Source organism: Lycium barbarum, chromosome 1 (assembly GCF_019175385.1).
Source record: "Lycium barbarum isolate Lr01 chromosome 1, ASM1917538v2, whole genome shotgun sequence".
In the NCBI taxonomy this organism is placed as follows: domain Eukaryota; kingdom Viridiplantae; phylum Streptophyta; class Magnoliopsida; order Solanales; family Solanaceae; genus Lycium; species Lycium barbarum.
The window spans coordinates 69,984,192-70,056,280 of NC_083337.1; the positions used below are offsets into that span (position 1 = coordinate 69,984,192).

A 72,089-nucleotide genomic window follows, 5' to 3' on the forward strand; every position below is an offset into this window, starting at 1 on the left:
CTGATCTAGAGTGGAAGGTATATGTCTTCTGTCAGAGGTCCATTCTAGAGTGAGTGATACATGGACACCATGGGTTCCCCACTGATCATGATTGCCGAGACGTCAAGATTTCTTCCAGAGCATGTGTGTACAGGTTGAGTTGTTGACCATTGCATTGCATTGACACCCATCTCGTTTCATGGAATTTGATTGTGGTTGTACTTATATTGTGGCTATTCTAAGGAATAGTGGAAGATTTGGCTAACTTGTGTTTATATGTTTCACCTTAGGCTATGATTCGGTTGTTTATTAGTTTCGACTTATGTGGATGTATGTGCTTACCTTCTTATCTTGTTTGATACTGTGCTTGCATGAGCAAATCTTAGTTGGCTTATGATGATTACCAATACCTGTGTATATTATAGTACCTTGCTGCACCCTTTTCTGAGTGCAGATTGTGAGGAAGGACCGTCATCGAGACATTTCTAGCCTCGAGGTTATTTGTCCGAGATTTTGAGGGACAACCATCTTCTAGCCTGCAGCCCTAGACTCTCATTTCCTATTGTCTATTACACTTTCTTTAGACAGTATTTATTTCTATTCAAACAAATGTATTATTCCTAGACATGTGTTGGTAGATGTACTCATACGCTGTTTTCATTTTTTAGGGTTATATTGTGATTAGTATTTCCGCACTTATTATTATATATGACATTGACTTAGACTATCTATTATTGTTATCGTATTTGTGTTAATTTGGAAATGTAATAAGAAATTAGTTAAGGGGATGGTTCCCTCGCCAAGGGGGTTAGTGTGGGTGTCATCAAGAGGATATTTGGGTGGTGAAAAGTTGGCATCACAGCCCTAGGTTCACCAATCTCACTGTACAAGAACAACTCTAGTAGAGTCTTGCGGATCAGTTCGGAGACATTTGTACTTATCTTCGAGAGGATATGGGACCTAGGAAAACTGCAATTCTTTCTTTCATTCGTGCTACTTGATTCACATTGGTATCTAGTTGGTTATAATTGCTATCTGACTTCTCCTTGTATTCCTCACAGATGTTATCGCGCTAGATCAGCAGTTGATGAGGTACTAGTGTCGGCTGCTGGTGTCGTACCACGTGGTAGAGATCAGGCTAGAGACGTGGGCACGATAGAGGTAGGGGAAAGCACCCACTAAGGGCAGCGCGCCCGTGGATAGTTCGACCCGTGCTAGATTAGTCTCTCCGGAGCCCCCCGCGACTCATAATGATAAGGAGGCAGTTTGGGACCAGCAACAGCTCAGCCTGATATTATAGCTACTCCAGTGTAGTCCGATGCATTATTTTGTGTGTTGAACCTGCTTGAGGGTTTGACTCAGGCAGGTGTGTTACCAGCTACACCAGATGGTCAGGGGGTAAGATTAGCTGAGCAGATTCCTGAGAGGTTTTGTGCTCCAAAGGCACAGCCCGCTACGGCTGTGGCTCCACGTATGGATGTGATTCCGGGGCCAGATGTCTTCCCGAGACCAGTGGCAGGCCCAGTGATGACCATTAAGGAGCATGATATGTTTTGGAGGTTCACCAAGTTGCAACCACCCATCTTCTATGGCACTCTGCAGGAGAATGCCTATGAGTTTATTATCGATTTTCATGAGAGTCTCCACAAGATGGGGGCGGTAGAGAGGCATGAGGTTGAATTTGTAACTTTTCAGTTATTGGGTAATGCCAAGTTATGGTGGAGAGCGTATGTGGAGTGCAGACCAGCTGGGTTTCCTCCGTTGACATGACTTAGTTTTACCAAGTCTTTTTGGAGAACTACGTCCTGCGTACTTTGAAAGATAGGAGGCGTGTCAAGTTTAGTCACCTTGAGTAGAGAGGTTCTTCAGTTGCCGAGTATGAAGCTGGTTTTCACTCCTTGATTAGATATGTTGTACAATTGTTGACTACCGAGTAGGAGAGAGATACGAGATTCGTCAAGGGGTTGAACACTCAATTGAGTCAGTGAGACAGGATAGCTTTGGCAAGAATGATGATGTGAGGCCCCGTAAGGGCAGCAGCTTCAGTGGTTCATTCTCCAGAGGGCAGGACTAGTATGGGCAGAGTTCCTAGATTAGTTTCGGTCTCCCAATTCAGTCGGCAATGCAGAAATCTATTAGAGGGTCTTCAAGGCCCAGTCAACATTCTACAGTGCAGCCAGCGGGTTTGTATTCTAGATTCTCTAATCATGGTTGGTATTCGAGTTCATCAGCTTCTGTTCAGCGACCCGTAATAGACCATGGGTGTTTCGAGTGTGGAAAGTCGGGGCATATCAAGAGGTACTATCCCTGAGTCAGATAGAGTGGTCAGAATGTTCAGTATCAGACTCCTACGACTCTAGTTTCGTCTGCTAGAGGAGGTGGATCATATGGTAGAGGTAGTGCACAGCTTGGGCGGGGCGGCCACACATCTGGTAGAGCTAGCACCCAGCCTGGTATAGGAGGGCCTCAATCAATCTAATGTGGACATCAACCCGGTATGGTCGAAGCTCAATCGGTTCAGAGTGTTCATGGAGGTTCGTAGGCTAGTGGTGGAAGGGGTCATTGCTATGATTTTCCTGGCAGGCCAGAGGCCGAGGCCTCCGATGCGGTTATCACAGGTAATATCTTAGTGTTTCACCGGGTGGCTTCAGTGTTATTCGTTCGGGGTTCTACTTTATCTTATATGTCTACATATTTCTCTATAGGTTTGGATATGGTTTGTGATCTTCTTGATGTGCCTATTCATTTATCTACTCCAGCTGGAGATTCTGTTATGGCAGATCGAGTCTATCGATCTTGTATGTGTTACGACTTGCATTTTATGGGCAGGATTAGCGCTCAGAAAGATACTTCGAACATGTTGGTACTCTTTCGGACTTGTTTTGAAAAAGAGTCGCCACCTAATTTTTTGGAAATCGGGAAAACCAGTGGTGAAGGGTTTATTCAAATACTATGAAAAATCCTTTGTTAATCCAAAGTTCTAGGTAAGGGTTCTGGTGATCCCCTAAAGAATGTATTAGGCACCCTAAACCAATTTCCTTTCCCTTGTTTTCAAAATCAGATAGGCTTTGCTTTTACTTCAAAAGCCTTTTGTTGTTAGTTCAGAATTGTGTGGTCTTAAGCCCAAGATTAGTTCGTCCTAATTTAGTTTTTGGTCAAAAATAAAGATTGGTTTTAGCTTCAAAAATGTGATCCGTTTGTTTCAAAATTTGATCCAACTAGGAAAATACCACAACATTTTGTAGTCTTGAAAACCTTTAGCCTTCGTTTGAACTTATCGAGATCATTCTCCGTCCTTTTCAAATTTTTGAAATCGTCATATTTAATCCGAGGTTTTGAAAGTCCTTTTGAGGACCTAAAGTCGACTAAACGGCATATGTGCCGTTGTCCTAAGACGGCTTGTTCAACCATAAAAATTCCAATAATAATATGAGTTTTTACAAGTATTCTAATACAAATACAACAAATTTAAAAATGAGCAAAACACAATAAATAAAGGAGAAGGGACAGGCTAAGGGCGTACTAAGCCCCTAGTTGGCCATTTTCACCCACGGCTGGGCCTTCATACACATTTATAATGTTTTCCTCCCTTTGAAATCTTTTTGGACCCTTTGTTATCAAAGAAATAACTTGTCCCGGCCCATGTGGCCATACAGTGGAGGAGGGGAACAGAAAAGGGGACCAGGTTAGACTTAATTTACTGATCTTATCACACACACACACATTTATATATATATATATATACATAACAAAGTTGATATAGGTATATTGTTATATCCAGGAATTGGGCCTGGCAGCCCATTATTTCAATTTAACAGGTTTACCGAAAATCCCCCCCCCCCCCCCCCCCCCCCTTCTTGTTCTCCTATTTTGACTAAGTGTGAACATGGACTTTATCTATTAAACTCCAGATGGGCTAGGCCCAATTACCTACTAAATTGAGATTTTAAACTAAGTGTTGAAGCCTAAATGGGTTCTCTACTCCCTTTTTCATTGAGTTATACTTCCTAAGGCCCTATATACACATATATACATATACAATATACTAGATGATATACCACATATGTATATACACCTTGCCATCACTACTTCTTTTAGTAGTATCAACGTATATCACCATGTATATTTCTTCTTAAACTTGGGCTAAATCTTAAACTTGCTTCAGTCATTAACCACCTAATTATCTTCCAATTTTTAAGCCATAAGATCAACCCCAAACTAAGGCAAGCTTAATGCTCAGACTATTCAACTAAACACTAGATAAGTTATTCACACAGATTTAACATAGCTTGAAGCCTTTAATAGTTTGACGAGCAAATACAGAAAAATCAAATTAAGTGCATTAACTGCTCATAACTCCGGACAATGTCAAATAGAAAGAATATATTCACCCAATGAGCCAAACACAAATAAGAAAGACCACAGGAGAGAATTTATTATATCAACAAAACAGAATACAAAGAGCATAAAACTTATCAGTTTATGCAAACAGAAATAGCACAAGAAGGACAAGATTTTAATAGGTTCAAGTCACAAGAAATAACACAGGAGTGACCCTTTAAGCCCCAGTCAAATTTAATAGAATAAGGGAAGTACACAAAAAAGAAATACAGGGTTCAGATATACTATAATTTAGATGAAATGAAAGAAAAAAGAACAACTGTGAACTTTAGTTTCAACAGAATTTTAAGGAAGAGGGATAACACAAGAAATTCAAGCGGATCAAGTGATTCTAATGACTTGGCATTCATTCCAAAATAAAACTTACTACCCAGACTTCAACTAAATCAATTCTTTTCCCCTTTTCCTGAAAATCAACAATATTCAATGGACAAACTCCTCCCTTAACTATGTCAGCCTGTTTGATCACTTAGCAAGTTTATTTTATTATAACCCTGTAACGACCCGTTTGTTGTAATTGCATTTATGACCCTTTTGACCCTTTCTTGAGCTTGGTTAGCTCATTTTTGCCCCTAGGGAACCATTGACACGCTTCTCGAGGTGTTTAGATTTGGTTCATTCGACTTTTTGTGAAGTTTGAGCTTAAAGAGAAACAGAGTTGACTCAAGGTTGACTTTTGGGTAAACGAACCTTTTTTGAAATTTCATTGATTCCGAGAGGTCCGGATGTCGTTTAGAACTTGTGTGTATATTTGCTTCGGTTCCTAATGCACTAGTATGCATTTTGGGACTTGGGTTGGGAAGCCAAAATTGAGGTATCAGGGGTTGACTCGGTCAACGAGACCTCTATTGGGAATTTCCATACCACGAACACATTCGTAGCATGTTTTTATGTGTGTCGGTGTATGTGGTTTGTGAGCAGGTGGCCTCGGGAGTTAGTCAGAAATTTGAGATGATGTGTGAAAATTGGGAAAGTTTCTGGTGTCTGTGCCTGCTTTGGCTGCACCAACACCGCGGCAGCGGTACCGCTATAACGGTCACCCTACCGCTGAAGCGGCCCGTTCCCTCTAGGCATGACCGCTGTAGCGGTCAAGGGACCGCTGGGGTAGTGCCGCTGAAGCTGTCTGAGTAACCGCGAAAGCGGTGATCGGTCAGTGACTGGGTATTTAAATGATATAAAACCGCAAGTCTTTTCATGCATTATTATTCCAAAAGTGGTTCATATTGGGAGCATTTCTAGAGAATTCTTAGAGGAGATTCTTGGTGGTAAGTCCTCCTAACCTTTTTACTGATTCGTTGTTCCTAATCATCTTAGAAACTCTTTTTCTTATTAGTTCAGTAGTAATGGAAGATTAAAAGTGGGTTTTGATGGATTTTCTATCTAGTATTATTAATGTTGAAATTGATTGGGCTTATGCTAAATTATGTTGTATCTAAGTTTGTTAATCATATATCTTCCATTATTAGTATTGCATTTTTGAATCTAAGAGTTAGAGTTTATACCCAAAATTGGGGATTTTACTTGAAATTCGAAATTAGTTGAATCTTTGAGTCATTTTAGCAATTAGCTGTTGGGCTTTTATCACCTAGTGCTTAAGTTGATGTTTTACTCCTGAATTTCCCATTTTGACCTTGTGGGCCCGTTTCTCCAAATTCTAATGTTGGTTTTTTACTCAATTTTAATAATAGTAATATAGGTATCGATCTTCATGATTTCTAATTGAGATTTTGAGTATCCCTATACTTTTTTGATATTGAGGCTTAGTAGAAGGGCAAGGCTAAAGAGTGATTGTTGGTGTTGCTGTTCGGCCATCCATGTTTGATATGGCTTACCCTTGGTGAGACTTCGTATAGCGAAGCATATATTTAGATTATATTGTCGGAGACAGCATGTAAACTTTCGGGTATGAAGTTGGGTTGGATATTCTCTTAGGTTGGGCACTGTTACATGATTGCGGCTAGCCACCCTGTTGTGTTCTGACTTGATTGTTCTATTGTGTTGGCTTGATGCCACGTGCTGTTAGTAGATATTGGAATTTGTTTTTCCTTCTGTATTGTGATATTATAGTATCTTACGGGTGACGTTGATGCGAGGTTAGAGATCTATATGATTTGTGTAGATTTTCATGATATTATTGGCGTACCCATGTTGGTACTTGTGACACTGATATATTGTTGGTGTACCCCTTTTGTTTGTACTTGTGATATTGATCTGGTTATTGATGTTGATACATGCATTGCACGTACTCTCATGATACATTGTTTATACATTGTTGGTACTTGATGAATCATTGTGATGAGCTTGGCTCGATTTTTAAATGAGAGTGACGTGAGAGTTCGATATCCGATGTTGGTTCCGGAATCATGGATTGAGTGACTTCATAGATTCCACGGGTCCCCCAGGGTGGTGCCGGTGAGAACCCCCCGGGGGCAAAGATTCGGGGTCTCTTCTGTCTGTTGGGCAAAGATTCGGGACGAGTGGCACTTAGACTTCGCAAGTCACCTTGGGTTGTGCTACCGAGACGTTGATATTTCCGTCAGGAGTACATGTGTACACAACATTACATTGTATATATATATACATTTCATACATTATTGCATTGCTTCTGTTGTGATATTCTTTTGATGTGCTTGTAATGTGTGGATTCAGAGTGATTATTTAAGACTTGGCACATTTGGGGTTTAGATGCTTGAACTTAGGTGATGACGTGTACTTGGTTCTGGCTTGTGTTTGACTTATACCTGTTGATTTATCTGCCTATCCTGCTTTATTGTCTGAATTATGTTAGCTATACTTTGTCGGCCGATGATACCTACTAGTACTGTTGTTTTGTACTGACCTACGCTTTCTGCATTCTTTATGGATGCAGAGTATTAGACAGGTTCCATTCTTTCCCCTCGCGGTTGATTAGCGAGGCTATTGTAGAGTCATTCCAGGGTTAGCACGATGACGACCGCTGCCCGGATGTTCTTTCCTTTACTTACCTATCTTACTCTTATTTCGAGACAATTGTATTATAAGACTTTATCATCTCTCAGACTTGTAGTATTTAGTTAGTGCTCTTGTATGAATCAGACCAGATCTATAGGTTGTATTTAGCATCTCCGCGCTTTATCTTATGTGGATTATTTGAGACTTATTCTATATTTATTTCTTCCGCCTTTACTTGAATTCGTTATGTTGGGATAATGGTTCGCCTATAGCGGCGGGAATGATAGGTTCCCACACGGACTAGTAAATTGGGTCGTGATAAGTTGGTATCAGAACCCTAGGTTACCCGGTCTACAATACAAGAGCGTGTCTAGTAGAGTCTCATGGATCGGTATGATGAGTTTCGTACTTATCTGCTCGAGGCTATAAGGCATTTAGAAAACTTCAAATTCTTTCATTCTCTCTTGCGACTACATTCAAATTGGTATCTAGTTGATTCCAATTGGTATCTAGTTGATTCCAATTGGTATCTAAACCCTCTTATCTTGATCGTCCTCGAAAGATGAACATCCTTCCTTAAATTATTATGCGAACGGTCGATCTATGACGTGTTGTGGAATGGTACCAGACGTGTTATCCTGATTCGGATGCATGATTCAGTTCAGTCACTAGTTATGGCCTGAGGTTTCGATTGTGTGGAGTCGGGACTAGACTCAGTTGCTCTGTGGAGTGGCGATTAGACTCATTTATTATGGAAGTTTATGAGGAATTAGATGATAGTTCAGAGGGGTACAGGGTCTCCATGTTTCAGCATTGGGTTGCTCAGAGGTGACAAAGTGCATTTATGGCTTCACTATAGTGAGTTGCTGGATGATATTATCGAGATGACTTTAGCTTCGTCAAGGCTTTATGATGGTGCGCGTGACACTTGCGAACCAATGGTGGGTCGACCATTCAACAACGGTAGAGTATTAGATTTCGGTATATGAGAACAAGTGTAAGTTCGGTAATGATATCGAATGTGGGCTATGTATTGTGATCGCATGTAATAAAGAAAGGAAGTTGACAATAAGGACATGAAGGAAGATTTTAGTGGAAAGCGTGAAGCAAAGTTATACTCATAGAATATCTTGGACATGAGGACTTTCGAGAGATTGGGAAGGGAAAAATTTGTATCTGGCATGGTTGTCAGGATGAGTTTGCAACGAGTGCTATAAGTTATTATTGATATAAGTTAGTTGACTTTAAAGGACTACTCGGTTATTAAGTGACTGCTACGGGCACATCATTTGATCGGTAAATTTGATTTGGTTATAGGCTTGGAGGAACGAGTAAACGACTAATGAAAATGATTTCAAATATGGGCGTATGCGATAAATTAATAACTTGAGGAGTTACGGGGTGTTAACTTAAAGGGTAGGAAAAGTATTAATTTTGTTTTATGGGTTGTCGGGCTTAAATGGTGATTAGTTTAGAGGATTGAGTGGATTTGAGCATTTGTTGGTGGATAGTAATGAGATACCTTGATATCGGATTCAAGGGATTAAGGTTTGTAAGACTTAAGGTGAGATGTAACGACCCGTTTCGTCGTTACGGTGAATTTCTAAGAAAGGCGACAACTATAGGGCTTAACGATGTCTCCACCTTCTCGCATCTTGGGAACCTTTCAAGCCAAACCAAAATTGTCATACGGATTGCGTAAGCAGTAGAAGTGTGAGTAAACAAATAGGTCCATACCGCTATAGCGGTCTCGTGGACGCTACTGCGGTGCCGCTGTGACGGTGTACCAACCGCCATAGCGGTAACTGCATGGGACTGCTTGACCGCCATAGCGGCATGTTGGCCGCCCTGGCGGTACCGCTGCAGCGGACACCTACTGTCGGGGCGGTTTCGCACAGTGAATTCCGCCTATTTAAGTGATATTTTGGGAATTGACTTCATTTTTCAAAACCCTAGAGAGTCCAGCCACCTTTGGAGTAATTTTTTAGCCAAAATGATACGTCCTTAGTATAATAATTGGGTATTATCAAGAGCAGAGAATGCACCACCTCCGATTTGGCAAGAATTTTTAGATGCCTTCATCCGCCACTACTTGCCACCCGAGGTCCGCTGAGCTAGAGCGGATAGATTTCTAAATTTAAAGCAAGGAAATATGAGTGCCCGCGAGTATAGCCTTCAATTCAATTCGTTTGCTAGATATGCCCCGGCTATGGTGGCCGATATGGGAGATAGAGTGCATAGGTTTGTGAGTGGCCTAGGGCCCCATTTGTTCAAAGATTGCTTAACGACTTCATTGCAAGACGGGATGGATATTTCCCGCATTCAAGCCCATGCTCAAAATCTTGAAGAGCAACGACATCCGCAAAGGGGCGGGTGTGATACGGATCAGGGGCTAAGTAAGAGGGCCAGATCCGTAGGTGATGATATCGAACATAGAAGGGGATTGAGGCAGACGTCTTCCAGACACTCAGGTCAGTCGGTGACTAGTATACCTCCATGAGTTGCAGACCAGGGGTCCGACTTCTCTAGTCATCCCGGACCGGATCAGAGTTTCACAGAGTCGGGCTCCCGGTATAGGAGTGATTCTGGCCAGAGGAGATCATCTATACCACAATGTACCCAGTGCGGTAGGCTACATTGGGGACCATGCTGATTGGGTTCGGATGTTTGTTATGTTTGAGGCCAGACAGGTCATATTATGAGAGAGTGCCCATTTCGAGCCGGTAGGCATGCGGTTCAGCCCGCAGGATCAGCTGCTAGTTCTTCTTTGGTGCGCCCGGGAAGGCAGACTTCCCTGGTTCCAGCAGGTCGAGGTAGAGCCAGAGGGGGAGCGTCTACTTCAGGTGCCACTCAGCCCCGTATATATGCTTTAGCCGAGCGACAGGATCCAGAGTCATTTCCCGATGCCGTCACAGGTATATCTGCACATTTGATAATGTGTGAAAGGAGAAATAAATATTTATCATATTAAACAAGTATGAATTGAAAGGTTTTATGCTATGTAGCGATGGTAATCGGTAAAGTACGATATGCGGTATTAACAGTTTTTAGATATATCCTTAAGGATAGTATTGATCCACCACCAGTAATCTATATGAAATACCTTTAAAAGTACTACTGATGGGACTTAAAGGGGATTGTAGGGACGATGGTACATAAGTCTTAAGGAAGTAAGATATGAGGAGTAGAACTTCCAAGATAGTGGTTGTTGAAGGATAGAGAAAAGATAGAGCTTGTTAGATATGAATGAAAGAGTTACATTATAGGTTGTTGTGACATGTAGGTAGTGCCAAATTACAGGGGAAACTTTTGCGAGATTTTCGTAGGATTCCCGAGTGTTTAACATTCGAGGATGAATGTTCCAAAAGGGGGGAAGAATGTTACACCTCGGAAATTTCCCCGTGAACGTACAATGAATAGACTAACGAAGAATACGAGTATACGATGTTTTAATCAGAAGGGAATGACGTTTGACGACCCTAGTTAAGATTTAAAGGCGATGGGAGCAAGAGATAGGTTATGCTCCACAATGACTAATTATAGGTTCTGAAGAAGTGAAGGTTGCAGATTTGTACTTTGGGCCAGTCGATCGTAAAGTGAAATACATACCGTAAAGTGGTATACGTCCTATAAACCACCATGTCGTATTTCAACTTACAAAAACTTCAACTTGCTGCCAAATGTTCAAATAGTTAAATACGACTTGGAATACGGACTGTAAATTGAAATACGGCCCGTAAACCGCGATCGTAAATCACCATGATCCTCAACATACCTTTATGGTTTTGATATGCTTAAATACGACCACGAAATACGGCCCGTAAACTGGAATACGGACCGTAAACTGGGTTTACGACCACTGTACACTTCAGCTACTGTTCATTCCGGATTAGATTTTAAGTCATTAAAAGGAGACCCAAGCTCATTAAATTCATTTCATTTTGCACGATACTTCTCTCTAGAAACCTCTAGAATATTCTCCACTCCTCATCTACAAGAAAGCAAAGGAAATCAAAGATCAATACCAAGAATCCAAGTGAATTAAGTGTATGAAACTCATCAAAGTTCATCCAAGTTAAGAAATTTCAAGAGAAGCAAACTAAGGTTTTGGTGCAAGAAGGGTGATACTACTCAAGGCTTGTTCCTACAACATCTAAGGTAAATTTTTTGGCTTTTACATGTTATTTAGGGTATGGAAGAGTTGAAACACTTAGATTATAGAAGGATGTAAGAAATGAGTCATGAAAGTGTGAATAGTAGCAATGTTGAGTAAAGGTTTGAATTGAGCCATGATCATTAATAATTTGTGATTATGAAAACGTTATGAATGATATTTAGAACATGGAATAAGTATCCTATGTGAGAAAATGCAACGATGAACCATGGCCATGATTATGGAGAAATTAAAGACAAATTGTGAAATACGGATATTGTAAATGAATGATGAGTGTTGTCTATCATACTTTGGATGTGATATGAGCGTTTGGGAGATGATATAGAATATGGGAAAAGTAGTATAAACAAAGGCAATGCTGCCCAATTTTTCCCTAGAATGATAGCGGGTTCTTATAGACGATTAACTAACACTAGTGCGAATTCTCTCTTGAAGGAAGGAACGAGATATCGAAGGAGAACAAGCAAGTGATAGCTTGGTTAAACGTCAAAGGTATGTAAGGCTAGTCCTTTCTTTCCAAGGCATGAATCATATGATATCCCCTCCTTCTTCATGATTTTCCTACGTACCAAAAACTATGAGTCTGCAATTATAAAGAGCTTCACAAGACAAAGGAAAAAGATATGCTACGAGCACGACGATACCGACGATGGATATAAGTATATAAGTTCTAAAGTTAGGATACGACATTCTTACGGAACTAATGATCCGTATGTAACTTCTAAGATATTATGTTCCCTACCTCTCTATGACCTTCCTACCTTCCGGAAAACTAAGAGTTTATGATCAGGAATAACCACGTGAGATAAAGATAAGAGGCATGCTGTGAACACGATAATGAAGGTGATAAGTTTAAGTCTAAAGATCTTAGAGTTCATGGTATAATATTTCTGCAATCAAACGACATTAAATATGATCTATTGGTGTTGCTTGTTGCATACACTCACCTTATATATTAATTCCTTCAAGGTGAGGCAGAATACCTATGAATGCTCCATAATGTAATCGGGGGTTCTTGACCTTACGTCACCCCGACATTGTTATAGATTGTCCATAAGCCTTGATGCATGTCCTATGACCAATGTTCTGAGAAACTACGAGTCTACGTTCATAAAGGATTTCATATGAGATAAAGGTAAGAGATACGCTATAGAAATGAATATGGAAATGATGAGCTTAAGCCCAAAGATTATAAAGACTATCATACGATACTTATACGAAATTCACGCTACGAACATGATTTGATTTTCATAAATTGTCTTTAAATTTAAATGTGTGCATTAATGAAAGGTTACGAAAAGCTTATAAGATGTATGTGATGGTAATGATAATGATGAGATATACTGATCCTTGTATGATGTATGTGATATGGTCGAGCCACTACGTGGCCGAATAAGGAAGATATGTATGTGATACTGTCGAGCCACCACGTGGCTGAATACGGATACTGTCGAGCCACCACGTGGCCGAATACGGATATTGTCGAGCCCTACGTGGCGGAATACGGATAATGTTTTATGTGTATGAGCAGATACGATACTACGATGATGAATTATATGACATAATGATGTATACGCTATGATGATTCATGTACGACGATTATGTATGTATGATATATGTGTGAAATGTATTCATCCACAAAGGTCGTGCAGGTTTTTCCTTCATCTTATGACTTACAATTTCTCTATCTTGTTTATTTCAGTTGTGCCTTACATACTCAGTAAAATATTCGTACTGACGTTCGTTTCTTTGGACGCTGTGTTCATGTGCACAGGTACACAGGGAGACGGTGCAGACCTTTAGGAGCTATTACCAGATTTGCAGAAGCACTCCATTATTCCGGAGGTGCTAATCAGGTTTATAGTTTTGTGTATATATATATGTATATATATGTATTTTGGGCATGACGGGGTCTTTTCCCGACCATTTGTCTAGTACTCTAGTAGAGGCTCGTAGATGCGTATGTGTGGGTCATATGGTCTCACAATTTTGCTACGATGTATATCTTATTATTTTGATGGCCGAAAGGCTTATGCATATAAAAGTACTTATGTATACAAATGAAAAATGATTTTCTCATGAATTAAGTATAAAATTGATAAAAGAGCATTAAATGAGTAAGATAAGTAGCAGAACGAGTGGTGCTCGGTGGCTAGCCCCGGGTACCCGTCGCGGCCCCTTAGCCACGGTTATGTTCAAATCAGGATGTGACACAGGCTGCTATGACTGGCTGAAAGGTCATTTACCTGGTGCACAAATCCCGAGGCCCATACTACATCATGATGTCAAAAACAAATCCACACAGATCAAAGTCAGAAACAGGTTGATTCGAGAGGGGGATAGTCTAAGGGAGTGTGTCACGACCCGACTAGGGGCCATGCCGGGTACCCGGAGCTGACTACTGAGCACCACTCATATCGCCAGTTATCATAGTTATTCTCATGCTCATAATCATAGAGAAAGCCAATCTCACTTTGAAACATATTTACCTTTATATGCATAAGCCCTTCGGCTATCAAAATAATATATATAAATATATATATATATATATATACAATGAGAAACCGTGAGACCATACCACCCACACATAGGTATCTACGAGCCTCTATTAGAGTACTAGACATATAGACGGGACAGGACCCCGTTGTGCCCAAAATATGTATACACAAAAGCATAAGCAATGGCACCTCCGGAACAATGGAGTGCTCTCAAGTCTGCTGATAGCTCCTATAAATCTGGATCACCTCCCTGTCTACCTGTGGGCATGAACACAGCGTCCAAAGAAAAGGACGTCAGTACGAACATTGTACTGAGTATGTAAGGCATAAACAATAATAATACATCAATGAAATAAGGAGACATCAAGTAAGGAGCAATCTGTAACTGACTGTCAATTATGATAGAAATAATGCAAGCTGACTTACTTCATAATCATCATCATATCATGTATGCATATATATATATATATATATATATATATATATATATGTATATATATATAAGCTGCCCAACCATATAGGTACGGTGTGATCATCATTAGCCTGCGTCCAGGCCTCCCGCGTCCGGGGTAACCATCTCATGCCGCCCACTAGTGGTGTCTGCCCATGCCATCTAGACATGGTGTATACGCTGCCCGCCTTAGCGATGTCAGCCCGACCAGATAGGCGCGGTGTAATATCATCATTATGTACATCTCATAGACTTATCATAATCTTGCCATACTCTTATCATAATGCATGCATAGGAACTCAAAGACAACTATACTTTATCGGGGTGACATAAGGTCGTGAACCCCCGATCCCATTATGGAGCATTCATAAGCATTCTGCCTCACCTTGAAGGAATTAGCATATAAGGTGAGTGTATACAATAAGCAACATCAATGGAGCATAGTTAGAGTCATTAACTTTAGGATCTTTAGACTTAACTTATCAGCATCACTATCATGCTCATAACATATCTCGCTTCTCTATCTCATGTGGAGCACTTTATAATCATAGGCTCATAATTACCGGGATGTAAGAAAGTCATGGGAAATAGGGGAATTCATTCCATAGGAGTCATGCCTTGGAAAGAAGGGACTATCCTTACATACCTTTTCGTTTAGCTATTCTATAGCTTGATCGTTCTCCTTCAATACTCACGTTTCTACCTTCAAGAGAGTTCGTATTAACATTAGATAATCGATTATATGAACGTGCTTACAAAAGCTAGAGAAAATTGGGCAGCATTTCCTTTATTTATAAAACTTTCCTCATATCATATGTCAACTCCCAAATGTCTATAATAACATTCACAACATCATAACCAACAATTGCATTCATCTACATTATCCACATTTTACAATTTCACTTCAATTCCTCCATAATCATGGTAATAGTGTACCATTACATTTACTCACAATATCATGCTTATTCGATGTCCTTAATATCATTTATAACATAATCATAATCACAATATATCAAGAATCATGACTCATCCCAAGCTACTACTCAAAATCTCATTATTCTCATCTTTGTAACCCATTTTCTATCTCCTTTCATAATATAAGTCTTTCAACCTCTCATTACCTTCAACAACATGGAATGATCATAAAACGTACCTTAGATAGTGTGAGAATGAGCCTTGAGTGGAAAGATTTTACTTGAGCCAAAACCCTAGTTCACTTCCATTGGAATTCCTTGGCTTGGATGAACTTCAATGAGTTTCTTACATTTGATTTTGTTGGTTTGATGAAGTTGATCATAAATTTCTCTTGGGTTCCTGTGGATGAAGAGTGGGGAGGGTTCTAGAGAATTCTTGAAGTGTGGAGAGAAAGAATGAAATGAATTAAATGAGATGGGGTCCTTATATCAACATTTAAAATCTGTCCCGACATGAACATACGGACCAACATACGGTCCGTATCTTTTATACTGGGTGTATGTGTGGCCGTATGTTTGGTCTAGTGAAGGTCCCATTCTGGGCAGAACATACGGCCAGTATGTTGGACCGTATGTTGCCCAACCTTCCGGAATTCATTCTCGTCGACTCGTTTGATCTCCAATCCTTATGGAACCTTCTTAACACTTGTTTAACACCTCATCCACAATCTAAGGGGAATTATAACTCTTCTCTAAAGCATCATTATGCCATCATTAACTTGTTACTCGTAAATCTCTTCCGATACATAACGTATACCTTATCTTTCTTAGCAAACTTTCTTTTCTCTAGCCTCAAATTTCTTTGAAATCTCAATTAGGATCATCAAAGGCTATTTCTTACTTATTGAAACATCGTATACTTTATGCCCTTCGTTGGTCTATCCACTGTATGTCAATGGAAATTTTTCGAGGTGTAACAGAGTGTCTGGAGGGTGGATGAGCATTTGGCTAAATTTTTGGAGGAATCAGACCCCGTAATAGTTAGAATGGAGCAGTATCAGACACGTATCCACATTCAGACCGCCATTCGAAGGGCCAAAAAGGCTAAGACAGATAAAGTTTCGACATCAGCGGCTGGAGGAGAATTCTGCTGATTTAGTGATTTCCCCTTTTATTATTATAGCCCCATGTCGGCTTCATCCTCTTTGGTAATCCCTTCGGGGAAGATATTATTATTAATGAATGTTGATTTTAAGGGCAATGGTTCATCTTTACAAATGAAACTTGCATGTTTCAAACGATTAGGATAGCCTTGGCTCAAAGAATCCTTAGAAACTCGAATAGTATAAATGTTTAAAAAATTACATGACTGCTTGCTACATGCCTGTCACAACCCAATCCGATGAGTCGTGAAGAGTGCCCGACCTCTACTGACCAAGCACCCCTAAATTTGTACCTGAATCTCACTGAGCAACATAGTGGCCCATAAATAACTTATGACTGTGCTATACTATCTCCTGTAAGATTAACATAATGGGCTCTGCATTACGAACTCTCAAGCAGCGAATATATATATATATATATATATATATAAATACATATGTGCTGAGGATAGTAGTGCAAGCCTACTAGGCTGCTATATTTGTTGTAACACAAAAATGAGAGCCGACAAGGCTACATTACATCCCAACTACATACAACTGTCTACAGACCTCTATGGAACATAAGCTATAGAAGGGACAGGACAAGGCCCCGTCATATCCATATCTACATGGCAAAATAGCATACCAAAAGGGACTGTAGCTCCGATCCGAGTGGAACGCACCGTCTGCAGCAGAGTGGAAGACCAACTTAGATGGATCACCTGTCAGGCTACCTCAACCTGTGGGCATGAACACAACACTCCCATGTAAAAGGGACGTCAGTATGAAATAATGTACCGAGTATGTAAGGCAAACGATAACTAAAACTGAAATGACACAATACAATCTTGAGGCCAAAGAATTCCCAGAATATCTCAACTGACCTGTCTCATATGAAATTCAATAAATTACTAATATATATCTCACAGACCCACTGGCTAGGCAACTGTAAAATCTCACTGGCCAAGTGTTACACCGAGTAGTTTCGTCCATTGAGATTCGTTAGACGTTAGTTGTCCTAATCGCGGAAACTGGTGTTACCTTATGATATATGAGATTACATGTTCCCATATTATGGTTATAGGGGTTTAAGCCCATGAAATGAGCTATGGAAGGATTTAAGAACAAAAAAATAAAGGAATGGAGTTTGTGGGAACTTTGGTAAAACTTGGCAAACTTTTCGGACAGAATATTGGTCGACATTGGTGGGGGAATATCTCATAGAATATGAAGGTTTTTGGTGTGTTTCTTTTGTCCAAATTGAAGTTCATCGAGTCTAGTTTCCAACTCAACAAACCGCTCGTCAATGTGACATCTGAGTACAGCGTTATGGTCATTCTACGACAGACTGTCTGAGCAGAAAATTTCTGCGGACCATTTGACGGCCCGCAGGAATTTTGACGCCCCGCAGAAACTTTTGCCGTCCGTCAAATTGACACAGCCCAGCGTCAAATGGTCACAGTGACCCATATTTGACTGGTCAGTTCCACGGACCATTTTGACGGTCCGTAGGAATTTTGACGGCCCGTCAAAATTGGCGCAGAATTGCCCCACGGGATTTTCAGTTCCGCTTTAAATAATTTAGTTCACTTCATTTGGACATTTCATCTTACCAAATCAGATCCTAAAGCTCTCTAAAAACCCTCTCTTCCACTCGATAAACTAATCCAAGCCAAAATCCAAGAGAGATTAAATATCATTAAGCAAGAATCAAGATACCCATGTGCTAGAGGTCTTGCTAGGGTTAATAAGCTCCAAGAATTCTTTAGGTATTGAAGCTAGGGTTTTTCTTCAAGTGGAGTATTGCTATCCAAAACCCATTGCTACACTATCAAAGGTAAGTTTTATGATCAATTCATGTTATTTAGAGTATTGAGGGGTTGAAAGACCTGGATTATAGAAGGAAATAGAAAATGGGTTACAAATATGATAATAGTTTCATTTTTGAGTTGTAGCTTAATATGAATCACGATTCTTCGTATGTTACGAGTATAGTTATGTTATAAATGATATCAAGAACATAGGAGAAACATTATATAGGGATGAAGGTAATGTTGTATTATGACCATGGTTATGGATGACCTTGAAATGGAATTGGGGAAATTGAATAATGTATGGTTGATGAAGGTTGTTGATTATGAGATTATGAATGTTGTTATTGATGTTTGGGAGTTATTATATGATATGGAGAAAGTTGTTGAAACAAAGGAGATGCTGCCCAATTTTCTCTAGCATTAGTAAGCACATTCATATAATCGATTAGCTAATGCTAATGTGAATTCTCTTGAAGGTAAAAACGTGGGAAATGAAGGAGAACAAGCAAGTGATAGATTAGTTAAACGGAAAAGGTATGTGAGGCTAGTCCCTTCTTTCTATGGCATGAATCCGATGGCATGATTTTTCCTCCTTTTCCATGAATCCTCTATACCCCGGAAAGCTAAGAGTCTATGTTCATGAATATCTACATGAGATAAGAGATACATTACGAGCCCAATAATGATGATGATGAGCTTAAGTCTAAAGATCCTAGAGTTCATGGTATGATGTTCCTATATAGTTAATGATGTTGTTTATTGTATACACTCACCTTATACACTATTTCCTCCAAGGTGAGGCTGAATACTTATAAACGTCCATAATGGAATCGGGGGTCACGACCTTATGTCACCCCGACATAGCCATAGTTTCCTTCAAGTTCTAATGTATGTTTTTAATGATAAATCTAAAATGATGTTAAGTCATGATATGCCTATGAGATTATTAATAATGTAAGTTTATAATATGCCTATGCCAAGTATGAAAATGTTGAGTTACGAAGGGTATATGACGATATGATTACACCGTGCCTAGATGGCCGGAAATGTCACCGCTAATGCGGGCTGCTTATGATTCCACCGTGCCTAAATGGATGGACATGTCACCGCTAATGCGGGCTGCTTATAATTCCACCGTGCCTAAATGGATGGACATGTCACCGCTAAAGCGGGCTGCTTATGATGGTTACCCGGACACGGGTTAACGATAATGATGATGATGCGATGGTATATATATATATATATATATATATATATATATATATGCTATGATGATACATGTACTATGATTATATAATTATACGATATATGTATGAAATGTGTTAACCTATAAATCTCATGCAGGTTATATCTTCCTCCTATGGTTTGCGATTCTTCTATTATGATTATTTCATTCATGTCTTACATGCTCAGTACAATATTCGTACTCACGTCCGTTTTCATTGGACGCTGTGTTCATGCCCACAGGTAGACAGGGAGACGGTGCCGATCCATAGGAGCCACCAGTAGATTTACAGGAGCACTCCATTATTCTGGAGGTGCTACTTGGTTTATTCTTTTGTGTAGATATGTATATGTATTTTGGGCACGACGGGGTCTTGTCCCGCCCATATGTCTAGCACTCTAGTAGAGGCTCGTAGATACGCAGGTGTGGGTCATATGGTCTCACGATGTTACTACTATATATATATATATATATATTCATTTTGATAGCCGAAAGGCTTACGTATATAAAAGTATATATGTTCTCGAATGAAAAATGATTTTCTTATGATTTGAGTATGATTTTGATAAAAGAACGCTTAATGAGTATGATGAGTAGTAGAACAAGTGGTGCTCGGTGGTTAGCCCCGGGTACCCGTCACGGCCCCTAGTCGGGTCGTGACACAAGTGGTAATAGAGCAGTTCAGTCCTAGGAAGTGTCTACACGCCGTGTCTAGTAGGGTCTTGTTTATGGTGTGTTGCGCGCCAGACTAATAAAATGGAGGCTACAGGGCATTTAGGAAAAATGACCATCTTTTATCTTAAGAGATCGTGCGATAGAGGTGTATTATAAGATTATTCCCTCCCTAATTGTGCATTATAATTTCAGCAAAGCTGATGAAAGGAAAAGCTACGGCAGCCCAGAAGGGCAAGATAGTGGTTGAAGAAGGGCTTGAACGGGAGTCGTCTATGAATATGGAGGAGAGCGAACCCCAGAATAAGGCCCTACCTCGGTTTTCCCATACTTCGCCCACTTTTGGGGATCATAGGTGAGCCTCAACTTTAGCTACAACACCTCCAGTCCATCCTCCAGATGCCTCGGGCCAAGAGATGAGACAGACTATTCTTTTACTGACTCTATTAATAGTCGCTCAAGCTCGGTAGCAAGATGTGGGCCACGGTAACAGGGGTTGGAGAAAGAGAGCTAGTTCTTCAGGGTTTGATCATGAGTTTAGGGGTGCTTCGAGGAAACAATTCTTTAGGCACTCAGTTCGTTCAACAAGTGGTGCTCATCCGCAGTGTCCTAGACCCGGATTTGATGGACCTGCTTATTCTAGGTCACCCAGAGTCTCAGAGTTTCCAGTTCTCGGATTTCGAGTGGTTCTAGTCAGACGAGATCCTCGGTACCATGATGTACTCAGTGTCGCAGGTTACATTGGGGAACGTGCCGCTTGGGCTCGGATGTTTGTTATACCTGTGCTCGGCCAGGCCATCTCATGCGCGAGTGCCCATGGAGGCGTGGTAAAGGTAAGGTTCGGGCTACGGGAGTGATAGCTAGCTCTTCGTCGTCGGTACCACCCCCAAGGCCTTAATGTTAGTAGGTTGTGATAGAGACCAAACAAGGACGCCCAGTCCAAGTGGATCCAGCATCATATCCGTGCATTAGCTGAGCGACAGGATCTAGAGTCATTTCCCGATGTCGTCACAGGTATATCTGCACATTTGATAATGTGTGAAAGGAGAAATAAATATTTATCATATTAAACAAGTATGAATTGAAAGGTTTTATGCTATGTAGCGATGGTAATCGGTAAAGTACGATATGCGGTATTAACAGTTTTTAGATATATCCTTGAGGATAGTATTGATCCACCACCTGTAATATATATGAAATACCTTTAAAAGTACTACTGATGGGACTTAAAGGGGATTGTAGGGACGATGGTACTTAAGTCTTAAGGAAGTAAGATATGAGGAGTAGAACTTCCAAGATAGTGGTTGTTGAAGGATAGAGAAAAGATAGAGCTTGTTAGATATGAATGAAAGAGTCACATTATGGGTTGTTGTGACATGTAGGTAGTGCCAAATTACAGGGGAAACTTTGGCGAGATTTTCGTAGGATTCCCGAGTGTTTAACATTCGAGGATGAATGTTGCAAAAGGGGGGAAAAATGTTACACCTCGGAAATTTCCCCGTGAATGTATAATGAATAGACTAACGAAGAATACGAGTATACGATGTTTTAATCAGAAGGGAATGACGTTTGACGACCCTAATTAAGATTTAAAGGAAATGGGAGCAAGAGATAGGTTATGCTCCACAATGACTAATTATAGGTTCTGAAGACGTGAAGGTTGCAGATTTGTACTTTGGCCCAGTCGATCGTAAAGTGAAATACGTACCGTAAAGTGGTATACGTCCTGTAAACCACCATGTCGTATTTCAACTTACAAAAACTTCAACTTTCTGCCAAATGTTCAAATAGTTAAATACGACTTGGAATACGGACCGTAAATTGAAATACGGCCCGTAAACCGTGATCGTAAATCACCATGATCCTCAACATACCTTTCTGGTTTTGATATGCTTAAATACGACCACGAAATACGGCCCGTAAACTGGAATATGGACCGTAAACTGGGTTTACGACCACTGTACACTTCAGCTACTGTTCATTCCGGATTAGATTTTAAGTCATTAAAAGGAGACCCAAGCTCATTAAATTCATTTCATTTTGCACGATACTTCTCTCTAGAAACCTCTAGAATATTCTCCACTCCTCATCTACAAGAAAGCAAAGGAAATCAAAGATCAATACCAAGAATCCAAGTGAATTAAGTGTATGAAACTCATCAAAGTTCATCCAAGTTAAGAAATTTCAAGAGAAGCAAACTAAGGTTTTGGTGCAAGAAGGGTGATACCACTCAAGGCTTGTTCCTACAACATCTAAGGTAAGTTTTTTGGCTTTTACATGTTATTTAGGGTATGGAAGAGTTGAAACACTTAGATTATAGAAGGATGTAAGAAATGGGTCATGAAAGTGTGAATAGCACTCTAGTAGAGGCTCGTAGATACGCAGGTGTGGGTTATATGGTCTCACGATTTTAGTATTATATATATATATATATATATATATATATATATATATATATATATATATTCATTTTGATAGCCGAAAGGCTTATGTATATAAAAGTATATATGTTCTCGAATGGAAAATGATTTTCTTATGATTTGAGTATGAATTTGATAAAAGAACGCTTAATGAGTATGATGAGTAGTAGAACGAGTGGTGCTCGGTGGTTAGCCCCGGGTACCCGTCACGGGCCCTAGTCGGGTCGTGACACCAAGTAGCCAGGCAATGTGTCTCACTGGCCCGTCGGCCAGACAATTTGTCTCACTGACCCGTAGGCCAGGCAATCTGTCTCACTGACCCATAGGCTAGGAAATCTGTCTCACTGACTCGTACGCTAGGCATATCTATTTCACTGACCCGTAGGTCTGGCATATGTGTCTCACTGACTCGTAGGTCAGGCAAACGAAAATGTCTCACTGACCAAGTGGCTAGGCTAAAGAAAAGATATGTATATCATGCATATGCTGAAAATACTGATACTGTAACATGACTGTTCTGTCTCTCTATAAACTCAAGGACATAGGGAGGGGATATGGACCCTCGGAAAGAACAACATAACACTCAGAAACTATGTAATAATATGACAAGCTCTACTTTGACAAATCTCTAGTCATAAGGTTCATTACATATGGAATCATGCTAAGCAAAGAAGGAACAACCTTAACATACCTTTTGGGTCTCCTTAACTACTCAATGCTTATCCTTCCGAGCTTGTAAATCTACATTTAAGATGATTCGCACTAAGGGTAAGTCATTGAAACGCTTACAAGGTCAAATTAGATTAATTGGTAAGCTAAAGAAAATTGGATAGCATTTCCCTTATATCTTCTACCTCCTTTAATCTTCAAAACAACTCCCAAAGCACAATAAAACATCAACAATTCCATAATCAAAAGATTACATTCAAGCTATACTCAATTCAATCCCAAAACTTCTTTTCATAATCAATCCATAACAACAACTTCATACAGCCCCTTATACACTTGTATACGACAATTCCTTAACATCATTATTATCCCTCATAACAAGATTATGCTCAAAACATGTTAATAATTATAACTCAGGTTAATTCACAACTTAAAATATCATCAAATGCATATTTGAACTTTTCCTTCAATTTGTTCTCCTCAAATCTTAATATAATTACCAAACAAACTCATAAACATGATACTAAGATGAAATCTTACCTCAAAATTCAAGAGCACTTCAATTAGAGTCTGTTGCGTTTTGCACCCCTAACATATGTTCTCTTTTGTAATTTGCACCCTGTCCTATCTATTTTTATGATACGCACCCTGACCTTTTTATTTTCTTGCAAAATAATGAAACCACTCATTTTTTTAAAATTTTCCATGAGGGCAAAATTGGAATACAAATAATAAGAAAAGAAATGGCACAAAATTAAATCTTCTACAAAATCACGTCGCACACAAGAGGTTGAAATTTTGGAATTTCTTTCCCAAGTATTCCACCTTGCATGCATGATCCCCACCCATAGAATTTTGGAATGAAACAAGAAAATAAATTGTTCTGAACAAGTTAAAGAAATCTGATAGTTAACTATTTGTGTCAAATGAAATCAATACTATAATCTATATTATAGCAATACAAGAAGTTCTAGTAGAATATTGCATGAGTAGTACTTCTAATCTTGGTAAAAGCACTAAATACAACAGGAAATCAAGTTGTTATTCATTACAGCGCGCTCTAACCACCAACTAACGGAAAAGTCAGAATATGGCCAGAGAGTGAAGCATCAATGATGAAAGCCTTTAAGATGGAAGGGCCATTGGCAATCTGGTAAAAAAAATCAATACTGGTCAAGCATGTAATAGGAAACTAATTAAGTAATTGGAGCAACATACGTTTATGGGGGGTTATGAAGTATCGCAAGGAAGGAAATTTGATCATAAAAATGAGTTTGCCTGACCAAGGGATAGAGATGGACATGGCACACACACATCAAGCACTTCCAGTGGCTCCATCTCATCAAATACAAACAACTATGGACTTACTTATGGTACAGTTAGGGGTGGTTGATGAGGAAGCCACTGAAGAATGAGACATAACCTTTTTTGTGGATTTGGCTGGTGAAGAAATGATTTGATCTTGAAGGAGGATGACAGTGATGCAATTTTATTATGATCATTCTCCTTCTTATTAGTTGTATTCCAATTTTGCCCTCCTGGGAAGTTTGAAAAATGTGTGGTCTCATTATTTTGCAGGAAAATAAAGAGGTTAGGGTGCGAATCATAAAAATAAATAGGACAGGGTGCAAATCGCAAAAGAGGACATATGTTGGGGGTGAAAAATGCTACGGACACCTTCAACCACTTTATTCTTCACTTTGATCCTTGGTTTAGGCTTGGAAATATGTTAGAATATGTTTGGAAAGGTTTCTCGACTTGTAGGAATATATGTGCATGTTGTGGAAGTGTTTAGAGTTGGGAAATGACCAAAAGGGGTCCTTTTATACTTTCCAAGGTCTTCGCGCACTATAGCTAGCCCGTCGCGCACTGTAGCTCGCGCATTCGCGCCCTGTAGCTGCGCATCTCTGCTCCGCCGGCCTAACTTGTAACATTCATAACTCTCTACTCCAATGTCATATCGATGAGCGATTTGTTGCGTTGGAACTAGACTTCATGAATTTCATTTTAGGCTTTTCCTTTACCTCAAAACACTTCATATACTAAAAGATATACTTCTCTAAATTTGACCCAAAATCTCCGTCCAAAATTCTGCCAAATTTTCGCAAATTTTCGACAAACTTTTTTTCTTCGAGTTGCTTGATCCCAAAACCTTTAGACACTTTCTTAACACTTGTTAAGAGTATTCCTTAACCTTATAAGCATTCCATGACCTCTCCGAGCTTGCGTTAGTTCACTCACGACGTAAACGACGTGAAACGTTTCGAGGTGTAACAATGCCTCACATACCTACTTGTTATATGTGCTATCGTGTATTAAAGTATGAATACAATTGATCCAATGATATAAATTACATACCTAAAAGAAAACCAATTGACTTAAAACTTACCCTAGTTTATCTCCACTCAAAAGGTTGACTTGCAAATGGCAAACAAAAGAGATCAGAACATGCTCACAGTAGATGGAAGAGCATCTTCGGGAGATAGGCAGGAAGATTGAAGAGGTTGATAGGTTGATGGATCTGGTGGGAAATCCTCCAGAAGGAATGCCCCAAGAACAATACTATGAACAGAACGTCACTGAAGTGGTGAGGGAGTTGGTGCTAAAATACATACCGTTGGAAAAGAGGCCAGAGACACCTCGAATGGGAGTCTTGGAAGAGGAAAATGAGAACCAGGGAGTTGAAACTGACCCGTGGCTAATGGAGTCAGACCTACAAGATAGTTCAGAGCTTCAAGAGAAAGCCCCCGAGCCATAAGAAGTTAAAGAGGAATAGCCAAAGGAAGATGAACCTCAAGACATGGAACGGGAAGAATCTGAACCTGTAGACATAGAAGTTGAGAGAGACCTGGAGCCTCTGGAAATGTTCCCCGAGTTCCAGGCTGAAGGACGTGATGTGGATAGGGAATCTGACTACTACGAACCCATAGACAAAGGATATGACTACCACGAGCCTTCACCAGAGTCGGTGCCAGCTACATCCACCATGGCATTGGAGAACTTTGGAAGAACAGATCCTCAGGTGCCGTCTGGTGGGCCCCAGCCTTCAGAGCCCAATCTTGCCCTTTTCAAATGGCCCATTGACCCGTCAGCTGCAAAGATGTGTTAGCAAAGATGCAAGCTACCAGAATACTTTACGCCACTCGAGCTCGACTACTAGTCCCTGAGTTGGTCTATGCTTACAAGAGATGTCCCTTCCACCGCAATCAAGCCGGTCATACTCTGAACGACTGTTTGGGTCTAAGGAAAAGAATCATCAGTCTGATAGGCAACTCTATTACTGGGACTTTATGGGGACCACAAACCCGACTAGTCCACGACCCTATCACCCCAGGAGAAGGAGTCACCGTCGAGACACAGATCTGGCGTTCTGATTTCACAGTGTTCGAGGAATATTACTCCCACATCTTCAGAACCCTTGCAATCTTAGGACGGGTTAGACCCGTGGAGCCTGCCCACGAATCCTTGCCAGTGTGGCCCAACAGAAACAAGAGATGTTTCTTCCATACGGGAGCTATAGGACATCACATTGAAGAATGTGATGCTTTCAAGCTCGAACTCGAGCACATGGTCAGAGTTGAGGAGATCTAGGTCATCCTCCGACCACACTTCTAAAAAGAAAGAAAGACAACATGGGAGAGCAAGTTCGTAAGGACTGCAACTCGCAGAGCTACATTTTTGGGTAGATATTATGTGTCCCCTGCTTTTGCACAAAAAGTTACCCCCCCCCCCCTCCTCATAAATATGTAAGGAACCACGTCGACCTGATGTCCCTATGTATGGATATGTGGCAAGCCCTTATCGAGCCTGGTCTGGGGATGTCTTAGTTTAGGTTTAGCCCAAAGGATATTTAGGAAAATGTATATCCTCCTTTGTAAGCTGAACTACGATAGGGCCTGATTTTTCCCTGAAGGGATACGTAGGCAGTCTACATAAGACTCGGACCCTATATAATATGAATTATAATTCCCCCCTGTTATTTTATAAAAGAAGGAAGGTTTGCAAAAGTAAGTCAACCTCAAAGCCCATTGGACCAAGATCCACTCAAACACAAAAAGTCCATAACATTCGAACCTTTAGGATAAAGGATCAATTTTTTTTTTTGGTAAGCAAATTTTTTATTGATACCAAAGTGATAATTACAATACCAAGCAAGAGCTGACCATTTGCCTCTGAAATGTAACTGCAGCTACAGAGAAAACTAGCTGCACCACTACATTTTGCTATCTATTACAAGTCACAAACAATCTTTTACATAGAAGTACAACAATTATCCTAACTACAAACTTTGTTATGGCATATGATTCAGAGTCTCCAGGATTACTTTCCATTTCTGCAGATTGTTTCCTCTTATATGCATGTGGATTGCTATTTCTACGCATACCTTGCTAGTGTTGAAGTGCCCTGCATGGAATCTCAGATTGTTTCTTTCTCTCCAAATGACAGACACCACCATTGCAAAGACACAGCTCATATTTGCTCTTGTCCTATCTACTTTCTTGCGCATCTGCATGCCTATTGCAACTCTTCTTGCCAGGTACCTATGGTTTTGTGTATTCCCAGCTAGTGCAGTAGCCTACACCAGAGATCATTAGTCGCTGGACAGGCAAAGAAATGGTGATCAAGCGTCTCATCTGCAGTATCACAAAAACAACACTCCATTGGTACATGTATGTTAAACTTCAGCAACCTATCAACTGTGGCAAGTTTTCTCCAAGCTGCTAAACATAGAATAAATTTATGTCTTGGATGTATGTTTGGTTAGAGAGCAATGCTCCTCTATGCAACTTTTTGATTGAGTAATTAAGCACGGATACACCTTCTTGATAGAAAATTTACCCTAAATAGTCATTGCAGTCAGTTTATCAGAGAGAGCCTTGCAAAGACTATGCTTGCATCAGATATTTCATAGATTCCAATATTTCCTTACCACCCAAGTGGTCCTGGAATGTTGCAGGATTCGACGTATTCTCCTTTCATATAATATTTATTTACTCATTTGATCCACAGACAATCATTTTTACAGCTTATGGCCCAAAGTTGTTTCAGTATTGCAGCATGAGTCCAATGAAGCAGATTAAAAATATTTTGTCCCCCTGCAGCTTTTGGCATGCGCATCTTTTCCCAAGACACTGGGGATTTTTTTGAGTTAGCTACACCCCCCGTCCATAGGTAAGTCCTACATACATGGTACATCATTTCGAGTATTCTCTTTGGAAGCACAATGATTTGTGCCCAATAGGTCTGAATTCCAACTATCACTGATTTAATCAGTTGTGTTCTCCCAGCATAGGACAAAAGCTTAGCTGACCAACATCTAATTCATTCGGTTGTCTTCTCCACTAGAGGAAAGAATTGAGCAATGGTAAGCTTTTTTGAAGACAGAGGAACCCCCAAGTACTTAAATGGAAAATATCCTTCCTGGTACCTCAATACTTGTAGTATTTCCTGTTTTAGAACATTCATCCCCCCCCCCCCCCCTAACATGTAGATTGAACTCTTCTCTTTGCTTGCTTCCAGCCCTGATGCATTTGAGAATATCTGAAAAACTCCTTGGAGTAGTTGGATTGACTTCACATCTGCTTTGAAAAACATTAGCAGGTCATCTGCAAAGCAGATGTGTACAAACCCCAACTTCTTCCATCTGGGATGATACTTAAATTCTCTTTGTTGCTGTAGCAGAACCAGTTCCCTTTAGAGATACTCCATAGTTGTTACAAAGAGGTAAGGAGGCATTGGATCTCCTTTCCCTATTCTTCTCCTCCCTTGAAATAGTGTGGTTAATCCTCCATTTAAAACTAGAGAGTAGGATACAAAAGTAATGCACTCCATTATCCATTGTGTGAATTTGTAAGGGAATCCTAGAGATGTTAGCATGTTTTTCAATAAGCTCCATTCAATGGAGTCATCAACCTGCTTTAAATCCACCTTCATTACACATCTTGCAGACAAACTTATCCTAGAATACCATTTCAACATCTCATGAGTAACCAAAATATTGTGTATTATGCTCCTGCCCTCAATGAATGCAGATTGTGTAGGACTAACAATGTAACCAATCACCTCTTTTATCCTATTTGTCAACACTTTAGTGATACCCTTGTACACAGTTGTACAACAGACAATTGGTCCATAGTCTTTAACATGGTTAGGTGTTGGAACCTTTGGTATAAGAGTTATAGCTGTGCAACAAAATGCTTGAAGCAGTTTACCATGGATAAAAATTTCTTTTATAGCACTGAGAACATCACGCTCTATCAGGTCCCAGTTTTTGGTGAAAAATTCAATTGGGTATCCATCAACACGAGGTGACTTATTAGATGGCATAAATTTTATAGCTTCCATTATATCTTGGTCTGTAACTGGTCTGATCAGCTTGCATTTCTGTGCATGGGATAATCATGGACCCCTTCTGATGACTTCTATACTTGGGCAAGGTAAGATTTCAGCAGCTGATCCCATTAACTTAGAGAAGAATGAAATAAAATCAGCTTCAACTAGTTTCGGATCCATTAGTTTAGTACCAACATCATTAAAAACTGAGTTAATAACATTCCTACTGGTTCTCAACTTCACCTGGGAATGGAAGGATCAATTATTTATTTAGGCTTTAATGCATGATTTTGTGTGCTACGTGTGTCTTCAATACAGCACATATGATATCTTGTTTTTTACATTATCTTTCGGAATTAACTTTACCTGTCTTTGAGTTATTTTTATTTTTTATAGAACGAGGTCGATTTAGTTTAGTAACGCAAGCTGGCATACTTCACGAGATCAAGAGCCGTGTTAGCATCATACTCAAAGGACAACAGAGGGAAAGAGAAAATGACTGGTACACCGGATGAAGGAAGGAACGAGCTCGTCCTTCGCGAAGGAGACACCCAGGACCCGCAGGAGACATTGCCTTAGCAGGTCATAATTGCAACATCACTAAGTGCCATCACGGCCCTACAAGAAAATATTTCTAAGGACGAAACAGCCGACGCCAACAACGATGCCGCTGCTGAAGGAAGGAGGCCTCCTCCTCCCTTCCCCTCGCTCAGATCGCCAATACCTGAACACTTCCCCATCTAGCCACTAGGGACTATCCTGCCTCCACCAAATCCAGCTGAACCATATCATATCAGCACTTCTTACCGCACCTCACCTCCAGTCAAATATACCCAATATCGGTAACCACTCATTCAGCTCCCTCGTATAAAGCTCCTCAACTAGTGTTCATCAATCCGGAAAGTTGACCACATGTTTCGGCTCTGCCAACCGAGCAAACCACGTCAGTCCCACCGAACCACCCTACTTGCCCAATAGTGTCCTTCCATACTTCTAACGCTCCGAATGAATTTTCTCCAGGACACAAAGAACTGAACCACTATGAGGAAATGAAGAAGGCCTAGAGAGCCGAACACGTCAAGCGTGAGAAGGACATGGAAAGGAAAATGGAAGAACTACTGGAGAGGTCCAACAGAGTCACAAGAAGGTCCACAGGATTGAGATACGATGATCTGTGCATGCACCCGGACTTGGATCTTCCAGAAGGATTCAAAATCCCAAAATTTGAGATGTTCAATGGGACAAGAATACCAAAGCACACCTCCGTTCTTATTGTGATCAGTTAGTTGGTGTATAAATGAACGAACCTCTGATCATGCGACTATTTAGCCAAAGCCTAACCAGCGAAGTTACCGAATGGTTCGCAACCCGAGACATGCGCCAATGGCTCACTTGGGAAGATATGGCAGAAACCTTCATAGAAAGGTTTCAATTCAGTGCCTGAATGATACTACCTTGAGAAGGTCAAACAAAAGTCGACTAAAAACTATAGAGAGTTTACCAGCCGGTGGAGGGTTGAAGCAGCACGGGTACAACCACCGATGTGTGAGGGAGAACTACTTTCTGTGTTCATCCGATCACAAGAATCGGATTTCTACGATAGCATGTTGTCCATGGCGGGAAGTCCATTTGCCGAATTGATCAAGATGGGATAGGCCATAGAAGATGGTCTCAAATCTGGAAAATCATCAGGATCTTCAACAAGGCATCTGGCCAAGCTACTGCAGGGTCTTCCACAAAAACAAAAAGGACGTGGTAAGCATATCCCACTCTCCAAGCCCATACCCCAAAAGGCAGGCATAACCACAATCTTCTCATCAGACTCTACCTCTTGTCAATTACCCGACTTCTCCTTATAGCCCTGCGCCTGTATTCTACGCACAACTAAGCTTCACCACTACTGTGCCAGCTTACGCAGCTCCACCGAGTGTCCAAGTACCTGCTCCCACTTAACAACTACCACTGCAACAAACTTATCAACCACCACTACAACAGAATCACCAAACAGCAGCCCATTCTTACCGACCACCACATAACAACCCACCACAAATCCATCCACCCCGAACTACCAAAATCAACAACCACCACAAGTATATAATACTCCACGTCCCGCTTTCGAGAGAAAGCCAGTAAGAGAGTGTTTACACCTAATTTTTGACCTCCGATAATCTTTCTCAATTACTTGGAGTTCCTGGATTACAAAGGAGTAGAATATGCATTTTACGAGTCAAATCAACTTAAAGAATTAACCCGGTGTCATTTTGCCATTATTTGGCAAAAACACCAGCAAAAGAACAACCGCATGTCATTTCACATTCTTTACATATTTTCAAGAAAATACAAGAGTATCTATTTATTTATTCTCAAAAATAGTTAATTACGAGTTGTTAGTTTTAAGCATTTGCAATCAGCCATCATTTAGTGTTCTACTGCGTCAAAATCAAGGGATTTAAATTAATCAAGTAATAAACAATTTATTTTTGGGTAAATTAAGTGTTAAAATAGAGTTTGATTATATTTTAGGGAATATAGCTTAGTTTTAATTAAAATAATTTGTCACAAATGAAAATACTTTATTTTAAAGGTCTCTTAAAATATCGTATATATACCACATGTATACGCATGTATATACATTACGTATATAAGGGAGATACACACAAATTTTGGCCCTATTCTTAAATTTGGTCGGGTCCAGCCCAAAAGGGACTGACCAGGCCCACTTCCTTTAACACCCCCCCCCCCCCTCCATTTTCCTTTTTCTCTTTCAACATCAACAAAAGAAATGGGCAGAACCCTACTGAAAAGGTACACCTCGAGCTCGTTTTATCAACGGTAGCATGTCCTTTTTCTTTTAAAATAGCAACGGATTTTAGCTGGCTTCTCGGGTAAGCTTTGGGGATTTTGAATTTCAATTTTAAATGGGCATGTTTCATTCGGGTTCTATAAATAGAAGCCCTTGCTCTTCATTTAGAGAGAGATTTTTCAGAGGAAGTTCTGAGGCCAAATTTCTGGTCTTTGCACCTCAAAGGGGTTTTTTACATCTCTTAAGGGCAAGAACACTTAGAAACCCGGCTAAGCCGTTGAGTTTCAAGGACGTTCTCACTTGAATATAATTTTTGGAATCATTTCCGTTCGTCGAAAATCAATTCGGGTGAAAGGTAGTTCATCGTCAACCCTCGTCGCCCCTGTCGCTGCTCGATAAAAAGGTAATTGTCCTTCCTCCTCTTAGTTTCATTTCTAGCTCTGTGTATTTAGATTCTGTAATCAGGTTAGTATAGTTTAAATTTTGTTTTATTAAGTTACTAATTTCATAACGTAATTCCCCTCCATGTTTAGTTTTGTTTTATCATTCGAATTTGGCATAAATTAGTTTGATTTTGCGGGTCATGCTTTGGCTCTGTGTGGAGAAAAAAGTTTAAACTATTCACAGTACTTTTGGCATTCTTTATCTGTTTGCAATGGCCTAGTTCGATTTGAGTTGTTCATGAAGGATTCTTGGTTACTAATCCCCTTTGGAAAAATTATGTGTTGTCCTTTATTTGTTCTTTGTCTGGATATTTAAAATGAGTTTAACGTGATGCAGATTGATTAAGATTAGTTGACAAGGACCTTATCTGGTCCTATTTTCCTATGATTTGTTTTGAAGCTAAGAAATATGTTAAATGTTTATGCTGGAATAAGAATCAACTCGGGTCCTTTTTCTCAAGAATATAATTTCATAAGATAGTTTAGTTCGTTAATTGAGAAAGGGATAATTTCATTGACTTGTTCTGTTTCTTTTTGTGTTCCAAAATACTTATTGTCTCAAACTTTTAAATGGTATTTGAAATAGTTCTGTCCTTTCCATATTGAACTAGATAAGAGGTTGTTTGTTTCTATTGTTTAGGCAATAGTGTATTCCTCCTTGTGATTAATGTTTAGTAGTTCAAACCTGAATAATTTTGTTCACTGTGCAGTCGCTTTTCCATATCTAACGAGCTGGTTCGTAATTTCTTTTGGAATATTTTTAAATTGAAATGTTGGTATGATAAGTAGTCAGCTTTGATTCTGTATAATATAAGCATTTTCTACCCTGATGGTTTCAGTGCCTAGTTTCATTTTTGTTTTCTTAATATTGACATTCCTTCTTTCCTAAAACAAGTTGTAAATAAGTGCAAAGATCTTTTTTTAAAAAAAATGTTTTAAGTGTTCGCATGTTTTCAATTTGGTTTAAGGGGACTAAACATCCTCACAATTGACAAATTATCTGTTGCTTATGTATTCTATCCCTATCAAAATGAGCATTTCCTTGTAATTTAAAGACCTCCATCCTAGGAAATCATCTCTGACTTTGTATTAAAACTAGTTTTCAAAAGACTAAATGAACTCTCTATTCTATTTCTCACTTTATCTTATTTCATGAATACACTATGTGTATGTTGTTGCAAGATAAAGGAATAATTGCCCTTTTCATGAAATAAGAAGTATGAGCTTTTCTTATGTGATTTACCATGCCTCTGTTTTGAGCATCACTTGGCGTCGTCTTTATCATTGTAGGTTCATTAAATCAAATATTAGTCTGGCTTTTTTTATTTTTGCAAAGAATGTTCGAAAACTACTTCAAACTCATGGTGTGAGATTTTCGAGTATGTATACCAGTGTACCCTTTGTCCTGAAAGGAGTCATTAATCTATTTTCAGTATTTCAAAACTTGTAATCTCTCATGACTCAAGCTTGCTCTTTGTTAGTCTATTGTTTGAGCCCTTAGTGTGGTGTTTATGATCTATCTCAGAGTTCCCTTTTAAGTTATGTTGTGTCTAGTTGAACCCTCACTTTCTAGAAATTACATCAAGAGGTTGATTGATTTGGTATCATCATTCATCGGCCATTACATTAGGAGACTAGTATATTAAATTTAGAAAAGGATAAGGTGACTTTATGGTTGAAGGTCCACTAATTTAAAGTACTATGTGGTCAAGTGATTTTTCTCAAGTTTTAATGGAGAGGTGAAGCCTGCTTGAAATTTCTTGGTTGTTTGGTCATGACATAACCCATGTTTAACATGAAGTTATATCTTAATAGTTGCTTTCTTCACTCTAAGTTCCCAGATTCACTTTCAAAAGGTGAAGATATTGAAAGTTTTCAAAGTGAAATACTTAATACTTCATTTTGTTACTAACTGTTAAAGACACTTATTTTGGTACTCATTCTTCACCCTTCCTCTTCTTTGCATGACATGGGGAGTTTCAAACCTCAAATGATATCGCATAGCTGAGGAAGGCATGCTGCTTGTTTGATGTGCTTATTGCTGAGTTTTGCTTGAGCTAAAAGTTGCCACATTTAGAGTCATTAGCTACTGCATTTAGGGCACTGCTCTTGCTACATTTTGAGCAAGCTACTGCTCAGTGTTGATTATTGAAATGAGCTGCATTCTGAGGCAATTAGAGGAAAATATATTGTTGTTATGTTTGTTGCAATTTTGTTATCATGTTGGCTGCCATGAGTTGCTATATTCTTGACCATTTGCACCGCCTTTGGGATTTATTAACTGCGGCATTTTGGTGGTTCAATGCTGCTGAGTTTCTGCTGCAATTTGGGGCCATGTGTTGCTTCATTTTGGCCATTTACACCTTAGTTTGGGACTGTGTTACCCCCCAGAAAATTTCGTGTTACTAAGGCTACAGACGGCTTAATGTGAGCTCGAGGAGGAGAAAATATAACAAATATAAAGAATGAAATTCTAGTGTAGTAGCATGAGTATAATATTCGGAATTCGTACAATATGATTGGAATAATACGTTAAAAGATATATAGCCCTCGTAACCGTAAGCTGAGGTGGGGCCCGCATGATTTGATTTTTATAAAGGACATATGATAAGTTATATGGACAATATATGTGAAGTTAAACACAACTCAAGAAGGACCCTTGAGCCCAATCCAAGTGTAAGCCCTCCAAAAAGATGTTTTTAAGTTATGTTTTCGGGTGATCTGACTTCGGGAGGCCATAACCCCATCATTATTTTGGAATTTGGACAACTCCTACAATTAAAGTTGTAGATAATTGAAATACCTTTCCAACCATAGGTCGTGGGCCTATATGTGACATCGGGATAAAGAGTTATGGACGTTTTAAGGCAGAAAGGTCAAGCTGGGCAGTGAAATGGGCCCAACCCGATTCCAATCCGGGTCAGGCCCTTTTCCCTTGTTATTTAAGGGAAGTTTCAGCCTTCTCCTCCACATTTTCAGACCAAAAAGTCCCAGAAAATTCTAGAGAGAGAGAGGGAGGAAAGACTTAGAGAGAAAAATAAAGTTTTGATCAAAATCTGAGCCCCGAAGCTCATGAAGAGAAAAGTGTTGTACGTTGCGTTGCCTTCAATTTGAGCTAAAAATCAGCCAAGAAGAAGAGTGTTGACGTGGTTGTTGCATACATAAGGTAAGAGTAAGGTCCCTTTTTCATTGTTAACAAGTTTATTTAGAGTTTTAACGGATTAGAACGGAGAAAATAGCGTTATAAATTCGTTTGTTGTTTTGTTCAGATTTATGGATCGGGGGCTGTTTTTGTTGGATTAAATGGATGGAATCGGCTGAGTTATGATGTATAATAATTGTTGTTGTTGTTGACAAGTTGTTGTTCTTGAATTTGGGAGAATAAAGTGTATGAAGATATTATATACAAAGCGTATACCGGGCTGTTTTTATATGATTTTCGTAGCTGTTTTGTGGCAATATTTTGGGGCTGTTTGGTGGTTGTTATAAATTGTTTTGTGGGATGGAATATCGTGGGATTGGCTGTAGTTGTTGTTGTTGTTGTGTTTGTTGTGATACTATAGATATACGAAAATAAAGAAGTGTATACAAGCATTGGTATACGAATGTATATTGGGCTGTTTTGGAAGTGATTTAACAATGGATTTAATTCTAGTTTGATATGAAATTGTTGGTGTTGTTGCTGTTGGTATTTTGATTGATGTTTGGCTAAATTGGAATCTCGAGGATTGTTAAGTTTTCAGGGGAAATGCTGCCCGAATTTCGTTAAGTTTCATTCGTACTTGGATTGGTTAGTAAGTGATGTGGATGATCTAATTTGTGGCTTATGTTATCTTAATTTTAGACCTACAAGCTCGAGAAGTAGATGTTGGACATTTAAATAAGCGTTAAAGGTATGTAAAGCTAACCTTTCTTTCTTTTTGGCATGAACCATATGAAACAAACAGAAGACAAATGTTTAACTCCAAAAAAGCTCCTATTCTTAGAGATGCTAGGATGGCTAATGTTCTTGATTTCAAGAACCTATTTCATTATGTCTTGATACATGTCTATGATTCCAGCCATCGTATTTTGATATAATCCATAGTGACATTTGAAGGGTACTTGATATGACTATTGTCTTGATTTTCAAATGATGGTTCATTTTGATTATTCTATTGAGTCTCAGATATGATTTAGTTTGCATATGGTTGCTCACTACTCTGCTCGTGCATGCCTCAATATGTCTTTCACTGAGTCCCGGGCCGGGTATGTTTTCGTGCACAGTTCCACTGCATTGTTCACCGAGTCCCTCACTAGAGGGCCGGGTACGGTATATATATATATATATATATATATATGATGATATGATGATGTGATGATATAATGATATGACGATATGATGATGTGATTATGGCACCAAGGATGGCATGTGTTGACTTTATTCACCGAGTCCCTCACTAGAGGGCCGGGTACGGTACATATATAGATGATGATGATATAACTTTATTCACCGAGTCCCATAATGGGCCGGGTATGATATATGATATTGATATGCACGATTTACATTTCATAAGGCAAGTGTATTGGTATTTTGAATATCATACTTTTCTCCTGTGATCTCTATTTCAGTCAGGATCCTCTTTACTGTATTTCATGCTATATCTCGTACTGACCCCCTTTCTTCGGGGGGCTGCATTTCATGCCCGCAGGTATAGATACTCGATTTGATGATCCTCCAGCTTAGGATTTCTACTCAGCTGTCTTGGAAAGCTCCCTTGTTCTGGAGCCTAGACTTTGGTACAGATCTTTTGATGTATATAAATATGTTTATCCAGGGGTACGGCGGGGCCCTGTCCCGTCATATTTCACTATCGATACTCTTAGAGGTCTGTAGACATATGTGTGGGTTGTGTATAAGTTTGTTCAGCTGTGTCTATACGATGTGCTATGGATATTGATATGTTGTGGCAGCCTTGTCGGCTTGCGTATGATATTGATATGTAGTGGCAGCCTTGTCGGCTTGCGTACCATATTATGTTTTGATTAGATGTGACTCCTCATGAGACAGGTTATCTGGATATATATATACACATGTACTCTGGACAGAAATATCGACGTCTCGGCAGCACAACCCAGTGTGACTCGCGAAGTCTGAGTGCCACCCAACCCGGATCTTTGCCAAACACACAGACGGGACCCTAGCTAATTGCTCACAGGGGGAGTCTCACTGGCACCACTCTGGGGGACCCGCGGAGCATATGCACTACAATCAATTCTGGGATAACATCAAAATCGGTCATGCAACAACGATGCCTGAATATAACCATGGACATCGGCCTCCTCACAATCACTCAAAAGAGTTGTCAAATATCAACTTCATAAATAAATAATTCCGGAATTGAACCTTGGACATCGTCCTCCTCACAATCACTAAAGTAAAAGAGTTTATCAAGTATCAGTTTCATATAAACAACGATTCTGGAATGGATCTTCGGACCTCGGCCTTTATCACAATTACTCAAGTAAAAGAGTTTATCAAATATCAGTTTCGCTCAATAAACAATATCGGATCATCACCGGATATCGGCCAATCATATGAGAGAATGCGTGCAATGCATATGTCAATCATCAACAAGCAAGCTCGATATCACAAGTATCTCAACAGTGGGTACAACAATATATATATATCAATAACTCATGTACCAATAGTGGGTACGCCAATAATGTATCATAGTACAAATACCAACAATGGGTATGTGAATCCTATTTGAATCAGGACAACAAATAACATTTGCTATCTACCAACTACACATAGCGTCAAGCCAACGCCATTAAACAATCAACGCATATAACGCGGTGGCTAGTCCCAAAACACATCAGGTCAATCATTTAATCTACGGTATTACCATTCCCCTAATAAGCCTATTTGCTTATGATAAGAATCTCACCCTACATTCAAGTTACTCGTTACCATTTAATTAGGACGTCATTCACTACCGTGATTCATTTTATAATTCCAGCTAGCGCTTAGATTCACTACAATAATCTCATCGATAGGCATAATTAGATTCGGTCCGTTACTCCCAATACACATAAATCCACCGATAATCAACAAGACTACATCCATATCTAAGGAGTCTACAAGCCACAAGCCCGAACAAACAAGTCACACACAACAATACCATCCTAGATTCCATCCCATATCTCCAATTCCTATACATGCATTCTCCGTTTCTTCTACACAACAATACGGAAAACTAACCGGAGTCTACCGAAAGGAAGCCATAACCTACCTCATGGCTGAGCGGGTGCCATGAACATCCAATGACGCCTCAATTAATCACTACCGCGTAATCCATATGAAAAGCTTGGAGACAACCATGAGACTCAAGAGTAGAATTCACCATTAGGGTCCTTCCCAGGGGCATGGAAATTGCTAAGGTAGATATGGAATTTTATCCTACCTAAAATCTCACTATCACAATGCTAGTTGATAGATCCACCTTCATTTAGGACATTCATGACCCTTCTCAAGTTACTAGTTTGGTTAGTTTGCCATTTTAGGCTTATTTCAAGAAACCCATTTCCAAGGTCTAAAATAGAGACCCAAAGGTATTTTAATGGGGTAGGTGAAGGATTAGGTTAGGAATCATGTTAGGATGATGGGCATAGGAAGATATCCCAAGGCATTTATATCAATAAGGACAAGGGTTCATTATATTGGAATTTAAGAGATTTGAGATTCCTATTTGTGACTTTAGACAAGGATCCTTAATGAGAATCAATGTTGGGAGAATGGATGGAAGAGGTTAGGTTTCTACGAGTTTAGTAACCTTTTCACACCATATTCCCTGTGGGATTCGACCCCAACCTAGTTGGGTTACTATATTTGACAACGTCCGCGTTATACCATTAATAAGTGTAATTTGAGCATATAAAATTTTGGCCCCATTGCCAAGGAATACGGTTTTGATATTACTAAATAGTGTTTGCTTTGATTGAAGTATTTTGCTTATTCCATCATGCCTTGTTTACTATTCTTTGTAAACCATGTGAACATGAATCAAAATCAGCAAAATCAACGTGCTGGTAACCAGGGGAATCCATTGAATAATCAGGCAAATGAATCAGATGAAGAGAATGTTTTTGCTGATCTTGTTCCAGAGGAGGACTATAAATCTGCTATTGTTCATCCTTGAGTTGGAGCTGCTAGCGTGAAAATTGACTCCTCTCTATACCACTTATTGAAGCTTGAGGGATACTTTCAGAACTCTACCGAGAATGACCCTCAACGTCATTTGCAGAATTTTGTAGATGTATGTGCTAATCACATCCAGAACAACGTTTCACATGATGTTATTTGGCTGAGGTCATTCAAATATTCCTTAGCTGGAGATGTAAGAGCATGGTTTGAGAAGCTGCCCCGGAATTCAATTACTACATGGGCAGAGATGGTGATTATTTTTCTCAAGAAATGGTACCCTCCTAGCAAGAAGGCTGAAATTCGTGACAAGATCTATGAATTTATGCAGCGACCGGGGGAACAACTATATGAAGCTTGGGAGAGATTCAAGAAATATTTGCAGAAGAGTCCGAATCATGGTTTTCCGAAGCACATATTAATGGAAAAGTTCTACCGAGGGCTAGATCCAATGACGCAGTTAGTTGCTAATAATACCGCTGATAGTTGTTTCATGAACAAATCTTATCGACGTGTGACCAACATACTTGACAAGCTGACTGTTACACCTCGAAAATTTCCCCGTGAACGTACAACGAATAGAATAGCGAAGGATATGGGTATATGGTGTTTTAATCAGAAGGGAATGACATTTGATGACCCTAAGTAAGATTTCAAAGGCAATGGGAACAAGCGATAGGTTATGCTCCACAATGACTAATTATAGGTTTTGAAGACTTGAAAGTTACAGATTTGCACTTTGGCCTAGTTGGTCGTAAAATGAAATACGGACCGTAAAGTAGTATATGGCCCATAAACCACCATGTCGTATTCCAACTCACAAAACATCAAATTTATGTCAAATGTTCAAATGGTTAAATACGACTTGGAATACGGACCGTAAATTGAAATACGGCCCGTAAACTGCGATCGCAAATCACCATGATCCTCAGCATACCTTTACGGTTTTGATATGCTTAAATACGACCACGATATACGGCTCGTAAACTGGAATACAGACCATAAACTGGGTTTACGACCACTGTGCATTTCAGTCACTGTTTATACCGGATTAGATTTTAAGTCATTAAAAGGAGACCTAACCTCATTTAATTCATTTCAACTCCACCATATTTCTCTCTAGAAACCTCTAGAATACTCTGTACTCTTCAACTACAAGAATTCAAAGGAAATTAGTGATCAACTACATGAAACCCACGAAATCAAGTGTAAGAATCACACTAAAGTTCATCTTTCTCAAGATTACCCAAAAGAAGTGAAGTAGGGTTTTGGTGCTAAAGGAGTAATTCTATTCAAGGCTTGTTCAACCATCATATAAGGTAAGTTTCATGACTAAACCATGTTGTTTAAGGTATTGGAAGGTTAAGATACTTGAATTGTAGAAAGACATAGGAAATGGGTCATTAATGAGTGAATAGTGTCATGGTTGGATGGTAGTTGGGTTGAACCATGAATGTTGGTGTGTTGTGATTATGAATGAGTTATAAATGACATTTAGACCATGAAATAAGTATTATATACGAGGAAACACGATAGTAAGCTATAACCATAAATATGGAGAAATTGAAGAGAAATAGTGGATTGTAGTCAATGTATATAAATGATGATTATTGGTTGCGATATTGTGAATGTTGTTGTGAGCGTGTGGGAGTTGATATAGCATATGGGAAAAGTAGTATAAACAAAGGAAGTACAGCCCAAGTTTTCCCTAGAATTAGTAACGCGTTCTTATAGTCGAATTAACTAACAATAGTGCGTATTCTCTTTTGAAGGTAGAAACGTGATATCGAAGGAGAGCAAGCAAGTGATAGCTTTGTTAAACGTCAAAGGTATGTGAGGCTAGTCCTTTCCTTCTAATGACATGAATCTTCTAGCATGATTTTCCTTCCTCCTCAAGAGTTCCTATATTCCAGAAAGCTAAGAGCCTATGTCTATAAATAGCTATATAAGATAGAAGATATGACATGATGATTCTATAATGTTAAAGATGTTATTTATTGCTTACACTCACCATATATGCTAATCCCTTCAAGGTGAGGCAGAATTTCAATGATTACTCCATAATGAAATCGGGGGATCACGACCTTACGTCACCCTGATCGAGTAAAGTTGTCCCTAAGCCTTATGCATGCATTATGATAAGTATGTTACGATAAGCATATTATGATGAGCATGTATGATGATGATATAACACCGTGCCTAGCTTGCCGGGCAGTTACCGCTAACGCGGGCAGCTATACGATGCACCATGGCCAAATGGCATGGGCAGACACCACTAGTGGGCGGCATGAGATGACACCCCGAACGCGGGAGGCCTGGACGCAGGCTAATGTTATGATTATCACACCGATCTGATATGGACGGGCAACTTATACATTATTACACTGCACCTATATGGGCGGGCAACTTATATATTTATGCACACATGACATGATAATGACTATGAGTAAGCCAGTATGCATTACTTCTTTTACACTTGATAGTCAGATACAACTATTCCATATTGATACTTCTTGTATATCATTGCCTTATTTCCTTGTTTATGCCTCTCATACTCAGTACAATATTCGTACTGACTTCCGTTTTCTTTGGACGCTGTGATCATGCCCACAGGTAGACAGGGAGGAGAGCTCGACCCAGACCAGCAGTAGCTGTCAGCTGATTGAAAGCACTCCTTTGTTCGGAGGTGCTTATGACGATTCTTTTGTTTATATTCATGTATATGTATTTTTGGGCATGACGGGGTCTTGTCCCGTCCTTATGTGTAGCACTCCAGTAGAGGCTCATAGATGCGCAGTGTAGGTTTGATGGTCTCACGAGATGCTATTGTATGTACATATTATTTTGATGGCCGAGAGGCATATGTATATAAAGGTATTTACGTTTCCATATAAAATATGATTTTCCTACAATTTGAGTATAAAGTTGATAAAAGAGCATTAAATGAGTAAGATGAGTAGTAGAACGAGCGATGCTCGGTGGCTAGCCCCGGGTACCCGTCGCGGCCCCTAGCTGGGTCGTGACAAAAGTGGTATCAGAGCGGTTCAGTCCTAGGAAGTGTCTACGAGCCGTGTCTAGTACAGTCTTGTTTATGGTGTGTTGCGCGCCACATCAATAAATAAGAGGCTACAAGGCAGTTAGGAAAAATGACCATCCTTTTTCTTAGAAAATCGTACGATAGAGCATTGTATAAGATTTTATCCTCCCTAATAGTGTGTTATGATTTCAGAATGCCGCCAAAGGGACAGGCTACAGCCGCCCAGAAGGGCAAGACTACGGCAAAGAGGCGGGTAGAAAGAAAGCCTCCGATGAATATAGAAGAAGGCGAATCACATAATGAGGCCTTTTCTAACACTTCTTCTACCCCACCTAATGTGGAAGAGCAAGGAGGAGCTCCAGCTCCAATTCCTCCACCGGTTGCTTCGGGTAAACAAATGACTGAGGCCATACATCTATTGACACAGTAGGTTGCCGCTCAGGCACAACGACAAAATGTGAGTTCAAGTGATCGGGCAGCAAGTACCAAAGCCCGTGATTTTATGAGCCTAAATCCTTCGGTGTTTTTTGGGTCAAAGCCGGATGAAGACCCGCAAGGTTTCGTAGATGAGGTGTTGAGGACATTGAAGATTGTCCATGCCTCCGAAACTAAATCTGTGGAGTTGGCATCTCATAGACTCCGGGATGTGGCTGTTTTGTGGTACAACAACTGGGTATTATCAAGAGGAGAGAATGTGCCTCCTCCGGTTTGGTAAGAATTCGTGGATGCTTTTATTCCTCACTATTTGCCACCCGAGGTTCGCCGAGCTAGAGCGGATAGATTTCTAAATCTGAGGCAAGGAAATATGAGTGCCCGGGAGTATAGCATGCAATTTAATTCTTTGGCTAGATATGCCCAGGCTATTGTGGCCGATATGGGAGATCGAGTACATAGATTTGTAAGTGGCCTAGGGCCACATTTATTCAGAGATTGTTTGACGGCTTCCTTTCAAGACAGGATGGATATTTCCCGAATACAGGCCCATGCTCAGAATTTAGAGGGGCGACAACAACCACCAAGAAGTGACCGCGATAATGAAAGAAGGCAAGGCAAGAGGGCTAGATCTATGGGAGCAGGCAGTGGTTATAGAGGGGGATCAAGGCAGACATATTCTGGTTACTCAGGCCAGTCGGTGACCAATGCACCTCCCCGATTTGCAAGTAGGATATTTGATCGCTCTTTCCGCTCAGGACAGGGTCAGAGTTCGAGGGGCCCAGATTCCCAAATAAGGGAAGATTATAGCCAGAGGAGACCTCCAGTACTGCGATGCAGCCAGTGCGGTAGATTGCATTCCGGACAGTGTCGCCAGGGTTCGGACGCTTGTTATACTTGCGGCCAAGTTGGGAACATGATGAGAGATTGCCCGTCAATGAGTGGTAGAGTTAGAGTTCAGCCCACAGGTTCAGCGGCTGGTTCTTCCGCAGCACGCCCGGCAGGACAGATTCCCCAGATATCAGCAGGCCGAGGTCGAGGTAGAGGTAGAGGGGCAGCATCTACTTCAGGTGCCACTTCGCCCGTGTATATGCTTTAGCCGAACGGCAGGATCTTGAGTCCTCCTCGGATATGGTTACAGGTACATTGTCTGTATTTTCCCGTGATGTGTATCCATTGATAGATCCGGGTTCTACATTCTCTTACATTACTCCACATGTTGCTGGTTTTATTGGGGTAAAACCTGAGCCAATCAAACCTTTCGAGGTATTTACTCCGGTTGGTGCTCCCGTGATAGCAAGACAAGTGTATAAAAATTGTGTAGTTGTGATATGTGATTGCCAGACCACAGCTGATTTGATTGAGTTGGAGATGTTAGATTTCGATGTAATTATGGGTATGGATTGGTTGGCCTCGTTCTATGCTAATGTTGATTACCGATTGAAAATGGTGCGATTTCAATTTTGGGGAGAGCCCGTGCTTGAATGGAAGGGTAATGCAGCATCTCCAAAGGGTAGGTTTATTTCCTACCTTAAGGCAAGGAAGATGATAGCCAAGGGTTATATTTATCACTTAGTTCGGGTACATGACACTGAGTCAAAGCCACCAACTTTCCAATCAGTTGCGGTCGTGAATGAATTCCCATATGTGTTTCCAGACGAACTTCCAGGTCTTCCTCCAGAAAGAGAGATTGACTTCGCCATTTATGTGTTACCGGACACCAAGCCTATTTCCATTCCTCCTTATCGAATGGCTCCGGCGGAATTAAAAGAGCTAACGGCACAACTGAAAGATTTGCTTGAAAAGAGGTTTATTAGACCCAGCTCATCACCGCGGGGAGAGCCGGTCTTGTTTGTGAGAAAGAAAGACGGTTCTCTGCGGATGTGCATCGATTATAGGCAATTGAACAAAGTGACGATAAAGAACAAATATCCTCTTACAAGGATTGATGACTTATTCGATCAATTGCAAGGTGCTAAGTGGTTTTCTAAAATAGATTTGAGGTCGGGTTACTATCAAGTGAGAGTTAGAGAAGCGGATATTCCCAAGACAGCCTGCAGAACGAGATATGGCCATTATGAATTTCGGGTGATGTCATTTGGATTGACTAAGGCTCCGGCCGTGTTTATGAATTTGAAGAACAATGTATTCAGGCCTCTCTTGGACTTATTTGTGATAGTGTTTATTGATGATATTCTGGTGTATTCTCGTACGAAATCAGAATATGCAGATCACTTGCGAATTGTTCTTGGCATTCTTCGAGACCGAGAATTGTATGCAAAATTTTCAAAGTGCGAGTTCTTGCTAAATTCTGTGACATTTCTGGGCCATGTTATCTCAGATGATGGCGTTCGAGTCGGCACTCATAAAATTGAAGCTGTGAAGACTTGGCCAAGGCCTACGACTCCTACAGAAATTCATAGTTTTCTGGGGTTGGCAGGTTATTATAGGAGGTTCGTAGAGGACTTTTCATAAATTTCAGCCCCATTGACGAAGCTAACCCAGAAGTCAGCCAAATTTCAGTGGAACGATGCTTGTGAGCGCAGTTTCCAAGAGTTGAAAGACAAATTGACCTCAGCTCCGATCTTAACACTTCCAGAAGGGTCAGATGGCTATGTAGTATATTGTGACGCTTCCGGTGTCAGATTAGGATGCGTATTGATACAGCATGGTAAAGTTATTGCGTATGCTTCGAGACAATTACGGAAACATGAAAAGAATTATCCGACTCATGATCTCGAATTGGCTGCGGTTATTCATGCCTTGAAAATATGGCGGCATTATTTGTATGGTGTACATGTTGATATTTATACAGATCACAAAAGTCTTCAATACATTGTCAAGCAGAAGAAGTTGAACCTGCGGCAGAGGCAGTGGTTAGAATTGTTAACAGTTTATGATGTGAACATTTTGTACAACCCTGGAAAAGCGAATATAGTAGCTGATGCACTTAGCTGCCGGTCAATGGGCATTTTATGTGAAGTCCCTCCGGAAAAGAAAGAGATAGTTCATGAGCTCCACCAATTAGCTAATGTTGGAGTACGTCTAATCGATTCGGGTAATGTGGGGATTAGTAATAATGATCTCACAATTTCATCCTTGGACATGGAAGTGAAAGAACGGTAATATGAAGATCCTCAATTATGTCGTTACAGAGACACGTCTCATGGAAAAGAGAAGTCTTCATTTGAAGTTTATATGGATGGAATTCTTAGATACCGAGGCAGGCTATGTGTGCCGAATGTAGCAGAATTGCGCCAACGAATTATAGAAGAAGCACATTGTTCCCGGTATTCTATTCACCCGGGTGCAACTAAAATGTATCGTGATCTCAAGATGATGTATTGGTGAGATGGCATGAAGAGAAACATAGCTGAATTTGTAGCACAGTGCCCAAATTGCCATCAAGTAAAAGTTGAACATCAGAAGCCAGGAGGCTTATTGCAAGCAATAGAAATCCCTACTTGGAAATGGGAAGTGATCAACATGGATTTCATCGGGGGATTACCTCGTTCCTGCGGCAGGTATGATTCTGTATGGGTGATTGTGGATAGATTGATGAAAGTAGCCCATTTTCTCCCAGTTAAGACTACATACTCAGCCGAAGATTATGCAAGGTTGTATCTCAAGTAAATTGTGCGCCTTCATGGTATTCCATTATCTATAATCACAGAAAGAGGAGCACAGTTTACAGCTAAGTTCTGGAAGTCCTTCCAAGAAGGTCTAGGCACTCCAGTGAAGCTTAGCACGGAATTTCATCGATGGACAAGCCGAGCGTACTATTCAAACCTTGGAAGATATGCTACGAGCATGTGTGCTGGATTTTGGTGGAAGTTGGGACGATCATTTATCGCTAATCGAATTTGCATACAATAATAGTTATCATTCCAGCATTCAAATCGCTCCATATGAAGATTTATACGGAAGGAAATGTAGATCCCCAATTTGATGGTTTTAAATAGGAGAAGCACAACTAGTAGGCCCTGAATTAATTCAACAAGCGGTGGAAAAAGTTAAGGTGATCCGAGATCGATTGTTAACAGCCCAAAGTCGCCAAAAGTCTTATGCAGACAATTGCCGACGAGACTTGGAATTTCAAGTTAGTGATTGGGTATTTTTGAAAGTATCGCCAATGAAAGGAGTGATGAGATTTGGTAAGAAAGGGAAGCTAAGTCCAAGATACATTGGACCCTATAACATTATCCGCAAGGTGGTCATGTAGCCTATGAACTGGATTTTCCTTTGGAGCTTGAATCAGTCCATCAGGTCTTCCACGTTTCGATGCTCCGCAAGTGTATTGGAGATCCCACAAAGATTGTCCCTTTATATGATGTGCAAGTGACAGAACGACTAATCTATGAAGAGGTGCCTATTGCTATTTTAGACAGGAAAGTGCGAAGACTCCAAAATAAAGAGGTAGCTTTAGTCAAAGTCTTATGGCGAAACAAAAATCGGGAAGAAATGACTTGGGAGGCAGAAGAGAAGATGAAGTCCAAGTACCTGCATTTATTCAAACCGCCAGAGGAGATTCAAGATGAAACGCCAAAGATATGAGGTATGTATGCTTATTTTTCATGCTTATGGTCGTATGTGGCCATAGATATGTCGATGTTGTGATGTAGCCCTGTTAGGCGATGATATTATGGGATGTTGTGACAGGTTGGTAGTGGCAAATTACAGGGGAAACTCTGGCGAAATTTTTGTAGAATCCCGAGTGTTATAACATTCGAGGACGAATGTTCCATAATCCTCAGCATACCTTTTTGGTTTTGATATGCTTAAATACGACCACGATATACGGTCCGTAAACTGGAATACGGACCGTAAACTGGGTTTACGACCATTGTACACTTCAGTCACTATTTATACCGGATTAGATTTTAAGTCATTAAAAGGAGACCTAACCTTATTCAATTCATTTCAACTCCACGATATTTCTCTCTAGAAACCTCTAGAATACTCTCTACTCGTCAACTACAAGAATTCAAAGGAAATTAGTGATCAACTACATGAAACCCACGAAATCAAGTGTAAGAATCACACTAAAGTTCATTTTTCTCAAGATTACTCAAAAGAAGTGAAGTAGGGTATTGGTGCTAAAGGAGTAATTCCATTCAAGGCTTGTTCAACCATCATTTAAGGTAAGTTTCATGACTAAACCATGTTGTTTAAGGTATTGGAAGGTTAAGATACTTGAATTGTAGAAAGACATAGGAAATGGGTCATTAATGAGTGAATAGTGTCATGGTTGGATGGTAGTTGGGTTGAACCATGAATGTTGGTGTGTTGTGATTATTAATGCGTTATAAATGACATTTAGACCATGAAATAAGTATTATATACGAGGAAACGCAATAGTAAGCTATAACCATAAATATGGAGAAATTGAAAAGAAATGGTGGATTGTGGTCAATGTATATAAATGATGATTATTGATTGCGATATTGTGAATGTTGTTGTGAGCATGTGGGAGTTGATATAGCATATGGGAAAAGTATTATAAACAAAGGAAGTACTGCCCAAATTTTCCCTAGAATTAGTAACGCGTTCTTATAGTCGAATTAACTAACGATAGTGCGAATTCTCTTTTGAAGGTAGAAACGTGATATCGAAAGAGAGTAAGCAAGCGATAGCTTAGTTAAGCGTCAAAGGTACGTGAGGCTAGTCCTTTCCTTCAAATGGCATGAATCTTCTAGCATGATTTTCTTTCCTCCTCATGAGTTCCTATATTCCAGAAAGCTAAGAGCCTATGTCTATGAATAGCTATATAAGATAGAAAATATGACATGATGATTCTATAATTTTAAAGATGTTATTTATTTCTTACACTCACCTTATATGCTAATCCATTCAAGGTGAAGCAGAATGTCAATGATTACTCCATAACGAAATCGGGGGATCACGACCTTACGTCACCCTGATCGAGTAAAGTTGTCCATAAGCCTTATGCATGTATTATGAAAAGTATGTTACGATAAGCATATTATGATGAGAATGTATGATGATGATATAACACCGCGCCTAGTTCGCCGGGCAGTCACCGCTAAGGCGGGCAGCTATACGATACACCATGGCCAAATGGCATGGGAAGACACCACTAGTGGGCGGCTTGAGATGATACCCCGGACGCGGGAGGCCTGGACGCAGGCTAATGTTATGATTATCACACCGATCCGATATGGACAGGCAGCTTATACATTATTACACCGTACCTATATGGGCGGGCAGCTTATATATTTATGCACACATGACATGATGATGACTTTGAATAAGCCAGCATGCATTACTTCTTTTACACTTGATAGTCAGATACAGCTATTCCTTATTGATACTTCTTGTATATTATTGCCTTATTTCCTTGTTTATGCCTCTCATACTCAGTACAATATTCGTACTGACGTCTGTTTTCTTTGGACGCTGTGATCATGCCCACAGGTAGACAGGGAGGAGAGCTCGACCCAGACCAGCAGTAGCTTTCAGTTAATTGAAAGCGCTCCTTTGTTCGGAGGTGCTTATGATGATTCTTTTGTGTAGATTCATGTATATGTATTTTTTGGCATGACGGGGTCTTGTCCCGTCCTTATGTGTACCACTCCAGTAGAGGCTCGTAGATGCGCAGTGTGGGTTAGATGGTCTCACGAGATGCTATTATGTGTATATATTATTTTGATGGCCGAGAGGCATATGTATATAAAGGTATTTACGTTTCCATATAAAATATGATTTTCCTACAATTTGAGTATAAAGTTGATAAAAGAGCATTAAATGAGTAAGATAAGTAGTAGAACGAGCGGTGCTCGGTGGCTAGCCCCGGGTACCCGTCGCGGCCCCTAGCTGGGTCGTGACACTGACTACTCACAATAAGTTTTGACACTCAAACAGCTGATGTTGTACCTTATGGTGCTATGATCCAGAACATGGTAAAGGAGAATCTAGATACCCAGCAAACATTGGCAGAGCTTGCAACAAATATTTCCTTACTAATAAAGAAGTTTGATGAAATCAAGATTAAGAAGGTAAATGTTTGTGAGGATGATGCAGTTATGCCAAAAGGGATATATCAGACTCAAGATGGTCCATTTCATGATGGGCCTCCTATGCAGGTCCAAGATGCTAACTATGTGAATAACTCTCAAGGGGGTTATCAAAGACAGAACTACCAAGGTGGTTACCAGAATCAGAATCAATGGAGTCCTCAGCAAGGTCAAGGTGATTATAACAACTCAGGGAACTACAATAATCATTATGGTTGTGCGAACCAAGGGAGCTACAACAACAGTAACAATTTTGGGAACAAGAGTTCCAATCCTTATATACCGCCGAAAGAGCAATCAACAGAGCAAGGTAGTTCGAAGATTGAAGCAATGCTTGAGAAGATTCTGGAAAATCCGTTTACGTCTGAGAGGACTTCATCTGGGCTGACAGAGACAGTGGGTTCCAATATAGCGGCTATTCAGAAGCTTGAGTCACAGATGAGGGATATATCTAGAGAGCAGCACCCTCCTAAAAAGGGAGGACTTTCGAGTGACACTATTCCGAATCCGAAGAATGGGAGAGGCGGTGTAGACTGTGTGTTTGCCATCACTACTAGGAGTGGTAAAACACTCCAAGGGGATGATAAGAAGATTGTTAATCTTGAGCCGATCGATGAAGTGGAAGAGGTGCATTCTGAAGCACCAATTGTTGTTGATGAGAATCCTACTGACAAGAAGGTTGCTGATATTCCAAAGATTATGAAGGAGGCTGATGACACGAGCAAGTAGACTGTAAAAAGGGATCTCCGTCCTTTGACTCAGCTTTTCAAGTCAAAACCTCCCTTTCCTCAGAGGTTGGTAAAGAAGAAGGAAGATGCTAAAGAAGTTTTATGATCAGTTGAAGCAATTTTCTCTGAATTTTCCCTTCTTGGAATCTGTCAAGGAGATGCCCGATTTTGCTAAATATTTGAAGGACCTACTGACCAAGAAGAAAATGGTTCAACATGAAACCGTGTGTTTGACTCACACTGTGAGTTCCATCATCTCAACTAATACTATTTAGAAAAAGGGAGATCCTGGGGCATTCAACATTCCTTGTTCTGCTGGGCACCATGATTTTACTCGAGGTTTGTGTGATAATGGGGCGAGTATTAATCTGATGCCACTTTCTACATACAAGCAATCAGGTTTGGGGATGCCAAGGCCAACTACTATGAGGTTACAGATGGCTGATAGGTCTATAATATTGAGTGTTGGTGTGGTTGATGATGTGCTTGTGCGGGTTGGTGAATTTATGTTGCCCGCTGATTTTGTGATTCTTGACTGTGCTATTGATTGGGGCATTCCTATTACTCCATGGAGACCCTTCCTTGCTACAGGGAGAGCTCTGATGGATTCGGATAAAAATGAAATTAAGTTCCGAGTCAACAACGAAGAAATTAATTTTCGGGCTAGCAAATACGAGAGAATTTTTGTAATTGATTAGTTTGATGTTGTTGATGAAGCGGTGGAGTTCAAAATGGAAGAAGAAAGTTTGGGTGAAGCTCTAGCCGATATTCTTGTGAACTTTGACGCTGAAGACATGGACGGTTATGTGGAGACAGTTAATTCATTTGTTGTGTTGGGTTCATATTCTTACCACCCAAGGTAGCTAAATCTTGATCAGGAAAATAGAACAACTCCTCCAGGAAAGCCTTCGATCATTGAGCCGCCTAAGTTGGAGCTTAAGCAGCTCGCATCACATCTGAAGTATGAGTTCGTTGGGCCGAACAATACATTGCCAGTGATTGTTTTAGCCCTACTGACTGAGCAACAGATTCTACAGCTTTTGTAGGTATTGCATGAATATAGGCGTGCTATTGGTTGGGCCATAGCAGACATTCGGGTAACTCCATCTGGGACCTGTGAACATAAAATCTATTTGGAGGAGGATAGCAAACCGAGTGTAGAGCATCAGAGGAGATTGAACGAGAATATGAAAGAGGTAGTCAAGAAATAGATGATCAAATGGTTAGATGCTGGAGTGGTTTACCCGATTGCTGACAGTAAATAGGTGAGCCCAGTCCAATGTGTTCCTAAGAAAGGCGACATCATAGTTGTGCCCAATGCAAAGAATGAGCTGATTCCAATGAGAACTGTAACCGGATGGATAGTTTGCATGGACTATCGCAAGCTCAACACTGTCACATGCAAGGATCATTTCCCTATGCCTTTTATTGATCAAATGCTTGATAGGCTAGCAGGGCATTCTTATTATTGCTTCTTTGATGGTTATTCGGGCTACAATCGGATCAACATTGCGTTGGAGGATCAAGAAAATATGACATTTACTTGTCCTTTTAGGACGTTTGTGTTCAGTCGGATGCCCCCCGGGTTGTGTAATGCTCCAGCTACTTTTCAGAGGTGCATGATGTCGATCTTTTCTGACATGGTGAGGACTATATTGAGCTGTTCATTGATGACTTCTCTATTGTGGGTGATTCGTTTGATGATTGTCTTGGCCATCTGGGTCAATTGCTGAAGAGATGTGAGAAGACGATTTTAATGCTAAATTGGGAGAAGTGCCACTTTATGTTGAAGGAAGGGATCGTCCTCGGTCACAAAATCTCCGAAAAGGGAATTGAGGTCGATCAAGAAAAAATAGATGTGATTGCAAAACTTCCTCCACCTATTTTAGTCAAAGGTGTCCGAAGTTTCTTAGGACATGCTGGGTTCTATAGACGCTGCATCAAAGATTTCTCCAATGATTGCTAACCCGATGTGTAAGCTTTTTGAAAAAGAGGCTAAGTTTGTGTTTGATGACAAGAGTCGGAAGGCGTTTGTTGAGTTGAAGGAGCTCCTCGCTACTGCTCCTATTATTGTTACTCCTAATTTGTCCTTGCCATTTGAATTGATGTGTGATGCTAGTGGTTTCGTGATAGGTGTTGTGCTTGGCCAGAGGCACAATAAAATTATGCACCCGATCTATTATGCAAGCAGAACACTGAATGCTGCCAGATGAATTACACAGTGACGGAGCAAGAGCTGCTTGCCATAGTTTTTGCTTTTGAGAAGTTTTGGGCCTATTTATTGGGGTCTAAAGTCGTGGTATACATTGATCATGCAGCATTGAGATTCCTTATAGCGAAGAAGGAAGCAAAGCTGCGATTGATCCGGTGGGTGCTATTACTGCAAGAGTTTGACTTTTAGGTAAAGGACCGTAAGGGCACTGAAAATCAGGTTGCTGACCATCTCTCTCGGCTTGAAGAAGCTGGGAGACCTTTTGATGAGCTAGATATAGATGATACATTTCCAGATGAAAGGGTGTTGCCTGTACCGACGGAAGTGGTGCCGTGGTATGCTGACATTATTAACTATTTAGTGATAGGCATTGTTCCAGAAGATATCAAAGCTTACCAAAAGAAAAAGTCCTTGCAGGATTCTCGACAATACTATTGGGACGAACCTTGTTTGTTCCGAACATACGCTGATAATATCATTCGGCGTTGTGTTCCCGAAAGTGAAATGATGGAGATTCTAAAGACGTGCCATGACTCTCCTCTTGGGGGTCATCATAGTGGTAACCGGACTGCGGCTAAGGTTCTTGAATGCGGTTATTACTGGCCGACTATCTTTCATGATGCAAATCTATCGGTGAAGTCTTGTAATCAATGTCAGAGGCAAGGGAATATGGGCAGAAGGCAAGAGATGCCTATGAATTTCGTGATGGAGGTAGAAGCGTTGGATGTCTGGGGGATTGAATTTATGGGACCCTTTGTGAGTTCTGGTGGAATGAAATATATCTTGGTGGTTGTGGACTATGTGTCGAAATGGGTAGAAGCAATGGCTTTACCTAACAATGAGGCCAAGAGTGTTATGGGGTTCCTCAAGAAGAACATATTTACTCATTTTGGTACCCCGAGGGCTATTATCAGTGATGGTGGTTCCCACTTTTGCAATAGAGCTTTCGCGGGATTGATGGAGAAATACGACGTAAAATATAGGGTGGCAACACCTTATAATCCTCCGACAAGTGGGCAAGCTGAAGTATCCAATTGCGAGATCAAGAGTATTCTAGCTAAAACGGTGAATGCAAATAGGACTGATTGGGCCTGCAAGCTCGATAATGCTCTATGGGCATACCGGACTGCCTTCAAGACTCCGATTGGGACTTCACCCTTCAAGCTCGTGTTCGGAAAAGCTTGTCACTTGCCGGTTGAAATTGAACACAAGGCTATGTGGGCTTTGAAGAATTTGAATATGGATTGGGAAGAGGCGACCAAGCTCAGGTTGTTTCAACTCAATGAGACGGATGAGTTTTGGTAACAGGCATATGAGAGAGTAGTACTGTATAAAGAGAGGATGAAGTAATATCATGACAAGAAAATCCTAAAGCGATAATTCTACAAGGGTGATCCTGTCTTGCTATTTAACTGTCGATTGAAGTTGCTACCGGCGGTAGGTGTTTCACCCCATGGGGCGATTGAGCTAAAGTCCGGAGATGGAACTCGAACATTTAAGGTGAATGGGCAGAGGGTGAAGTACTACCATGGGATGGTGTCGGGAGATAGAATTGTTGACCGATACCGGTTAAAGCACCTCGGAACGAACGCTGACCTAGTGTTCGTCGATAAGGAGTAAATGGGTACTACCGTCGTGCCGTGACGTTAACTCAAGTGCTTCTTGGGAGGCAACCCAAGTGTAATGTTTATTTTCTTTTTGCTTGTTTTTTATTACATATAGGGTAATGGTTGTTTTGGGGCAGGAATATATTGTAGAAAATATTGCTGAATAATAGGTAAGTTAAGTAGTAAGAGCGACTGTTTCGCAACATAGCAAAATACGCCTGCAGTTTACGGACCGTATTTCACCATACTGCTCATAAAACAGGGCGTATTTAACAATGTCACAAACCAGTAGCACTATATTGCAACATGAAAGTTTACGATCATGGAATATGGAGGTGTTTCACAATACGGTACGTATATCTGATTGTAATCTTTCATGAGACAATATAGTGTGCTGCCCACAAAGTTATCGCTAAATACGAGACGTAAATCACTTTACTGGTCCGTATTTAGACAAAAAAAAGGGCGGGCATCATTTAAATCACGGGCAAAGAGACAGCAGCTATAACACGTAAGTTCCATATCTTACGATCCAAAACCATAACTCCCCTCCTTCCATCACAAACCCACGACATCCCGCTAAAAAAACCCATCATCTTCCACCTCCTAAACTCCATATAATACACCAATCCACACTCTCAAATCCATCTACTCTTCCAAAAAAAAATTGAAATCTCTCTGCCCTAGGTTTAAATTGTTTGGTATTGAGTTGTTCTCTCAAAGTGCTTCAAGTTGTCATCTGTTGGTTCATCATTAAAGGTGTGATTGACAATCTACACTCTTATTTTACTCCATTGAGTATGAACTTGATGGTAAGTGTTGATTAGACTAGGGTTTTGTGCAATTAAGTAACAAGCATGCCTTGGTTAATGATCTTATATGGGGATACCGATGTTTAAATTCTCTTGGGAAGTTTGTTAATAAGACCCAAATGGGTTGGAGGGCATTCCACACCTTGGAATTCAAAATTTGGGGTTTTGGTTTGCCCACCAATATCACGACTCAAGAGAGATTAATGAGAATTTGGTAGAAAATTGGGTGAAGTTTGAGTAACCTAATCCCCAAAACAATGTGAAACCAGGATGTGTAATGCAATTCAGCAACCAAATCATGTTCTATGTCTGTGACTGAAAGATGTGAAAAACGATCTCACTTTACGGATCGTATTTCAATTTACAATCCGTCTTTAAGCATTTAACTGATGGACAGAAAGGTCATACCAGAAAGGAGCAGTTTACGATCTCAGTTTACAGACCGTATTTCAGTTTACGATCCGTCTTTTAAGTTTACGGTCACAGACAGAACCATGTTTTTATGTACAGTTATTTTGTTTTCACTGGTGGTTGGTTGTTCCAAGGTAACTAATAAGATGCAACTTTTGCAGGTACGGGTCAGAAAAAGAATGCAAGGAAAACGAAGGCCCAACGCAAAGGAACAAGAAAGAAAGTTTCCATTACCCAATCGGAGGGCCATGACGGGCACCCGGTGCTAACCCACCCGAGCACCTCTTGTCATACATTCATATTCCCATCTAGGTGAGCCACATGGCTTACGCATAATTTCTATACATTAATAATGCTAAACTCATAGGGCATTGACACATTCATAACATCATCAAAAACTATGCCCATATCCATATACACAAGCGGACGAGGCTATCAACATAATATAAAAAATATGAGCCGACAAGGCTGCAAGAATCAGTGTTATTAGTAGTCATACATTAATATATATATATATATATATATACGTAGAAGCACATACACGTTCACAACATTATCATCGTCATCATCATTTTCATTATATCCTTCCTTGGAGAATCAACTATCATAGGATGGGACCAATGATATCATGAGATTTATCAACGATCAGGAGCCTTAGCGATTCTAGGAATGAAGTCCTTTGGTAGACGCTATGGAACTCATATGAAGGTATTTAGCAATGGGACCATGCCTTAATGAAAGAAGGGTTAGCCTTACATACCTCGTGGTTTTCTTAACTACTTAAGGTTCACCGTTGAAGCTTCAAAAATCTACATTTAAAAGGATTCATACCTTGGTTAAGCCTTAAAGATACTCTTAAACCCAAACTAGAACAATTCATGAGTTAACGAAAATTGGGCAGCATTTCCCCTATTTCATCGACTTACACCATCTCACAAAACAACTCCCAAATAACCATAATAACATCTACAATATCATAATCACATAGTTACATTCCACTAAGTCTTCCATATTCATTCTCACAATCAACTTACACTAGAAAATTCACACCAACCCTTTGGACATTTTTCATAGAACGTGTCTCATCATCATTATTACCTTCAACAACAAGATTATATCCATATCATACTAAGAATCATAACTCAAGTTAGCTTACTACCCAAAAACATCATAAAAACTACATTTAGAGCTGATCTTCTACTTTTTCCTTCCACTCAAGTTGTTCGACAACTAAACATTCTTGATAACATGTAATAAGCATGAAACTAACCTTTTATCTCATAAGAATGAGCTTCGGAGCAAGCTATCTACTTATGTGAAAACCGTAGCTTCAATACCCAAAGAATTCTTAAAAGTCTAATAACCCTAGCAAGACTTCTAACACATGGATATCTTGATTCTTGCCTCTTGATATTTAATCTCCCTTGGATTTTGGCTTAGATTAATTTATGGAGTTGAAGAGAGGGTTTTTCGAGTGCTTTTGGGTCTGATTTGGTAAAATAAAATGTCCAAATGAAGTGGAGTGAAATATATAAAAGGTAACTTAAAATCCCGTCGGACAATTCTGCGCCTATTTTGACGGGCCATCAAAAATCCTACGGACCATCAAAAAGGTCTGTAGAACTGCCCAATCAAATATGGTTCACTGTAACCATTTTACGTTGGGCTGGTGCAATTTGACGTGCCGTAGAAATTTCTACGGTCCGTCAAAATTCCTGCGGGGCGTCAAACGGTCCGTCAAAATTTGCTGCTCAGACAGTCTGTCTTGAAACACCCATAACCTTTTACTCCGATGTCACATTGACGAACGGTTTGTTGCGTTGGAAACTAGACTCGATGAAATTAAATTTGGATAAAAGAAACACATCAATACTCATCATATTATAGGAGATATACCTCCCCCAATTTGGACCAAATTTTCGGACAAAATTTTGCCAAGTTTTCCCAAAGTTCCGACAAACTCTATTCCTTAATTTCCTTGTCCTCAAATCCTTCCATAGCTTATTTCATGGGCTTAAACCCCCATAACCATAATATGGGAACATATAATCTCATATATCCAAGAAGGTAACTCCAGTTTCCACGATTAGGACAACTAACACCCAAATAATCTCAACGGACGAAACTACGAGGTGTAACATTCTCCCCCTCTTTGGAATATTCGTCCTTGAATGATAGACTCTTGGGGATTATACAAAAGTTTCATCATAGTTTCCCCTGTAATATGGTATTACCATCCTGTCACAGCAACCCAAAATATATATCACCTCACAGGGCTACAACAACAACATCAACATCTATGGCCACACACGACCAAGAAAACATTGAACAAAGCATCACATACCTGGAGGCAATGGCGTCTCTGCCTGAGTCTCCTCTGAAGGTTGAAATAAATGTGGGTACCAGAACTTCATATCTTCTTCTATTTCCCATGTCATATCCTCTTTGTTATTATTTCTCTAAAAGTCTTTAACTGAAGCTACATCCTTTGTTCTGAGTCTCCGTACTTGCCTATCTAGAATGGCAATAGGAACTTCCTCGTAGGATAATTGCTCAGTGACATGAACATCATCTACCTGTACAACTCTAGAAGGATCTCCAATGCAATTACGAAGCATCGATACATGGAAAACTGGGTAGACTAACTCCAAATCCGCAGGTAGGTCTAATTCATAAGCCACTTGGCCTACCTTGCGTACAATCTCATAAGGTCCAATGTACCGGGGACTATGCTTGCCCTTTTTTTCCAAATCTCATAACTCCCTTCATTGGCGACACCTTCAAGAATATCCAATCTTTCACTTGGAACACTAAGTCTCTTCGATGATTATATGCATAGGATTTCTGATGACTATGAGCTGTTAATAATCGATCCTGTATAAGCTTGACTTTCTCTATAGCTTGTTGGACCAAGTCTGGCCCTATCAATTTGGTCTCTCCTACTTCGAACCACTCAATTGGAGATCTACACTTTCTCCCATATAAAGCCTCATACGAGGCAATTTGGATGCTAGAATGATAACTATTGTTATAAGCAAATTCAATAAGTGGTAAGTGATCATCCCAACTACCTCCAAAATCCAATACACATGCCTGTAGCATATCCTCAAAAGTCTGAATGGTACATTCAGCTTGCCCATTTGTCTGTGAGTGAAATGTCTTGCTAAGGCTCACCTGAGTCCATAAATCCTCTTGGAAATATTTCCAAAAATTGGCTATAAACTGAGTCCCTCTATCTGAGATAATAGACACGGGAACACCGTGAAGCCGCACTATCTCTTTAACATAAAGCTTTGCATAATCTCCCGCTATATATGCAGTTCTGACCGGTAAGAAATGAACTTTCTTTGTGAGTCTTTCCACAATCACCCATATGGAGTCATACTTACGTCGGGAACGGGGTAAGCCTGTAATGAAGTCCAAGTTAATTACTTGCCATTTCCAAGTTGGAATTTCCATAGCTTGCACCAATCCACTGGGCTTTTGGTGTTTAATTTTCACTTGCTGACAGTTAGGACATTGAGGTACGAAAATTCGATGTGAAAACTGACACATATGAAAAAAACCCTAGGAGCTCTCTTCTCTTTCCTCCCATGCAAACCCTAGTTTGAAAATCCTAAAATCTCTATGGCCATTCCGGCCACTGGCCAGCCACCGCCTCCGGTGGTTGGTCAGCCTCTTTCTCTCTGTGATTTCCCTCCTGTATCTACGTCCAGCAATCCTCAACATCCAAACCCAACAACTCCTAAAAACACTGAACAAAAATATCTCCATACCCTTATGCATGAAGCTATTGAAACACCTATGCAGACGTGTGAACACATCCCTATGAAGAAGGTGGAGATTATAGATGGTAAACACGTTGTAAGAAGGTCCTCCTCTGAAGTCTTACGAATAGAGATGATTGAAAACCTACAATATTCCATAGTTGGTAAGTTTTCGTTTGGATGGCCCGAGTTAGATGAACTGAGAACTATTATACCTCAACAGTGTGGTGCAAAGGGTAATTGTCGTGTAGGCTTATTCAGAGATAGAAATGCATCAATAAGATGTGATCTAAGAGAAGAGTTTATTACTATCTTGTCAAAATGCATTTTTTGGTTGAAATCAAAGGATGGTCAATCGTATCAAATGCAACCTTTGATCTATGATTCTAAGTTTAGTATTGAAAAGGAGACTTCAATTACTATGGCCTGGATATTGTTTCCAAACCTTCTTCTTACCTTTTTTGTCAAGAAATCTTTATTTACATTAGCATCAGCTGTGGGCAAACCATTTCAACTTGATGCTGCTACTATCAATAAAACTAGGACAAGTAGTGCAAGAATGAAAGTGCAAGTAGATTTGCTTGCAGATTTGCCTAAATCTGTGTGGATGGAGATTGAAGATGATGTTACAAAGGAGATCAGGTCTATTCAAGTAAATATTCAGTATGACTATCTACCAAAGTATTGCACAAAGTGTTTGTTAAAGTCATTCCAATGAATATTGTTAGGTGCTGCATCCAAAACTGCTAGAAAATGAGGTTGAAAACAAAGAAGTAGTGGTTCATAATAGTGGAAAGGCTATAGTTGTAGCAGAAGAACCTGGAACAAGTAAACAAGGGCATTTCAAACAAAGAAGATATAGAGGCTATAGGGGGTGGAAACAGCCAATGCAACAATATCTACCAAAAGTTTTATCTAGTGGTATTGTGGTAACATATCCTGGAAACAAAGTACAGAACAAGAACAAAGTCATTCTAACTGGGAAGGATGGGGGAACTAAAGAAGTTGCTAGGTCAAACAAATTTGAGGTCTTGAACCAAGGAGTAGATGATACTGAAGTTAGTAAACTGAACAATGACAATAAAATTAATGCTGAGGATGTGGTAGAAGATGATGTTACTGTAGAGCAAAGGGTTGCAGTTGCAATTGTAGATGATATGGAGGATAATAATCAACAGGATTCTGTAGAAGCTACAATTTTGTCTCAAGAAAAAGACCAGGCTAAGAATAAGATCATATCTCTGGAAGAGGGTGAAATTGATGAGCATGAAGTTGATATGGTGCAAAATAGTGAAGCTGATACTCAAAGTGTAGTAGCTTATGACACAATACAATAGATTAATGGTGAGTATGTTCTAAAAGAGATTAATAATCAACAGGTGGATGGAAAAGCAGACTTTCTGGAGGATATTGTGGATTATGACTCAAAAGAGGCTCATGACTATCAAGTACAGGAGAATAATGGAATATCTGATGATGTGCAAGAGTCTGTAATGGTGCATGGAAGAATTGATGAAGATCTTAATGGGGTAGAAGCAGTGTCTGAACCCATAGACCAATATGGGGGCAAAGAGGAAGTTGATCAGAATAAAGGTGTTTTGAAATTTATGCATGATCCTGGTGATAGGGTCGATAATTTGGTTAATAAGGATCAAGTACAAGTTAACAGTCTACCAACACTTGCAGATACAGATGGTCAACAACTAGGAGAGTAAGATAGGGGTGTTAAAGATGAAGTTGAAGATTTTACTCAAAATTCTGATGTAATTAATAGGCATCATGATAAAGAGGAGGTCTCTGAAGTTTTCTAGGAAATTCAGATATCTGAATGTATTCAAGTGTATACTGAATATGAACCAAGTCTTTAATGAGGAAGTTCAAGGTGAGATTGGAAAGTATACAATTAGCTTAGAGAATTAAGATAAAAGGGTTATTGGTTGTTTTCCAAGAAAGAATGTTTTTATGGATCATGAGGATTGTGCTCAAGATCTAAGTCTGAAGGACCATTCTAATGTTGTATTTACACAGAAGAAATCTTCTCCTCAGAAAGAATTACATGATCTGGTGTAACATAATCTGCAGGATTTGGATAATAAATGTAGTTTTACCTAATTGCAAGATGCAATTAGTTCAGATGTTAAGCAAGCTGAGAGTAATCTAATATTGGAGGAGTGTTCTTCATATGATAATTATAAAGGTTCTAAGAAAGAGAGGAAGGGCAAGCCTAACGCTGAATTAGTGGTTACTAGATCAGCTTCTAAAAGAAACACAGGTGCAAGTAAGAAAACTGGAGAACAACTAACCAGGATTCTGTCAAAGAGGGGTGCAAGTTCTAAGTTAAGTTCATAATGATGAAGGCATTCTTGTGGAATATATGATCTGTGAATACTCATAAGGAATTTCATAGAGTTCAGATGTTGGGTAGACATCATAAATTCTTCCTGATAGCATTCATGGAGCCTTTTCAAGATTCTAGACATATTGACAAATATAAAATGAGATTGGGTATACAGGTGGCTGGCTTTAACTGCAATGGTAAAATCTTGTTTTTTATCAAAGATGGCATTGAGGTGGAAGTATTGATGAACTCTGATCAGCAGGTTACTCTTAAGCTTAATTTCCTAGACAGTGGCAGAGTGTTAATCACTACCTTGGTTTATGCAAAGTGTGATGCTGTGGATAGATTGTAACTGTGGGATAATATCTACTCTATATCAAGCAGCATGAATGTTCCATGGTTGGTAGGTGGATATTTCAATGTCATTTTACATGAAGAAGAGAAGATAGGTGGATTGCTTGTTCACCAAACTAAGGTTGAGGACTTTGCGTTTGCAAAAACTCATGTAACCTGTAGGATATTGAGTTTAGGGGCAGTCCTTTTACTTGGTGGAATCGTAGAGCTGGGGAAGATTGCATATTCAAAAGATTGGACAGGATTTTAGTCAATAATCAGTTGCAAGAATGGTTCGGTAATCTACAAATGGAACACCTATCCAGAACTGGATCAGATCATGCACCACTTTTGCTTACAGCAGGAGAACAAGTTCAGCAATTCTCCAAGCCTTTTAGATTTCTAAAATTTTGGATAGATCATGAGTCTTTCTTGTATACAGTGGAGCAACATTGGAGTACTGATTTTGTTGGAGATGCTTTTATTACTTTAAAGTTGAAAATGAAGAAGTTGAAAACTACTCTATCAGTATGGAGTAAAGAGACTTTTGATGATATCTTTAAGCAATTAACTATTAGAGAGGACATTGTTAAGATCAAAGAGATGTTGTTTGAAGAGGATACCTCTGAAATTAATAGAATGGTTTTGCAACATGCTCAAGCTGAATTCAAAAGATATATGCATTTTGAAGAAGAGTTTTAGAAACAAAAGGCTGGTGTTAAATGGCAAGCAGAAGGAGATAGAAATATAAGGTTTTTTCACAGCTTGGTAAATGGAAGAAGGAAGAGAATGAAACTTAAGAGAATTCAGAATGATGAAGGTGGATGGTTGGAAGATAAGGATCAGCTTTCAGCAGCAGCTATAGATTTCTATTAGCAACAATTCTCTTTTGAGCCAGCATCATCAAACTATAACATCCTAGAGCATGTGCAGGAAGCTGTTACTCTGACTCGGCCTGGAATAAGTAGATCTATCAAATCTCAGGCCTGTAAACCGTGAAGGCGCACTAATCATAGAATGGCATGAATGCCTAGAAAACTATTGACTTTTCCCACCTCTAAACTCACTCATCGGACCCGAAGATTTAACCCTCTTGCTATACCCTCTGTCATGCTCACGCTCACTTCTTTGCTGTTGTTGGCTTTCCTCTAAACTCTGGGCATGGGCTTGAATGCGTGAAATGTCCATGTTGTCCTGAAGGGACGCAGTCAAGCACCTATCCTTCAAATGTGGCCCTAGGCCTCTCACGAATCGGAGCACCCGGTCACTCATGTCTGCTACTATAGCCGGAGCATACCTAGCCAAAGAGTTGAAGCAGAGACTATACTCTATGGCACTCATACTTCCTTGCCTATGATTCAAGAAATTATCGGCTCTAGCTCGCCGAACCTCTGGAGGCAAGTAGTGTCGGAGGAAGGCATCCACGAATTCTTACCATACCGGGGAAGGTGCATTGACTCCCCGTGAAGCCATCCAAACCATATACCAATGAACCGCGACATCTCAGAGTCTATAAAATGCTAACTCTACCGATTCAATATCTGAAGTATGCATTAACCGAAGTGTTCTCAATATCCCATCAATAAAGTTTGAGGGTCCTCATCCAGCTTTGACCCGAAGAATTTCGGAGGGTACAAGCTAATAAAATCACGGGCCCTTGCACTAACAGCCCCTATCACCTTGCCCTGTACCTTGCCGCTGAGTCTGAGCGGCAACCAACTGAGTATGTAAATGAATGGCCTCTTTCACATCTTTGCCTGAAGCGTCCGGTGAAGGAGCTGGGGGTGCTGGAGCTGGGGCTGAGGCTCCCTCATTCTCCTCAGAAATAGGCACAGAGTGAGAGAACTAAGATTGAGCCACATTCTGGGACTCACCTTCCTCTATATCCGTTAGCGGTACTCTTTCAGCCCGCTTTTCTGCCACTATCTTGCCCTTTTGGGCTGCCGTAGCTTTTCTCTTTACAGGCATTTCTGAAATACATTACACACAACTAAGGAAAGAGAAATCCTTATATCATGTCTCTATCGCATGATCTTATGAAGAAAGAAGGTCATTCATTCCTAAAATGCCCGTAGCCTCCTGTTTATAAGTGTGGCACGCAAACACCCATAAACAAGACTCTACTGGACACGGCTCGTAGACACACCCTCGGACAAACCTGCTTTGATACAACTTTTGTCACGACCCAACCGGAGGGCCATGAAGGGCAGCCGGTGCTAACCCACCCGGGCAACTCTTGTCATACATTCATATTCCTATCTAGGTGAGCCACATGGCTTACGCATAATTTCTATACATTAATAATGCTAAACTCATTGGGCATCGACACATTCACAACATCATCAACAACTATGCCCATATCCATATACACAAGCTGACGAGGCTATCAAAATAATAAACAAAATATGAGCTAACAAGGATGCAAGACATCTAACCATACACAACTGTCTACGAGCCTCTAAGAAGAGTATGTAACATCATATAGGCGAGATAGGACCCATATGTATGTACGCAAAAGAATAATACCCAAAAGCTACAGCTCCGAATCACATGGAGCTCCTCTAAGTAATCTCTGACACAAGCAGTCTATGGGTCGAGTCTATCTCCCTATCCACCTGCGGGCATGACACAAGGTCCACAAACAAAAGGACGTCAGTACGAATAATGTACAGAGTATGCAAAGCATGGTCAACATCATAATAGAAACTTAAGAAATAACATAAGATAGAGAGGTCATGATGTAATGAAGCAATTTATACCTCTAGCGGTGTTCATCATATTTGCTTATCCCCTTTTCTAATGGGAACCTTACATTTCATAAATTTATACTTGTAGTAGTATCATACCCGACCATAGAGATTCGGTGTCTTACATACCCGTCCATGATAAGGTTCGGTGTTATACGTACCTAGCCGAACCAAGACTCAGTGTTATCCGTACCCAACTGCAGCGGTGTGCGCGCGATATATACCAAACCCGGCATTCTCAACATTATCATCGTCATCATCGATTTCATTATATCCTTCCTTAGAGAATCAACTTTCATAGGATGCGACCAATGGTATCATGAGATTTATCAAGGATCATGAGCCTTAGCAATTCTAGGAATGAAGTCATTTGGAAGACGCTTTGGAACTCATATGAAGGTATTTAGCAATGGGACCATGCCTTAATGAAAGAATGGTTAGCCTTACATACCTCGTCGTCGCCTTAATGCCACTGTTGAAGCTTGGAAAATCTACATTTAAAAGGATTCATACCTTGGTTAAGCCTTAAAGATACTCTTAAATCCAAACTAGAACAATTCATGAGTTAACGAAAATTGGGCAGCATTTTCCCTATTTCATTGACTTCCACAATATCACAAAATAACTCCCAAATAACCATAATAACATCTACAATATCATAATCATGTAGTCACATTCCATTAAGTCTTCCATATTCATTCTCACGTACAACTTAGACTAGCAACTTCACACCAACCCTTTGCACATTTTTCATAGAACGCGTCTCATCATCATTCTTACCTTCTATAGCAAGATTATATCCATATCATACTAAGAATCATAACTCAAGTTAGCTTACAACTCAAAAACATCATAAAAACTACATTTAGAACTCATCTTCTACATTCTCCTTCCACTCAATTTGTTCGACAACTAAACATTCTTGATAACATGTAATAAGCATGAAAACTAACCTTTTATCTCCTAAGAATGAGCTTTGGAGAAAGCGATCAGCTTATATGAAAACCCTAGCTTCAATACCCAAAGAATTCTTGAAGTCTAATAACCCTAGCAAGACATCTAACACATGGATATCTTGATTCTTAGATTTTGGCTTGGATTAGTTTATGGAGTTGAAGAGAGGGTTTTTGGAGATCCTTTGGATCTGATTTGGTAAAATAAAATTTCCAAATGAAGTGGAGTGAAATATATAGAGCATAACTTAAAATCCCGTCGGACAATTCTGTGCCATTTTGACAGGCCGTCAAAATTCCTACGGACTGTCAAAATGGTGTGTAGAACTACCAGTCAAATATGGTTCACTGTAACCATTTTAGGCTGGCCTGGTACAATTTGACGGACCGCAGAAATTTCTGCGATCCGTCAAAATTTTCTGCTCAGACAGTCTGTCTTGAAAAACCCATAACTTTTTACTCCGATGTCACATTGACGAACGGTTTGTTGCGTAGGATACTAGACTCGATGAACTTCAATTTAGATAAAATAAACACATCAAAACTCCTCATATTCTAGAAGATATACCTCCCCCAACATGGACAAAAGTCTTGTCCGAAAATTTTGTCAAGTTTTCCCAAAGTTTTGACAAACTCCATTCCTTAATTTGCTTGTCCTTAAATCCTTCCATAGCTTATTTCATGGGCTTAAAACCCCATAAACCTAATATGGGAACATATAATCTCATATATCCAAGAAGGTAACTCCAGTTTCCACGATTAGGACAATTAACACCTAAAGAATCTCAACGGACAAAACTACGAGGTGTAACATTCTCCCCCTCTTTGGAACATTCGTCCTCGAATGATAGACTATTGGGGATTATACAAAAAGTTTGCCAGAGTTTCCCCTGTAATATGGCACTACCATCCTGTCATAAAAACCCAAAATATATATCGCCTCACAGGGCTGCAACAAAAACATCAACAACCATGGCCACATACGACCAAGAAAACATTGAACAAAGCATCACATACCTGGGGGCAATAACGTCTCTGCCTGAGTCTCCTCTGAAGGTTGAAATAAATACGGGTACCTGAACTTCATGTCTTTTTCTGCTTCCCATGTCATTTCCCCTCTGTTATTATTTATCTATAAGACTTTAACTGAAGCTACATCCTTGATTCTGAGTCTCCGTACTTGCCTATCTAGTATGGAAATGGGAACTTTCTCGTAGGATAATTGCTCAGTGACTTGAACATCATCTACTGGTACAACTCTAGAAGGATCTCCAATGCACTTACGAAGCATCAATACATGGAAAACTGGGTAGACAGACTCCAAATTCGCAGGTAGGTCTAATTCATAAGCCACTTGTCCTACCTTGCGTACAATCTCATAAGGTCCAATGTTCCCGGGACTAAGCTTGACCTTTTTACCAAATCTCATGATGCCCTTCATTGGCGACACCTTCAAGAATACCCAATCATTCACTTGGAATTCTAAGTCTCTTTGACGATTATCTGCATAGGATTTCTGACGACCCTGAGCTGTTAATAATCGATCCTGTATAAGCTTGACTTTCTCTTTAGCTTGTTGGACCAAGTCTAGCCCTATCAATTTGGTCTCACCTACTTCGAACCACCCAATTGGAGATCTACACTTTCGCCCATATAAAGCCTCATACGGGGCCATTTGGATGCTAGAAGGATAACTATTGTTATAAGCAAATTCAATAAGTGGTAAGTGATCATCCCAACTACCTCCAAAATCCAATACACATGCCTGTAGCATATCCTCAAGAGTCTGAATGGTACGTTCAGCTTGCCCATCCGTCTGTGGGTGAAATGTTGTGCTAAGGCTCACCTGAGTCCCCAAACCTTCTTGGAAAGATTTCCAAAAATTGGATGTAAACTGAGTCTCTCTATCGGAGATAAGAGACACGGGAACACCATGAAGCCGCACTATATCTTTAACATAAAGCTTTGCATAATCTCCTGCTATATATGTAGTTCTGACCGGTAAGAAAAGAGCTGACTTCGTGAGTCACAATCACCCATATGGAATCATACTTACGTCGAGAACGGGGTAAGACTGTAATGAAGTCCATGTTAATTACTTCCCATTTCCAAGTTGGAATTTCCATAGCTTGCAACAATCCACCTGGCTTTTGCTGCTCAATTTTCACTTGCTCACAGTTAGGGCATTGAGCTACGAATTCCGCTATATCTTTCTTCATCCCATTCCACCAATATATAGATTTAAGATCATGATACATTCTCATTGCTCTTGGGTGAACAGAATAACGGGAACAATGGGCTTCTCTCAATATTTTGTGGCGTAATCCTGCAACATAAGGAAGAAATAACCTGCCTCGACATCGGAGAACTCCATCTCCAGAAATCTCAAATGATGACTTCTCCTTCTGAGGGAGTTTATTTTTGTAATGAATTAGCATGGGATCTTCGTATTGACACTCTTTCACTTCCACTACTAGTGACGAGACCGCTGCATTTTGAATGATAGCTCCCATACTGCCTGAGTCCACTACTCGAAATCCTAGGCTAGCTAACTGCTGGAGCCCACGAGCTATATCTCTTTTCTCTGGCTGAACATCACATAAAATTTCCATGTATCTACGGCTAAGAGCATCAGCCACCACATTTGCTTTCCCGGGACGATACAAGATATCAACATCACTGTCTTTCAACAATTCCAACCACCGTCGTTGCCGTAAATTCAATTCTCTCTGCTTGAAGATACACTGAAGGCTCTTATGATCTGTATAAATATCAACGTGGACGCCATACAAGTAATGTCTCCCACATCTTCAATGCATGAATTACTGCAGCCAATTCAAGATCATGGGTCGCATAATTTTTCTCATGCTTCCGCAACTGTCTTGAAGCATACACAATTACCTTACCATGTTGCATCAACACACAGCCTAACCCAATTCCTGACGCATCACAATAGACAACATAACCTTCCGATCCCTCTGGAAGTGTCAGGACTAGGGCAGAAATTAATCTGTCCTTTAGCTCTTGGAAACTACGTTCATAAGCAACTGTCCATTGAAATTTGGCTGACTTCTGGGTCAGATTTGTGAGTGGTGCAAAAATAGAAGAAAAGCCCTCTACAAATCTCATGTAATAACCTGCTAAGCCCAGAAAACTACAAACCTTCGTAGGTGTTGTGGGCCTTGGCCAAGTCTTCACCGCTTCAATCTTTTATCTACCCGAATACCATCGACTGAAATAATATGCCCCAAAAAGGTCACTGAGTTCAAAAAAAATTCACACTTAGAAAATTTGGCAAATAATTCTCAAGTTTGAAGAACTCCAAGAACGGTACACAAATGATCCGCATGTTCTGCCTCGGACCTAGAATATACCAGAATATCATCGATGAACACAATCACAAATAAATCTAAGAAGGGCCTGAACACATTGTTCATCAAATCCATAAATACTGTCGGTGTATTAGTTAGCCCGAATGACATTACCCGGAATTCAAAATGGTTGTATTTGGTTCTGAAGGCTGTCTTAGGAATATCTTTCTCACTAACTCGCACTTAATGATACCCGGATCTCAAATCTATCTTTGAAAACCATTTGGCACTTTGCAATTGGTCAAATAAATCATCAATCCTTGAAAGTGGATATTTATTATTGATTGTCACCTTATTTAGCTGTCGATGGTCAATGCACATTGGCAAGGAGAAATCTTTCTTTTGCACAAACAACACAGGTGCTCCCCGCGGGGTAGAACTAGGCCTAATAAAACCTTTTTCAAGCAAGTCCTTTAATTGCTCCTTCAACTCCTTTAACTCCGCGGACGCCATCCTGTAAGGAGGAATGGATATAGTTTTTGTGTCCGGTAGCACATCAATAGCAAAATCAATCTCCCGTTCGGGAGGGAGACCTGGAAGCTGTTCCGGGAATACATCCGAAAACTCATTCACCACTGGGACAGACTGAAGAGTTGGCAATTCAGCTTCTACATCTTGAACCCGAACTAGATGAAAAATATGACCTTTTGCGATCATTTTCCTTGCCTTGAGATAGGAAATTGTTATATCCCGTGTTTTCGCACCTTTGGAAAAATTGGAAATAATGTTGACTTGTAAACAAATAAGGTTATAGTTGATGTTATTTAACATAAGAGTTGTGTATGAAAGAATATTAATGTGGAAGTGTCGAGGAAGGCTAAGGGAAAATTTAGAATTTTGGAAATTAGTTTCGGGAATTATATAACAAGGATTTTAATTCATTGGGCCAAATAATTGAAAGGAAAATGAGGCCCAAAAGGAAGGGGGTGGCCGGCCACTTGGCCAAGCCCACCCAACAATTCTAATAATTTCCATGTAATATAATTAACATAAAAGTCTTCATCCTTTAGAAGACTCAAGAAGCTAAAAGTGAGAAAAAGAAACAAAACAAAAGAAGAGCAAAAAAAAGAGTGAAGGGCATTCGGCCCTAGTCCCAAATTTTCACCCTCAAAAATCTTGCCTCCAAAATTATTTTCTTGTTGGAATCCTACTAATTCAAGGCCCCTTTGCAACTTGGTGTAGTTGGTTTGGAAGGAAGAAGTCTTGTTTCTTCAAGTTGACCCTATATTCAAGTGAAGAAGATTGAGTAAAAAGGTAAGAATTTATTCCTTTTTATTGTGTTATGAAGTTTTGTTTGTGTTGTAGTATATGAGAATGAGTTAATTGTACGGAAAAATGGAAGTTTACCAAGTGGATATGTATATAGGCATGTGGCCGTGTATATATGTATGTGTATAATTGTAAGGTGTTGAATTTATATCATATTCTAGTTGTGGTTGGGATGAAATGCATATTGGAAATGAAAATTTAATGAATTGGATAGTAGTTGGTAGTGGGGTGTTTGGCCGTGTGGTATGGGGTGTGTGGAATGGAAATGGATTAAGTTTGTCTAGTGTGTTAATTGTGTTATTGTGATTCTTGCAATGTAAATGAAAGTAAAATGATATGAGTTTGCTTCGAAATGGAATGTAGGAACTTATGTCGCTTAAGTATGATTTTACGACATTATGAAAATGAAGTTATTAGGTTGCAAATTATGATGAGTATTGATGAAATTGGAAGATGGAAACATGTTATGAATATGTATGCCAAAGATTAGAAGTTTCGGACGAGTTATGACTTTAGCGGAAAGTTTGTATATTATGTATATCGTATGAATATCTTGTGGAAACGATATGAAATGCTTTTAAACTATGTTGTGGTAATATAGATTGATAATGAATGTGAAATTGTTGAGATTAGTTTGAAAGTTAAGGTTAAAGTAAAGGTTATGGCATTATGTCGGGAAGTAGAACTAGTTGTGCCATATTGTGTTTCTAGTGTTTGTTGTTGATGTTGTTGTTTGGGTTGTTGTTGATGATTGTGAGCCGAGTTGAATTCTCGGGGGTGCTATATGTATAGGGGAAGTGCTGCCGAAATTTCGGTAGACAAATATGAGTTGAATTGAATTCGTAGCATCTATAGCTTACCATTGGTAAATGTGACCATTTGCAGATTTTCGACGAAACGGAGAGTGAGCTTGGATAGGCTTAAAAAGCTCAAAAGGTATGTAAAGCTACCCCGATCCTTCTTTTGGCATGCCTAAGTATATTAGG

The 72,089-nt window shown here is 39.9% G+C and overlaps 1 protein-coding gene, 1 long non-coding RNA gene and 1 other non-coding gene across 3 annotated transcripts; 2 read left to right on the forward strand and 1 right to left on the reverse strand.

Moving 5' to 3' along the window:
- The first annotated feature begins 32,404 nt into the window (after nucleotides 1-32,404).
- On the forward strand, nucleotides 32,405-38,259 carry LOC132635832 (uncharacterized). The gene is made up of 2 exons (XR_009580771.1): nucleotides 32,405-32,829; nucleotides 37,561-38,259. It is a non-coding gene; the product is annotated as an uncharacterized LOC132635832 (long non-coding RNA).
- A 2,092-nt stretch (nucleotides 38,260-40,351) lies between these two features.
- On the reverse strand, nucleotides 40,352-40,457 carry LOC132619017 (small nucleolar RNA R71). Its single transcript, XR_009574464.1, has one exon. It is a non-coding gene; the product is annotated as a small nucleolar RNA R71 (small nucleolar RNA).
- A 22,130-nt stretch (nucleotides 40,458-62,587) lies between these two features.
- Nucleotides 62,588-63,465, forward strand: LOC132612146 (uncharacterized). Its single transcript, XM_060326479.1, has 2 exons — nucleotides 62,588-62,778; nucleotides 62,961-63,465. Exons 1-2 carry the CDS (start codon nucleotides 62,588-62,590, stop codon nucleotides 63,463-63,465), a joined length of 696 nt encoding a protein of 231 aa, XP_060182462.1.
- The last annotated feature ends 8,624 nt before the right edge of the window (nucleotides 63,466-72,089 follow it).

What these genes read in the sequence shown, in the direction of transcription:
- LOC132612146 (XM_060326479.1), top strand. Translation starts at nt 62,588, where the DNA reads ATGAGATTGGGTATACAGGTGGCTGGCTTTAACTGCAATGGTAAAATC. An exon ending in TGTGATGCTGTGGATAGATT is followed by an intron (nt 62,779 to 62,960) that starts GTAACTGTGGGA and finishes TATTGAGTTTAG; the next exon opens with GGGCAGTCCTTTTACTTGGT.